Source organism: Brachycentrus maculatus, unplaced genomic scaffold (assembly GCF_059751285.1).
Source record: "Brachycentrus maculatus isolate JH-2025_06_01 unplaced genomic scaffold, ASM5975128v1 h1tg000303l, whole genome shotgun sequence".
Lineage (NCBI taxonomy): Eukaryota > Metazoa > Arthropoda > Insecta > Trichoptera > Brachycentridae > Brachycentrus > Brachycentrus maculatus.
Window position 1 is genome coordinate 978,345 of NW_028281053.1, and position 62,391 is coordinate 1,040,735.

General features: G+C 35.2%; 4 protein-coding genes and 1 long non-coding RNA gene across 8 annotated transcripts; 2 read left to right on the forward strand and 3 right to left on the reverse strand.

Moving 5' to 3' along the window:
* Nucleotides 1-3,134: 3,134 nt before the first annotated feature.
* On the reverse strand, nt 3,135-37,292 carry LOC148304817 (uncharacterized). The gene is made up of 13 exons (XM_088267694.1): nt 36,923-37,292; nt 36,272-36,435; nt 27,420-27,524; nt 25,883-26,105; nt 24,994-25,117; nt 24,355-24,419; nt 23,869-24,047; nt 22,917-23,077; nt 21,534-21,608; nt 16,545-16,675; nt 15,370-15,536; nt 15,075-15,158; nt 3,135-14,997 (listed from the first exon to the last, which is right to left on the reverse strand). Exons 1-13 carry the CDS (start codon nt 37,008-37,010, stop codon nt 3,163-3,165), a joined length of 13,401 nt encoding a protein of 4,466 aa, XP_088123820.1. The 5' UTR covers nt 37,011-37,292; the 3' UTR covers nt 3,135-3,162.
* A 1,665-nt stretch (nt 37,293-38,957) lies between these two features.
* On the reverse strand, nt 38,958-42,897 carry LOC148304818 (uncharacterized). The gene is made up of 3 exons (XR_015838297.1): nt 42,103-42,897; nt 41,531-41,697; nt 38,958-39,291 (listed from the first exon to the last, which is right to left on the reverse strand). It is a non-coding gene; the product is annotated as an uncharacterized LOC148304818 (long non-coding RNA).
* A 973-nt stretch (nt 42,898-43,870) lies between these two features.
* LOC148304820 (phosphatidate cytidylyltransferase, mitochondrial) lies at nt 43,871-45,667 on the forward strand. The gene has a single exon (XM_088267704.1). The coding sequence runs from the start codon at nt 44,134-44,136 to the stop codon at nt 45,136-45,138; it is 1,005 nt and encodes a 334-aa protein (XP_088123830.1). The 5' UTR covers nt 43,871-44,133; the 3' UTR covers nt 45,139-45,667.
* LOC148304819 (uncharacterized) lies at nt 43,871-53,739 on the forward strand. Of its 4 annotated transcripts, none has more exons than XM_088267700.1 (6): nt 43,871-44,072; nt 46,920-48,577; nt 49,163-49,463; nt 50,545-50,694; nt 51,383-51,458; nt 51,966-53,739. In XM_088267700.1, the coding sequence occupies exons 2-6, from the start codon at nt 46,927-46,929 to the stop codon at nt 52,119-52,121; spliced, it is 2,334 nt and encodes a 777-aa protein (XP_088123826.1). In that variant the 5' UTR covers nt 43,871-44,072; nt 46,920-46,926; the 3' UTR covers nt 52,122-53,739. The 4 variants fall into 4 exon arrangements, with proteins under 4 accessions (XP_088123826.1, XP_088123827.1, XP_088123829.1 ...); XM_088267701.1 differs by having other exon boundaries at nt 43,871-44,058; nt 51,966-53,597; XM_088267703.1 differs by lacking the exon at nt 51,383-51,458 and having other exon boundaries at nt 43,871-44,058; nt 51,966-53,597.
* Nucleotides 53,740-56,021: 2,282 nt separating this feature from the next.
* CycC (cyclin C) lies at nt 56,022-60,460 on the reverse strand. Its single transcript, XM_088267707.1, has 3 exons — nt 59,752-60,460; nt 57,564-57,653; nt 56,022-57,162 (listed from the first exon to the last, which is right to left on the reverse strand). The coding sequence occupies exons 1-3, from the start codon at nt 60,340-60,342 to the stop codon at nt 57,040-57,042; spliced, it is 804 nt and encodes a 267-aa protein (XP_088123833.1). The 5' UTR covers nt 60,343-60,460; the 3' UTR covers nt 56,022-57,039.
* Nucleotides 60,461-62,391: the final 1,931 nt, after the last annotated feature.

The following is a 62,391-nucleotide window of genomic DNA, read 5'->3' on the forward strand; positions in this document are numbered from 1 at the left end:
ACAGCTTCATTGGACATTTCAGTTATCTTATTTCACAATGAACAATCCACATGTTTATTCTATTATTCCAAAGATTTGTCTATGGTAAAATTTAACATGTGTATTCGATATTGTGGAATAAAAGATCTGAGTCTAGGTACCTATTTAGTAGTACATTGCTAAGGGAAGCCAGGTTACCAATTTTTCAAATATATCCACCTAAAACTTAAATAATAGTCAAAGATATTTAATAGAACTACATAGATCTAGTGAATTTTTGTTTGTTTTTATCTTATGTATTTCATCTAACAAATGAAGATGAAAAAAATGTCATAAATTCAGAACAGATTAAAAAATAAAATATTTAATTTAAAGAGAAATAAAAGATTTAAGGTGCTTTGTATACGAAACTAATAATACATGAATATAATAATCCCATATCTTCCTAATTACATTAGAACACATATAGAAATATCAAACCAAAAACAGACTAGTGACACTAATCAAAGTATGAGCCTTATACAGCTATTTTTAATTAGTGGGAAGATATTAATCCTGTGTTTTAAATTAAATCACTATAAAGTGAAATGTGAAATTATAGAGAAACAGTTCAAATTGAAAATAAAAATATTAAAAAATAATAATACGGTCCGTAAAAAAAGATCAAATAGAATAGTAGAAAATACATATTGACATATCAACGATATGTCGCAAATAAAGCTGTCTGCGATCTGTATGTATGTTCATATGTTCATATGTCTGGTTTATATAGATATCGGCTGTGTTATTGTGGAGATTCGCATATTAATAAATTGTAGGTTATATAAACTTACTTTGAAAACTAACGATTAAAACGAAAAATACTAAGATTGAAAAAAATATTATGTAGTTTTGCTTTAAAAGTTTTGAAATGCATTTTCATTTCTGTAATATAAGAACACACTTACAATTTTCTTCCGAAAAAGGCATAATCAAAAGATGAATTGAGTTTAAAAATAAACCCCTTTTGTCTATGAAAAATAATAATAATAATAATAACCACCTGTACAAAAATGATAGCAACCCCCCATTATGACTAAACTTTCCTATCTCTTACATACCTCCTAGTTGAAATAATGATGTGAAATATTTCGATCATAATATCTTAATGATTGTTCTGACATCAATGCAATGCAATACTGTGTGTTGCACTATTCCAATACTAAATGCTTTATTTTAAAGTAGAAAGATTACTGTAAAATATTATTAAAAAACAAAAACAAAAAAAACTAGGGTAATTTGGCACAATTATTAAAACAAATATAGAAAAGGGCAACAATAATAAAATGAATTCAAGTAATGGAACAACCATTTAAAATTAAAATAAAAACAAAAAACCGATACTTACCAGAGTCCTGTAAAAAATATAATTAAATAAAAATGTTTAAAATAATCAAAAATAAAAAGCAAACCTATTAAAAAAATGAACAACTGAAAATTAAAAAATTTAACACAACTTACCCCGGAAAATAAATATTAATACAAATTATTGTCTATAGACTAATATGCTTAGAAAGGCTTCAAATAAAAGAAGATTCCTTACGACTTCTTAAATAAGCGGGAATCTGAATTCTAACGTCAGATTTTCTTGGGTAGGGATGCAAAAAATAGAAAATAAGAGTATGATCAGTTTTTAACAACTATGCAGTGTTTTTTTCCATAAATGCAAGATAAATTTGTATCAAATCAAAAATTCTAAAGTTATGCATAATATTGCTAAATTTATTTATCTAAGATGTAGAATATTTGTCCTACTATAGTGACTTTTACAAAGTGTATATTTATTTAGATCACCCAACATTGTGTGTTAACAAAAGCACCTAGTAATCTGTGATTCACAAAAAACGACATTTAAAAAAATGTGAGTGTGTATTATGTTAAAAACAATATTACACATGAAATTAAAATAAATTTGTGTTATTTTTTTAATATTCGTACTAGTAAATTTATATTTGATACCCTATATAAATTTTTAAATACTTATCTACAGTGTGAATACAATTGCAAACTATTATTACCCCTCAAAATATTTTATCTATGAATAATAAGAATGATAATAAAAATTGAGAAATAAGTAAATGTTTCAGTGTATTTAAATAATGGGGCCAAGTAAGGATAGTATATGAATTATTACTGATCTTTTATTTAATGTGAATTACACATTAGCTTTGATTCTGATTGTTAATGATAGATAACTCAATTATTCATGGTTTTTTTTCCATGAAACGCGACAGAATGGCGTTCCGGCACCTTTTTTCACAGATAAATTGTTTTTTAATTTTCAAAATCGATCTGACGAAACAACGTTTTCGCTTAAGTAATTACAATCTGTATTTATATGATTCGTCAAATTATGAAATATGGTATTATTTTGAATACTTAAATGATATTTGAATATATTTTTGTTCCGGGACCTTTTTAGTTTAAAAAAAAAACCCTGCAAATATTCATTTTAACTTGAAATCACAAATTTATTATTATAATTAAATCAGAGACCATTTAAATTTTGTATGATTTCACAGAAGACTGGAAGAGGTTAGCAGTGGCGTGCATTTTCTCAGTTATTTGTCCGCGACAAAACACCCATTATTAGAGTTATGATAGACAAGTTTAAAAAAAATAATACGCTGTGTTTCCTACTGCCTACCCTGATTAAAATCTCTGTGCACGCAACTGGATGTTAGCGAAAATCAAAATAAAGAGAGAAAACAAGGCCCCATTCTGTTGATAGTAGTGTAGAAACTATATGCAACTTTGTTACAAATATTTTGCCCTTATATCAAGACTGAATTAAAAATATAAATACACACTTAAGAAAAGCTTACATAATACTTTTCATAATATTGGCTAATAAAATGGAGAAAATTTTATGTAAATTTATATATAAGTTTTAATGCTAAAAACGAGATCAGGTATTGGGTGTTGGTTATATATTGCTAATAATGTGTGCAAAGACACGCGACTTGGCACTCCCGTCTAGAGAATCGCGATGTAAGAAGCAAAATGGACTTCTCATTCGCCGTACGAGTCTGATCAGGACATAAAAGTGGTGAGATATAAAATGTTAGCGATGAACGGTGTCGAATAAATATTTTGTGCGCTGTTTACCCCTAATTATTCTATCTCGTGTTTGTCTTAAAAGTTTTATTGGTCTTCGTTCTGCGCCTCCTCCTCGTCCTCTGAAAACAGTGGCGGAGGTATTGTGGACACGTCGAAACTGTGCTCCGAGCCTTCGAAGCTCGGCTCCGATGTGTAGTTGGGTCTGAGGGAGAATCTGTTCAAGTCGGGGAGGGACTCGGGTTCCGCCGAGTGTCTAGAGTCGTCGTCGTACTCGTCTACCTCCGGGGGGAGCTCCATCGGCCCGCGCTCCCCTGCCCCTGCGTAGTAGGGGTTGGCGTCTCGGGGCAGTGCGTACTCGTCGTACTGCGGATAGACTTGTTGCATATTGAACATTCCGGAGGGCCCGTATTCGTAGCTCTCGGGAAAGCCGCTCCTGTTGCCGAACTGGTCGTAGGCCATTCTGTCGGAGGGGCTGTCGTACCCGGCGAAGGCCGAGATGGAATCCTCGCGAGTGAACATGCGTTTACCCCCTTTTGAAGAGTTCGGCGCTTTTTTAATCGTCGTTGCCGTGTACACGAAGGAATCCAAATGGTACGGAGCATCTTCATCCCTATCTTCGTCATCCTCGAAATCTTGGCTATGCGATTGTCTTCTGGCTATTTGGTTCGGGGAGCGGGGCTCCTGCGCGTAGTCCATAGAGGAGTCCATTCGGTAAGATGAGGGCTCCGGAGGCGGGCTGGTCATGTAGGCGTTTTTGCTGGACTTTTTCTTAACCGAAGACCGTTTGCTACCTCCGCTACGGTATCCCATTTCTTCGCATCTGTCATCGGGCGGAGCTGGGTACGCCGCAGGAGCGTTACGATCTTCACTGTCCAGATAGGGATGTCTCAACCTTCCCATTCTGTCGAACCTCGGGTAGCCCATTTCATCCTCATCCGCCGAAACCCCGAAACCTTCGAAACTCGGATTGAATGTTTCTGTTAAGTGTGGAAAATTATCATCGAGATCCCGGAATCTTCTATCTTGTTCTTCGAATTGTGGATAAGGTTCGTCAAATCCTATACTAGGTATTTTAGCGTACAAGTCGTCATATCCGTCTTGGTTGTCTTCGAACTCATTCGTTCTTTGGCATTCGTGGTAATCCGTTTTGGACAATTCGGAAGACCCGGATTCAAACTCGGGATTGTAGCCTTCCGAGCATTCGGAGCTTTCGGTGCATTTCCTACCCATTTGACAACGCTCAGAATGCGAAGTTCTATCGCCTTCGGAAGAGTTTTGACTTTTGGGAGTGTCCTCTTCCATCAAGTCATGCATGCAAGTATCCCTGTCTTTGATCTCGAATTTGTCTTTATCCAGCTTATTCTTTTTGGCCGATACTTGTCGTCGTCTGCGGTAATTGCGTATTCTCTCTTTAGGGTCGTGCATCAAGTCGAGAGAACTATCGGTATCGTTGCCACTAGGCGGGCTCTTCATGGATAAATTACGGACAAGCACCGATTTCTTTGCCGTAACTTTAGAAGTTTGAATAGGCGGGGACTCGGAACTCAAGCTGCTGGAGTAGTACGGAGAACATTTCGATAGCTTGATAGGAGTTTTGCTCGCCCTATCGACAGCTAGCAAGTTTTCAGGAAGATTAGTAACATTTTCCTTTGTCAAATGATGAGTGACTTCCAGAGGGATCCCGGCTGCTTCAGGAGAAAGAAGGAAATGTTCGTGGAAAGACCTGCTTTTGGTTTTGATTCTGTGATGTTGCGAAGATTTGTATTCCCGAATCTGATGCCGAGACAATGTTTTGTCATCATAACTGGAATGTTTGGTCAAAGGTTTGTATTCTGGAGGAATAAAAACCTTTTGACCGTTATCGTGGAAATTGGCAAAGTCTTGACTTTGGTACCTCAAGGACAATTTCTCTTCTTGGCTGTAGAGCTTTGATTCTGCTCGACCTGAAAACTCGCCCAAGGGAGAAGCTAAATTGTACTGATCAACAACGGCACTATCCTCACTTTGGCAGCGCTGACTAAAACCTTGAGATTCTTTATTGTTGGATCTCTCTTCGCAGCTGAGGCTTTTTGGGGTGATCTTTAAGGGGCGGTCGAATGACTTGCCCAAATGTTGGCCGTGGACAGATGCTTTGATATTACGAAGATTCAACGGCTTTTCGGGAACGGCAGGCGGAGTGGGTTTCTTGCCGCTCGAGTGAGCGCTAGAACTGGATTTATCAGATTTGCTGGACTTGTCACTTTCACTCTGAGAGTAGTATCTGATATCCATCGGTCGATTGGACATAGACGTTTTAACTCTCATGTGTTCATTTGCGGAGAGTTCACTCTTTTCGGCACGCGGTGTAGACTTTCCGCTCTTTTGGGAAGGGGTGTGAACCTTCCTCTGTTCCACGGGTTCGACTTCAGGATGTGGTTCGATGCTGGTAGCGACTAAAGTATTGCTGGTACTCACTGACCACTCGGATATTGATTGAGCCAAAGTTAAAGTGCTGTCACTCTTCGTACCAGAACTGGAATTATCATTAGCAGTTTGCTTTTTGGATACGGAATGTGTTTCCGAGTTGCACAATTTGTCATAGTTGTTCAAATCGTAAGACAAGTTATCAGAACTGCTTTTATTATTTGACGATTGAATAATAAATTTCCCATTGTCCGTAGATTTTACATTACAGCTGAGATTGGATGAGAAATCGCTGCTCTTGTTAGCTGATTTTTCACTCTTGGCTCCCGAAAGATTGGAAACACCGGATAAGCTCTCTGATGCAGATAAATTGGCATATTGTCTCACTGTGTTAGTGCCCGTTGACCACTCTGAAATGCTGAGACCGATGGAAGTGTCCTCAGAATGGGAGCTGTGCGTGCATTTCTTAGGTTGTACTCCCATTTTGACCGTTCCATCCAGGTCTGTTCCTAGAGAGCTAGTTTCTTCTTCAGAATGGCTGCTGTGACTGCAACGTTTGTGAGTCACACTCAGCCTAGAGCCCGGTAGTTCTTCGATAGTATTCTGAGAAAGAATATCGTCGATTGAAGTATCGGAATTATTAGAACCGTGAGAATATTTATGAGATGGATATGGATGAAGAGACTTTTCAGTTTCGGGAGAAGCTCCTGATTTAGTTATGCTAAATACTTCGTCGTTGAAATAAATATCATCTTCAGACACGGGACTGTGATTTTGGGGGGATCTTGTCGGTTGGGCGACAATCACTTTTTGTTCTTTTAATTCATTACTCTGCGGTTTTATATGGCTCTGAGAACAACAACTGGCTATATCGAAGCCTCTCAAACAACTTGCGGAAGTTACCGGATGTTCAACACATGATTGGTCAAAATTGATAGCGACCGGAGACTTGATACATTCATCTTCATTTAATTTCAGAGGATCCACGACATAGGTTGTTTCTTCGTACGAGATGGGTTTGGGTAGCCTGTGGTGTTTGGCATCTATGGCATTTTTGAGATCTACAGATTTGCTCAGAGTGTTTACCTTGGCATTTTCATCCGAGAATGGATCTGGAGAGCCTTCTTTACTGCCAAAAACATCGTCCTTGATGTTGTCATGGTCATCATCCTTGTAAATATCATCGTCATTGTTGAGAGTATTGTTTTCATCGTCAGACTCGTGATTTCCTTCAATTGTGTTTTGGTCCGTATTAGAATCGGTTAATAGAACCTTGTCGGCTTCCTCCCGTTTGTTATCTACAAAGTATGTCTGGACATTTTCAACAATGGGAGTTTCCAATAAGCTGGACGGTGGGGAAGGCCAACCTTCAGAATCTACAGACATCATGGGCTGAGCTTTCCAAAATGCCTTAGATCCTCGCGCATCGGTGGGCGATCCTTTCTTCTGAGGTTGAGGTGTTACATTGCCGGGCAACTTTTGAGGTAATTCCGGCAGAGGCCAGTCGTCGGACTCTTGACTGCTGGCGTGCGAATTGCTATCCAACAAGGGTTTAGGGGGATCTTTCTTAACTCCACACTTTTCCTTTGTTTCAATCAAAGTCTGAAAATATATACCTTCGCTTACCCTCTCGACCTTAAACCGATTTTTCATATCCCCATTTTGGCTCGTGTACATTTCATAAATTTTGTCGGCCAAACCCTGATCAATAGGTATGTCTGGCATTTCCGCAGACGTTCTGCGGTCGGTGTCCGATATATACGCTAAATTTGTATGGCTAGGCGGATCTGAACTCAGGCTGGCTTGGTGATCGCTGGAAACTACCGACTCGTCATTTAAACTCTCAGAGTGCGACGTGGCTTTGGTGGAGTCATCGTCTCCGCTGGATTTTTCAGAATTGGTGCTTCTTTCGGATATGCGAGAAAGAGTTCTGGATACACCAAAATTACCACCATAATTGACCACTAAATCCGGAGTGCTCCCGGTCATTGAACTACTGGATGAAGGAAAATTGAAATTTACAGGAAAATCGCTTAAATCATCGGTAAAATCAGCTTCAGTGGAATCTTTGGATGTACCAGCGGAAAGAGATGGATTTTTCATGGTGGAAAAAGTCTGAAAGTCGTCAATAGCTCTCTGGTTTGTGAAGTCGTAAGCTTCTCTATTATACGTGACACCATCGTAACCCTCTGCATCTGGAGGAATCCAACCTTCTTCCATGCTCGAGCTCCCTTCACTGCCCGACCCCACCAGAAAAGGTCTCCAGGTCGGTCGCAGTTCTTTCTCGGCATCGCCTCTCCTGTAAGCTGCACCCAAAGACCCGGAGCTCGACTCAGTTTCGAACGATCCTCTCGACTCGACACTCAAAGACCCTCTGGATTCCACACTAGATTTTGAAGAGCTCTTTTGTTCATCTCTCAGGCGGCCTTTCCTATTTCTCGGTTTGGAATCTTCGACACTTAAAGAACCTTTAGAAGTCGTATCGAGGCTAGACTTTGAAGAGCTTTTCTGTTCCGAACTTTCCTTCAGGGTTTTTTTCTTGAAAGATTCTTTAGCAACCGGCTTAGTATCGGTAATATTATCATCAATATTCACTTGTTGAGTCTGATCATCCTGCGATACGGTGATGGAAATTTTAGTGTTCTTGGATGGATGAACAGGTTTTGTGTTACTCGCAAACGGATCTTTTTTATAAGCACCCGATAAGCTGGATTCCGAATCCTCAACAACTTTGTCTACCTTATCGAGACAAGGCTTTCTTTCAGGCGGTTGACGCATCTGTTCCGTTATTTTGTGATGACTCTCCGAACTAGAGTCCGAATCGGAGGGGGCTTTCTGGGAATCGACTTGGCCTTGCTTTTCTAAAGTGGGGGTCGGAGACTTCCTAATTATTCTCGGACTAGGCTGACCGTCACCGGCCGCAAAATCTGTGATGGAAGGAGAAGGAGATGGGGTTTTGGATGTTTCGCTTGAAAATATTTTCTTAAGGTTTTCGTCACTATAATCGACGGAGAGTTTTAGTTCTACAGGTTTTACTCTTTCTTTCTTACTTGTCGACGCGACATCCTGAGAAATTCCTAGAGGTCGAGCTATAGAACAACTCACGCTGGATTCGTCTTCTACGGAGCTACCTTTCAGATCTTTATTGTAACTAGAAGGACTTAAATCTTTCTCGACACTAGTCCAAGATGGAGATTCCGAACTTCTGGATCTATCAGCGCTGAGTTTTAGAAGTTCAGTACGTTTTTGATTAGCCGCGAGATGTTTCGATTCTCCATTTTCATTCTGATCTAGATCTTCGGCTAATTTAGTTTGCTTGAGGCCGAAGGCCGCTATATTTTCTACAGTCGGGCTGTTCTCTTGCGGAGGAGTGACAATAATTTTATTTTTCCACTTCAACGATAAATCTATACTTCCAACATCCTTTTTAGAAGATTCTACACTAGACTCAGTTTGAACAGATGATTCATGTTTTAGAAACTCGGCAAGACTCGTATCCTCGAGAGTCCCTTGTTTCTCGACTGATTTAGCTTGAGGGAGAGGCTCGTTCGAGCTACCCGTATCCTGACTAGATTCCAGCTCTATATAATTAAGATATTTTAATTTTGCAGATTCCGATAAGTTTTTTGATACCCGAGGGGTGTCTTGGGTCTCGGAAGAGCTTTCCGTATCGACAAACTGTATCGGTACTACATACGGACTATCGTCGGAAACTTTTAAATCGCTCACTTCGGTGAGAGATTCCTCTTCGCTGATTATTCTAGCAATAGAGTCACGGGAAATGTTCTCGTTTATTGCTGAAGGTAGTTCTGCAACATCATTGGCTTTAGACGCATCCGCTTCTTCTAGCGCACCGTCTAAATCCGTTTTGGACTTATCAGACGACTCGGAGAGCTGCCTTTGCTTGTTGATCATATCGATTTGCCTGCGCTCCAAAATGATGTTTTGAGTGTCATCATAGTAAGGTTGGGGAGAAACGCACTCGTTGTAAGACCTCCCGTAATATTCATTGCCACCCTCGGTTCCTCTAGACGTTCCGGGCCTGTCGACTTTTTTATCATCGTCTACAGAAAGCCAGATATCGGAGCTAGTCCCCTGCAAACCCGTACGCTCATCTCTATCAGATTTCTCGCTGTCGGTTGACTTAATAGGAGATCGGCATTTTGGTGATCGGACGCCATATTTTTTATTGTTAATTAAAAAATCCTGAACGTCTTGAGATGCATCGGTATAATTTGGATCGTCTTGGTTGTAATCCGAAGAAGAATCCTGATAAGTGTCGTCGGGCATTTCAAAATTCCGATCTAGGCTTTTAGACTTGGCTTCCATCGCCATGTGTGAATCCACATTCCTCTCTAAGCTCTTGGATTTGATATTTTTGTGAACAACTCTGCCCTCGATCTGCTGTTTGAGTTCTTGCTTGCGAGAAAGTGTTTTCGGAGACTTTTGTAACGCTTCGATTTCATCCTTTTTGTACTCTTCAAATGATTTGATAGTTTTGTCTTCAAAACTCTTGTAACCCTTGGTGGGTTTAGTAGTGTTCTTTTGTTCCTCGAGACTTTTGCTTATTATTCCACCGAGAATGTTGTCTAGCTTTTTGGGCGACTTGGCTATAAATACGTGATCTTCTACCTTACTCTTGATTTCTGTCTCTATGATGATCTTATCTCCTTCAGTTTTGACAACGATCTTATCTTCCGGCGGAGGGAACGGCGGGAGAGAATCTTTAACGGGACTCGCTAACGTTTTAGTCTGTTTCAAAGCGGTCTCGAACAGCATTTGTTGTTTTTCTTTTCTTTTGGCTATTTCCGTGTCACTTTCATCTTGGGATTTCGTACGCTCTTTACTATTTGTCCTCTTTAATTCCATCTTTTCTATGGATTTTGATTTTTCTTTAGAACTTGACTTTTTCACTTGTTCGAGTTCTTGACTTTTTGTCCGTTTAATATCTAAAGAGGGGACAGTCAAAAAGTCGGGTCTATCTTTCAAGGTGGAAGGTAGAGACTTTTGCGTGGTCAGTACTTGCGATTTGTGTTTCCTAGTTTCCGACTTGTCTAAAGATTTGCCCTTGGGAGGCAGACCCTTGTGCTGGAATTCGGGAGAATCGTTTTTGAATGTTTTTGGAGGTGAAATACTTTGAAAGTCATCGCTATCGACTCTCGAATCGACAACTTTTTCTTTGGCAGATTTCTTTTTCTCTTTCTTTTTTATTCTTTCCATATCTGGGACGATTTGATCGTTTTCGCTCAAGTCTGAAAATTTTCGTATACTATCTCGAGGAGAGTTTAAGGAGGAGCAAGGCGAACGCGATGGAGATTTAGAGGCTGGCGATCTGTTTGGCGACTTGCCTGGGGATTTGACTTTGGGTTTGTAAACTTCTTGTTTCCGTTTAAACGACCTAGGTCTTCTGTACTCCGTCAGACATTCTAAAAGTGCCATTTCCTCACTATCGATCGCGACATTTTCTAGTTCTTTTGGCTTTTTGACAACACTTTCTTCTTCTATTTCTTCGATTCTATCGATGCTGTTGGATTGAAAATCTTCCATGGTAGACTTATCCTCTACGAGGGTTTTTTCTTCCGGCATTTCGTCTTCCTCCTCGACATCTCCCACAGTGTCATCCTTGGAAGAAAAAGCATTGACTGCCGGAAGTTTGTGCACGGATATAACGGGAGTATCCAGGCTCTTTGCTCGTCGGGAGGCAGTGGGAGAATCTTGGGTGGCTTTCTGCCTTTGAAGGGACAAGACGGATCCTTCCGAAAGGTTCAACCTCGCGTGAGCGAAGAGTATCGGAGTACCTCCTTTAGTACGCAGCATGGGGGATATTAATTCATCTCTCAACTTGTTTCTGGCTATCTTCAATTCGTTGGTAGACTTGGAGTCGTCGGCGTCATTGCTGTCCTTGGAATCGCCTATAGTCTTGAGATGATATTGGACATCCCCGGATGTGACCCTTTCGACTTCCTTGTCGTTATCTTCTTCTCCGTCCGATTTGAGAAACTCGCAACTCTCGAGAATAGGGGAAGGGATATTCTCAGTGAGGTGGTATTCCCAAGTAGTGTTTTCTTTTTCCTTTGCTTCCGGCTTCGGAGGTTCGCACTTCTTGACCACAATGTCATCCTCGGAACTAGGAATGGAAATAGACCGTTCCGATATTCTGCGCAACTCTGTCGCATTCCCAAAGTTGGGATCCAATATTTGGGGAGAATATTTAGCCTCCAGTTCCACGAGCCTTCTACACTGCGGGGGGGAACCTTCGATCTCGGTCGAACTCATAGTTTGACCCCTGTGCCAGGCTCCAGAAGTTATCTTATCGTATTCCAATTGCAAAATAGGCTCCATATCTTTTCTGGATTGAGGTGGAGAAAACTCTAATTTGGTCGGAGTGGCTTCCGCAGAACCGAACACATCATCCGAGTCCAAACTTTCATCGTCTGATGAAAATGAAGTGATCCTCGTTTTAGGTTTGTTCTTTGGCTTTAGAGAGCTGCCCTTTTTGGGTGTCATTCTAGGTTTGATGACTCTCTTTGGCGGGACCGGCTTTTCTTGTCTGGATTTTGCATCAGCTTTCAGTTTCTCCACAGCGGTCATATTCGCCGGATCTTTGGGTGCGGCGATATTGTTTGGATTTATTTTTGGGTCTAAATGAGTTTTAAATTTCATTTTATCCTGCGGAATACTCTCCGTTTTGGAACTCGTTGCGGAGTCGCTTTCAATTTGACTAAGTTTGGAATTGAGAGTTTCCAAGAGAGCCGGGTCCATTGATTTCGTGATATCGCGTTTGGGACTCGACATGTGATGAATCGACGGAGCATTTTTATCTATTTCTAAGGTAACGGGATCAATTTTAGACAAATCTATATTTTGCGTAAAAAGAAATCCCGGTGGTTCGACATCGAGAAATGCTGAATGAACATTGGCGGCAAGGAGTTCGGATGGAATATTCTTCGGCGATTTTGGAGACTTGGGAGATTTCGGGGACTTTGGGGATTTCGGGGACTTGGGAGATTTAGGAGATTTTGGTGATCTAGGTGATTTTGGATGATGATGGCAACGTGATCCGTTGTTTGCATATTTCCCATTGGAATTCTTAATAAATCCTGTGTCCAAATGTATAGTTGGCCTAGCGGCAGTCGGAGTAGGTGCCGTCCCATTCATGACATGGATCTTATGTAATACATAAGGAATATCGTAATCTTTTTCAGATTCGACTGGAGATTTTTTGTAATCCTTATTGAAACCGGCTTTTAAATCGTCAAACTCCTTGAAGTAATTTTTAGGTAGATCGAAGCCGGTTTTTAAGATTTCTCCGGAAGGTCTGCCACCTTCAGGCGGCATTTCGAAATGGCTGAACTTGTAGGACAAGGGCGGAGCGCTCGGGATCTGCCTGAAAATGTACTCTTCGTCGCTGGAATCTGCCGGGGTTAGGTCGATGGATTTCTGGTGCATCAAGACGTGGCGGCGAGAAGTGGAGCACAGTCTCTGGCGGTTAGCCAAGCTGTTGGGGTCGCTCTTGGTCCTTTCGACAGTGGCGTGGGTGTAGGTCATCTGCGCATCGCATATGCGACTGCTCGAACTCGTATCCAGAATGACTTTGGGATTATACTCGTCAAAATGCGTCTTTGCGATGAGTTCTTCCTTCCTCGTATCCTTTTTGGAGCCGAGTTTGCCAAATAGCAAATCGCCATTGTTAGTTTTATCGAATTCCGATTGCAGCATGGAGGGATGAGATCTGGATTTGGCATACTCTATGCTGTCCATTGCGGGTAGTTTGCTGGGAAAGGGTACGTCGGAGTCTTTGGAAGAGTCCGTCATCACCATGAGACCGTTATCTCTATGGGAGCCTGTTAAGGATTCTATTTTCTCTTTATCGAAACTGAATATATTTTCAGAATCGGAGGACCTCTGTCTCTGATACGCCATAACTTTAGCGGCTCTATTGTCTATCTCGGTGTTTATTCCCGCTATTTGCTCCGGCCAAATATGCGTCATCGTTTGATATTTGGTATCGGATTGTTTGGGTGACGCGACCACCTCAGATGGGGAAAGCTTTTCTTGGGCTATCTTGGCATAGGTGCGTAGATTTAGTTCGGTTTCCACATTCTGTAGACTAATGGAATGAACGTGGGAAGGTTCCTTGTGCCTTACGTTGCTGGGAAAGGTGGAGTAAGGGTTTTGAACATCGTAGAAATTGGATTTGGCACATTTGGTATTCAATTCCACCATGAGATCTTCGTGAGACTTGGCAGCTCGAGATTTGACATCGTCGGGAGATTTGGCTTCGACAACGTGGAAAGCGGGTTGTGTGTCATAATACTCACTCTTTGATTCCTGACTAGACGTACGGGAAACGGGTACGGGAGGTAAACTTTTAATATTCATGTCGTAAATATTCGGGGTACTTTTGCGTTTCTCGGTTTCAATCGTGATATAATCGCTTTTCTTAAATTCGTGATAGTCGGATTTGGATTCTTGACTAGAAGTACGCGAACCTGACCTGCTTTTGCTCTTCAAGGTTTCCCTCGACTTTTTACTATCCGTATGATAAACGCTATCTTTAGACTTTTTACTGGAATCGCTACTCTTGGATATTTTGGAATCGTAAATATCGCTTTTGGACTCCTGGCTGGAGCCGCGAGAGCCCATCGTCCTTTTGATTTCTTTATAGAAACTACCGTCGGATCTGACGCACATTTTTTCGCGGGGTAAATCTCTAGGATCGTCCATAAGGAACGGATCGAATTGAATATCATTAACGCTCTTATACTTAACATAACTGATAACTCTAGACTTGGGAACGTGGTGGTGATGCTGGGTCTCGTAATCGGAACCCAAATGCGAGCCGGAATTATCGTCGTCGGAAGGGATATAATTACCGGAATCTAGAGAACAAGATCGAGTATTAATGTGGGAATCCTTATACCTATCGTAGATACCTCCCTCAAAGCACTCGTCGTCGGAGCGCTCGATGAGCTCGTAGCTGTCGTGCGAGATGTCGTCCTGCGAGGCGCCGAGCTCCAGCGGCGGGAAGGGGTCGCGGCGCCGGCAGCGCAGCGTGCCCGGGTAGCTGGAGGAGAACACCTTCCGCAGCGCCAGCAGCGCCTCGCGCTCCAGGTCCACGGAGGCGTGGCGCGACGCGGACGCGCTGGCCAGGATGCGGCGCGAGTCGTCGTAGCGCGTGACGGGCGAGTCGATGCGGAAGGGCAGGAAGCCCTCCTCGGGCAGGCGCGACGAGTGCAGCGAGGAGGCGGCGCGCGGCCGCCGGCGCCGCTTGGCCTGCCCCGTCTCGTCGAAGCTGAAGTCGTGCAGGTCGCGGCAGGAGGCGCTGCGGCCCCTACAGTGGCGGCCAGCGCCCGGAGTGGGAGGGGTGGGGGGGGCAGCAGGGGGGCGGGACGTGGGGGCAGGACCTGAGGGGGCCGGCGGCGGGGGGTCGGCATCCTCCTGAGGCGGAGCAGCTTCTGGAACGTTGGTGCTGTGCAGAGATGTCGATTGGCTCCACGTACTCTCCGGAGAAGCCTGCAACCGAAACGGTGTCAGATATGCTCCGTACTGTATGGTGATATCTGATTTGCGTTATGCGCAGGTGTACTCACCAGCGGTGTCGTCATCCGATGCTGAGGAGACGCATCCTCCATAGGGTGATGGTTGACCTCCGCGTGGGTCACTAATCCGGTAACCTGCGGAAAGAATACGTCATAAGCGCTATGCAGTTGAAAGGCAGCAGATTTGTATGGGAACTGTCTTAGTCTTTATAGGAATAATCTTGTCTGTATAGGAACCGACCGGGTCTCTGAAGAAAATCTGAAGAACTGACTTGATATTTATATGAACTGTCTTGAATTTTGATTGGTCATTATAAGTCTCAACCCGGCCCTTATGGGAACTGACCTGGTCTTTCATGACAGCAGAGCTCGTAGGAGTAGCGGGCAGGCGACGAGGCGCCCCCTCCGACCTCCTCCTCCCGAGCACCTCCTTGGCTGCCTCCCCCGTGTAGCCCTTCATCATCAGAGAAGCCTCCAGATACTGAGGTTGCTGGTCCCATTCCAGGGAGATTGCTAGCAAATCCAAACACAACTTATTAAAGATCGCATACGCGACACTCTTAAAAACACATAATAATTCATCCGGATCTAAAAATAAGTATGCAAAATATCTAAAAGGCAATAAGAAATTATTACTCAAAATAGTACTACAAAAAAAATATAATCAAAAGAAAAAATATCCATTTTGTAAATATAACTTTTGGCATTCAGCAACAAAAAATAAACTTTAATAAAACAATATAATTATAAAAAAATTGAATATAGAGAAAAGAGGGAAAATAAATATACACAATAATAAAAATAAACAACAATATTTAATCATATTATTTTTAAAATATTTGTTGATTTTTAAATGAAAATAATAATCTAAATTTAACCTTTTTTAATTTTATCATTTTAATGAAAAAAAAAAAGATTGTGCAAAATACAATGTAGGAAGTGACCATTACTTTTAAATGATCATGAATAGTCTCTCTTTAGACGGGTTTTGAACACCAATAGGAGAACGTCAACATTTAAACATGTGGGATGTATAAAAACAAAGAAGGAATGTTGAGAAAATAATTTTTAGTTCAGCATGTATCTAAGACCATATTAATATATAAATGCTGAGAATTTTTACAATCAAGATTTCATTACAGATAACCACAATAAGTGATTGAGTAGAATGTAATATATTTTGACTAATAATTGTGTATTTTTTAGGTTAAAAAATTATATTGCATCAAAAAATAAATAGGTCAATAAAATACATTTCAAAAGTTTTTTTTCCATAGAGATAATAATGGTATTATTTACTGATATTCATTGGTACAATTATATAGTAAAGTTTTGCGGCGGTTGCTAACAGAAGCAAACAAACCGCTCTCCATTTTTATATCTGGTTTTAACACAAAACAAAGAGAAAACAAAAATAAAGAAAAGAATAGAGAAGTGAAGAAAGGGAAGGGCAAGAAGGAGGCGAGTGGGATAGAGAAGAGAGATTGAGAGAGAGAGAGAGAGAGAGAGAGAGAGACAAACCGTTGGATCCGGGAGGCAGTGGCAGCAAGGGGTGTGCGGATACGCTGGGGTTGGAGACCAGATTGGCAGAGCCAGAGCTGACGTTGGCCCGGCTGGAGCGGAGGGAGCGGCTCACGCGGAAGGACTGCGACCTGCGGACAAGCGACAACGGGACGGCTCTCACTCTCTGCACTTGCACACCAACCTGACCTGGCATCCCTCGCTCCGCATAACTAATCCCACGCCAAAGATAACCTCCGTTCACGGGAACGACACCTATTTATTTCTAGCTCCCTTTACACATAAATGGCTTACTGCACGATTTGCTGCATTGCGCAGGAAAAGTTTGTACTTATCAAGGGACGTGGAAAATAATAATATACAGTTTTGCTTTAAAAGTTTCGAAAAGCATTTTTAGTTTTGAAATATAAGAACACACTAAAAATTTTCATCCGAGAAAAACATAATGTGTCGGATTGTGGTCTCGCGGTTAGTGGTCGCAAACTCTAGAGTCAGAGGTTTTCAGTTCGGATGAGATCTACCACAATTTGATACCTATTTCTAATAATGAGCCGCTTAGGCTCACAGAAATAGTATGAAATTGAAGTATTTTTGTAAATAATAAAAAACACAAATATTTCTAGTATTTCAAAATTTTTATTTAAAAAAAAAGTGTGCATGCTATCGCACAGGAAAAACTGTGAGAGACAGAAAAAAAGGATCCCATACACACTTTACACGCTAATCATTTTTTTGCGCAATATTACTAATCGTGGGGTAAAGTACCATACATATGTGTAAAGGTAGCCAATTTGATATTGCCGATAGTAAAATAAATAATTTGATGGTGCGTGATACCACAGCTTGCGACTAGTACTTTAGTTTAAATTGGAGATCACAAAGAGTCACGATGACAGCCCAAATTACAAAATTCTCGCTTAAGAATAGGAACCGGCTAGGTTTATAACAATTTGTCAATTCTCTGTCATAAATGAGTTAAAAGTAAATTTGAAAACTAACAAAATTTTAATTTTTTTTTAAAAAATGTTTTAATTTTGACTGATACTAACCATTGTTAATCAAAGTTTATTAATTTTACTTATCAATATTTGAAATCATAAGCGGAATATTTTTGGGATGATCCAATACTTCATTGAGTCGAGCACTCTCTCATTATAACTAATGAGGAATTTTGACACATTAAAAAAATATTGGATTCTCAAAAACAATCAACAGAAAACAGAATTTACTAGCCGCAAAATGTAGGTAAGTGAGTTTATTTCCGATTATATGAAACCCTTTTACATAAAAAGAATTTCGGTTTCACCGTAAGCCCTTCTGTGGAACGAAGGATGCCTGAATTATATATATATTTTATTATAAAAAAAAACAAATCATTTTCTCGGTTAACTTAGCTTATCTCATGTGTAGAAACATACAAAAATCTACAACATCGATCGGGACTTGTTTATTTTTTACGACGTGTTTAGTCAGCCTACAAAATAAAAAGGAAATAAGACGTGTTTCACCAAAGTAAGACGTGTTAAGAATGCAAATCGAATGACACACATGCATTAGAGGTATGGACAGAATGTGAAGTGTTGTGAAGATGACGGGGGAGATGAACAAGGTTCGTGGACAACCCTGACAACATTAGGATAAATCAAAAGACAATGTGATCCAACAATTTAAAAATGGAAGAATGATGGATTGAAAATTACGAGACAAAAAATAAAAATAAAACATTTTGACGATGGTAAACTAAGAAAATTGTAACTTAAAAATAAATACTATTCGATTTATTTATTGATTTGGCGTTTAATTTGTAGAACTTCAAAATTTATATTTTAAATATTAAAATCAAATACGGATTTTTAGATTCTACTAAGTTGTACATTTTATTTTTAAAAAAACATAGAAATAATACAAACATTTGTGAATATAGTTTCGACTTGTTAGGGCATTATCAAGGCGAAACAATTGTCAATTTTTTAAAAATGTTTTATGAAAATAAAATATACAACTTAGTAGACCCTAAAAATCAGTATTTGATTTAAATATTTCATTAGTATTCGATTTAACAGTTTTTTTATAACACAATGCAATATTTCAAATAGATCTGATTTATTTAACAGTAGACAAATTCCCTTTTTAAATCATTTAAGCGTATTGGTAGCAAATGCATAGACATGTCCACTTAATCAAAATGGATTGTCTTTGATCCTTATCCACACCCAGATGGTACATTAGTCACTACATCAGGTCAGAGCTGTTAGTTTGATCATTAATTAATGAGGGTGACCAGTCATGCACTCCAGATTCTGGGATCTAGGAGTGAAATATATATTTAAAAACTATCAATATTGTGTGAAGAATTTCTAATTATATTTCTCAAAGAAGCATTTCTGCATATCAAACTTTATCCATTGAATCCATCCACATAGCTATCTCCAAATAAAACATTTTCAAACAATTCTGCTTGGAAATCTAATATGTCCCTAACCTCAAAAATTATGAAAAATCAGTCTAGTTAAATCCATAGAAGTTATTATAATAATGTAAAAGAATCCAAATATCTATTTTAATAAAACATCTATGGATTTCACCATAGACTAGTTTTCATATTATTTGACAAGCAAGGTCACATAGGGATGTAATGCTTGGAAATTTAAATTTTGTTACCAATATTCTCACTTTGCAAATACGTAATATAATTTGCTTACTTTTTGTTTTATCCTTCATTTACTCACGCAAGTGTACATCATAGTTAACGGACCGGCAGTAGTTGATCTACAGGTATTAATTAATAAAACACACTGTGCAGCGTTTAACCGAAAACCGCTAAAAAGGTGACGTGGCAATATGAATTTAAACAAAGTGCACCATTTTCAATACCATATTAAAATTTACACACAAGATAAAAATTTATTGAAAAAAAAAACATTCAAATCATTTTCGGTGGACCGTTACAGTAAAAGTTAATTTATTTGAACAAAGTATAATAATTTTGGCAAAAAAAAAATTATCGGGTCTTCCAACAGTTTTTTATAGTCAATTTATTTGATTTTTTTAAGATTGTTTATTTTTAATATATTTTCATAATGATTGACTTAATTTTCAATTTTTTGTTAACAAAAATAAAAATTAATTTAGAAAGATTGCCATTTTTTCATATAGAAACCAGTTTAAAGAATTTCATTTATCAAATTTGTTTGTTTGAAATATTTTTTAATTTTGGTTCCTTCAATTTCACATTATCAAGCTTTTCACTGCATAAATTAAAACTAAAACTCTTATTTATACATCTTATTTGATTACTACAACTGGTAATTCTTAAATAAGCTTTGTTGGGAAATTGAAATATAAGACTGTAATTAAAATATAAGCAGTTTGGTAAATAAGTTTTTGAATTTTCATAATATAAAAAAAAAAAAAACATAAAGATTCTTGATGATTTCAATGGATTGTAGTATATATATATATATTTGACACATACAGACCAGAAAACTAGAAACATAAGATATTTGAAACATGAATTTCAAAGTTACCTAATTATAGTGATTATCCTACGATGTTATATGAAATAAATTGTAAAACTCCAATTTGAAATATTGCAATGGAACACATTAACCGTAAATGATAATAGAAAAGTGGCTACAGTTATTTAAGTTCAGCGTCAATGTGTTTTTCAATTACAGATTGATACCAGCCCTCAGATTCAGTGCTCTACATTCAACCTTCAGAGGTCGGTTGAACAAAATTGCCTTCCAATATGAAAACCATCCTGAGTCGCTTGTCCCTAGGCACAACCGAAGCGAAATGATGTAAATAAATTCGTCGAAAACATAAACAATGAATGAATGATGAACAAAACAAAAACTAAACTTTCAATCAGCGTGTGAAGATGCACTTTAAAATGGATATTCAACGAGCTAAACATAATCAACCTTTACTACAAAATTGAAAATCATGTATTGTGATAAAAAATACAATAATTAAAAATACAAGGTTTTTTACATCCAGCAAAACTATAATCATATGTATTTAAAAAGCTTTTAAATTATCACATGGCTGTATACGGGATCACGCAATAGGTACTAAAAGTCACAACTACTCATTTTTATTAACATGCCAAAATTTTCTATCTGTTTTACGTAAAAACACATAAATAACTCATATATATATCCATATTTACAATTCCCGTTAGCGCATTGATTGGTGAGTACTAGCCGCTTATTGCACACTTGACAGATATCGCTAGTACTTTTTTCAAATGAGATTTATGACTATAATATTATCAATACCCACACATATATCATGACTTTAGCATGACTACCGAGCGCAGTATGTATTGTATTGAATGTGATTTACAGTAGTAATAATAGTTGGTTTTCTAATAATGGCCCCAGTGTGAATGTGGCTTTATTATGATCAACCTCGTAATTTGCATGTTTTTTATCCCACTATCTAGCAACGCACAAAGACAGCACATGGTTTTTTAAATGCTCACCGACGTGTATAGTATACGAAAAGAAATTGGAAGTATTAACCGTTAGAGTGTTGAGAATCGATGCATCAACTCTGGTATATTTTACCAAAAGCGCAGCCCGTTGATATACCAATGACAGTGTATTTTGGCGGTCGAGCTGGGAGGTTATGTCGCAGTGTACACGTTTCAGATATTCGCATTACAGAAAATGAGAGAAATTTAAATTCAACTGTTGAATAGCTTTGTAAAAGAATTCTATAAGTAATATTTCCTTTAATTAATTTTCCTGTTAACTAAGTATGTATAACTGATAGTATGTAATTTAACCGTTTTATTCAAGTTTGGTGTAGCCCTTTTCGGCTTAAATTCAATACTAAAATTACTATGAAATCATACAAAGAAGCGGGACTTGCATAATACCAAATAATACAAAACAAACTTATAAAATTAATAAACCGATTAATCACAAGCTAAAACTAATTAGATGAACGTAAGACTAGATAAAGACGGCTACAACTCACCTCTGGAAGGTCTGTCTCTTTACATAGTTTTCCCGCACAAATTCCACAATCTGCTTCTGTGTTCTTCCACTATACCTGTTTGACAAAAAAAACTTTATTGTTAGAAAGTGAAACAGTGATTTTTTGTTTTAATGTTATTTATAATAAAAAATCGTTAAATACTTTAAAGGAAACTACAAACTTAGAATTTAAAAAAAAAAGTAATATTTTTTTAAAATGATGTTTTAAAAAAAAGCATAAATCTAAATAGTTGAGGTTTTAAAAAAAAGCATAAATCTAAATAATTGAGGTTTTAAAAAAAAACATAAATCTAAATAATTGAGGTTTTAAAAAAAAAAGCATAAATCTAAATAATTGAGGTTTTAAAAAAAAGCATAAATCTAAATAATTGAGGTTTTAAAAAAAAGCATAAATCTAAATAATTGAGGTTTTAAAAAAAAACATAAATCTAAATAATTGAGGTTTTAAAAAAAAGCATAAATCTAAATAATTGAGGTTTTAAAAAAAAGCATAAATCTAAATAATTGAGGTTTTAAAAAAAAGCATAAATCTAAATAATTGAGGTTTTAAAAAAAAGCATAAATCTAAATAATTGAGGTTTTAAAAAAAAAGCATAAATCTAAATAATTGAGGTTTTAAATGTATATTTATAAATCAGTGTATATATGTTTTTATAAAAACTGTTATTGAATAAACATAAAAATTAACCAGAATATTGATATAATGGTAATTAAAAACACAATTTTTTTCTGAAAAAACTGAAACAAATAGCGAAAAACACATTATGTAGTGAAACATGCGAGGAAAATGCCACCCTGTAACATTGGTACACGATAATACATTGATAATTTTGTAAGAAATATTTAAGGAAGAGTTCATAATTCTAATTTCTCATATGACTGAGCTTTTCTACATCGGGCCATTTTTTAATATCTAAATTTTGAAATAAAATCTTTGTTTTCTTTGATATATATGATTTAAAAAAAAAATGTATTCACATATATAATAGTGTGTACATGATTATTTAAATGTAGTATGATTGTAAACTTTCTCGTTAAATCATTTAGCATATTCTGAGAACATAAAGCTGGTTTACTTATATTTGATATCTAATTACAGTCACTCTGCATAACATATCCCGGGACAGAATAAAAGTAAACTATTGGAGGATATATAGTAAACAATTGGAGGCCTGAAATAAACTTATGCTAATATGTATTGGCAGAACCAATATAATAATATATAATAATAATCTCAATTTCAGCAAAAAATACAACAGGCAATCGGCCCAACATATCCACATACACAAGTGTTAATAAGGACCGCGAATGTGAGACAATCAAGTATGGCTAGACCTAATAAGAGAGCAGTATTTCAGCTTACCGGAATGAAGATCCTCGGGAGAGCACTCTGGTCCGATGTCGCGGCATTCGTTTGACGGTTGTGCACCGGAAGAAGCTGTGATTCTCTACGCACTTCTTCCAGAAGTTCTTGCACTCGTTTCGTCCTTCAAAGAAAAACTCTACCAAGTCCTTGTAATAGCCCTGGAAATCATTTCATTATTAATTTTTGATAAATAATAAAGTACAAAACTTAGCTTAGCAAGTCATTTCCACTGCACATTGAAAGCTCTCCCAACCGCATACACAGATCTGATAAAGAAGCATCTAGGCTTCCTGACAGACCTCTCTTGCGCAGCAATTTTATTTTATGAACTAAGTTAAAAAATTATTAGAAAATGTAAAACAAAATTATTTTCCGAGTTTTTATATAAGTTACTGTCCATGAATTATAAGTTATTATTATAGTAAATTATGCAAAGAAATTGTTTTTGGTTAATAAAGCGTGTTTTCTGTTCGGGTTTGGTTTTAACACCATTTTTTTAAATGTAATAACCCGCAAAGTGTCTATTTTAGATGCTTGTCTACAGGTAGGATGGTCAGGATAGGGAATGTAAATGTGAAAAATACATTAAAAATACCCAGACCAATTAATAATAAACCTTCAATTGAGAACTCATTTTGCAAGTGGCGAGAATCGAACCCGCGACGCCAGTTTCGCAGTCGAGCGTCTACCCAACTACGCCACGGCGCCCGTCTCTGACAATCCTACTCTGACAATTATAAAAGTTAACGTCGTGTTTTTTCTGGCAGCACATACATTCTACATATGTATTTGGCAAATCTTTAGAACATTCTTGGAATATATTTTGAAAAATTAAGATAATTCAATTAGGTTTTATTTTCATAAAAATAAAATACGGCCCACCGAGGTCAGCCATACTGATACCATCCGGCCTTAAAGGGTTAAAAAGAAAGGTTGCGCAAGAACTTACGTATCCCTCAGGATGCAGCTTGATAAGGAAGCGCTTCCTCTTGAAGGAGATTTTGCGGATCTTGGCCCAGCTGAAGGTGTTGATCCTGGTGAGCTGCTGGAACACCACGATGCCCATGTGCGCCACCGCAATGTTCAGGGGGACTCCTTCGTGGTCCTTGGCCGGGTGCATCTTCATACCTGCGGCAGAGGACCAATCAGTGACCAAAAGATAACCAATCAGTAATCATAAGCAATCTAATGTCCGCCTCCACAGTCTTATGGTCAGCAAGTTCGGCTACCGTACTGGAGGTCCCGGGTTTGATTCCCAGGAGGGTCAAATAAATAAAATTGATTTTTTTCACTATAATATTTACTTAATATCACCCTGGACTGCCTACACCGGGGTACTTCTAGAAAATTTGGTAGTGGATTTATAAACTTGTATTTATTTAGATTGGCAGTCCACAAGTTTGAGACCACAGAAGAAGAAGAGGCTTAGACTTACCATACAATTCACATCTTCTTGCAGTTTCCAAAAGATTTAGATCTGCTTCGGCTGGGCTTTGTCCTCTAGAAAAAAAAACAAAAACTTTTATATAAAATAATATGATAAATTTAAATACTAAAAATAAAGGAAACACAATATATAAATATGCAGATAGAACCTGTTCAGTGTGTTGTTAGCAGAAGATGTGTTATTATGATTCAAGAATTGTTAGGTGTAGGTTTATGCTCATTAGATTTGTATTTTTTTCTAAATGGGGATTGCATTTATTATTTACCTTGCTTGTCATGTACCAGGTTTATAAATCATTAAGTGGATTTTTGTTTCTTCTTAACTTCTAACTAAAAAAAATGTTTTATTTTAATCTGTCTTGGGAAAAGGAAGGATAAACTAGTGTAGGCCAATCAAGAACTACAAAGCATTTGCTTATTGTTGGCAGAAAACCACGTTGCACTCCTCAGGAGAAGCCGGACTGTTGACTGTCGTCAGCAGATCTTCCGTTAGAAGAACCAGCAGATATTCCACTAGAAGAGGGTTCGGCATTTTGTGTCCTAGCTTGGTTTATGGTACCAATGTCCTTCACTGTTTTTATCATGTATGATATCAGATTAAGTGGTCATTAAGTGTTGCACGACTTACATGTGCTTTTTGTGATTCTCCATGATTCTTCTCTCCAGATCAGCATCTTGTAGCGGGAAGAACTTGTAGCTGCTCAGGTAGGTGTGGTCAGGGTAGTCTTCCGGTACGAAATCACCGCATTCGGCTGTTCAATGCACGACAAGGTATTATTAGAAACAAAAACTCCAAATATGTGTAAATTAATATTTTTTTTTTTTTTGAGAAATTTTAATATACATCTTATATCTAATCTTCTATAGTAGTTAACTAAGCTTTCTATCTTTATTTGACCCCTATTCGCACCTAATGGTGCATAGGGCACCTCAGTGCATGTGTACATAAGTGCATGAGTCAAATCAACACGATGTTAACTAGATCATTATTCATATAAAGGCAAAGCGATTCTTAAATCGGATCGGACATTCATATTACATTAATTCTTGAAACCTGCATATATGCAATGGTCTTACATCCTTCCGCATACCACTAAGGTTTTCGATACATTCGTAAAGTATGGCCAATTGGTACAACATCAGTTGAGTGATTGGTGAAGTATTAAGCTTATTCCTTTTGAACATGAGATGTGCATCTCCCTGCAAAGGTCTGTATGAACTGACTTAGTGATAGTGTACGCGCGTCAACTAGCCGCATGACTATTGTTTGTCATGCATACATTGAAATCTTTCTGATACTTTTTCTGATCCGATGCAGAAGCTCTAAACACAGTAAGGGACATTTTTTTGGCAGCATGTTTTTATTTGCATTTTTAGTTTGCTAAGTAGATTCTGCTTAATTCAAAAATGCAAAAAAACATACTACCTACAAAAATGTCCCTTACTGTGTTTTAAGTTTGGACAGCCGTCTAGGCCTCCTATCAGAGGGTAACATAAAGGCATGTCTCACGACCCACCTTGCACGATGTAGCTGGCCATGAGCGCGGAGGTGTTCTCGTTGCACTGGATGCAGCCGTGCGCGAGGTCCCGCTTGATCTGCAGGCAGAACAGGTAGCGGGTGAATTCCTCCTCCAGCTGCGCCGGGTCGGGCGTGTAGAACTTCACGCAGAAGCGCAGCAGCGGGTCCACCAGCGACAGGCCCACCTGCCTGCACACGGGCTTCTCCAGATCCAGCCAGTACTGAAACAAACACAATTTTCGTATCTAGAGCTGATGGTTACGTGAAGTTCTTGAAATATTACAAAATTAATAGATTTTTAACACTTTTGAAACTAATAAAATGAATTTATATTTGTAGTAATAACTTTGTGATTTTCCATTTTATAATTAAAATATAACTTAAAGAATAACTTAAACTTATTATTTTTTAACCACATTCCCGATAACCCGGCATTATCACAAACTCGGCCACCCTTTGGTCCATATTAGGCCAAGTTTTCGGGACACTACCGCATATAAATTATTTATTAAAACTATGTATATTACCTAATTTATTGCCAAATTTGCGTTTCATAATCAATAGATTTGAATATAATTTATATTTGAAGCACTAAGTTTGTGATTTTCCATTTTATAATTAAAATGTAACTTTGTTTTAAAATCACTATAAATATTTTATTACAACTCAATTACAATGTCTACCGGTTTCGAAGCTAACCTCTTCTTTTTCAAGACTGATTAATACTAAAACACTATCTACTTAAAAATTCTAAATATTTTGGTCGTTAAACAAAAGAACTTGGGTAGATCTCAAGTGTCTTTATTTTTGTGTTGATTAGCAGTTATGGTCAAAAGGGATCAGGTGTGTTGAATGAATGGAAACATATTTAGTAACGGACTTTTAGAAAAATCGTTTACTTGTGTTTTTTTAGTCGAAAGTTATTATTAATTGCTTGTTTAGTTTCTAATATTTCCAAGTAATCTAATTTAAATCCTGTGTTGCATGTTTGTAATAGATTATAAGTCCTTGATTTTTATCAAATGTGTGATAATTTTCTATGAAGTGATTGGCAAATTCAGAATAATGCAAATTCTGAATTTGCCAATCACTTAATAGAAAATAATCACTCATTTGATAAAAATAAAGGTCTAAATATATTACACACATGCAAAAGAGGACTTAAATTAGATTAATCAGAAATATTATAAATTAAAAAGGCAATTAATAATAATTTACAGCTAATAAATACACAAGTAAATGATTTTGCTAAAAGTCCATTATTAAATATGTTTCCAATCGCTCATCATCCCTGATCCCTTTTGACTGTAACTGCCAATCAACACAAAAAAATAAAGCCACATGAGATCTACCTAAGCTTCTTTCCCTAACCGTCAAAATATTTTGAATATTGTTTAGTAGATAGTGTTTTAGTATTAATCAGTCTTGATAAAGAAGCGGTTAGCTTGGAAACCGGTAGACATTATAATAAAGTTATAATAAAATATTTATAGTGATTTTAAAACAAAGTTACATTTAAATTATATTATAGTTACCTTGGCTCCACCAAGTTCCTGGTACTCCAGCCCAAAGTAATCAGACTCCAATAAGTGCAGCTGCCGACAGACTTGATCAAACAGGACTCTTCCCAATGCCTTTGCCTGAAACAAGTAAAAAAATAAATACTGAAACCCTTTTTTGCTACAGTGGTCGGGATTTATTTGTCAATATGTAAATGGTATTTTATTAATATTTTGAAATGTATGGAAGGTAAACTCATGATTTACCGGAAGTTCACGATACAAACTATTTTGCAGACAGAATTTAAGATTGTAATCAATTTACATGAATTAGTCGACTTTAAACAAATATTAGCGATTTTTCAGTCTAATATTGATTTAATATGACCCTGGTCTAGTACCTGAAGAGGAAGGGTAATCACTTTTCCTTCGTGTATTTAAGGATCAAGATAACACTGCTTCTATACGACGAAGTGCCCTATGCACCATTGGGTGCGAATAAGGGTTAGAAGAAGAAGAAGAAGAGTAGACTTTATGATTATTTATTATAAAAATAATGTTTATACTATATCAGACTGGTACAAGAAGCGCAGGGATCACTTTGCCTTCATGCAATTAACTATCAAGATAACATTGCGTCGTTACGATGCTGCAGTGCCCTATGCACCATTGGGTATGGATAAGGGTTTTAAAAAAAAAAATTCAATATATATATATATATATATATATATATATATATATATATATATATATATATATATATATATATATATATATATATATATATATGTGTATATACACATTAAATTATATAATTGAATTAAAAAGAAGATATATAATCATTTAATTCACAAAATTAAAAAATCTTGTAAAATTATTTAAGATAGATACAAAATCTGTGATTAATTCATCTCATATCCCTAATCTAATATAAGAGTAATACAAACTAACCATCGCAATTAATTAACAGCACACATAAACAAAAATATTCAAATCAAAAATACATTAGCCGAGCATCAATTAAATTTGATAGAACAACAGTTGCTCGGCAAATTAGCATAAAGTACTTTGCCAACCGTCCGTCAGAGAGCCCATAATGAATTTAGCAATTGACAGACGTCCATTATTAGTATGCTGGCAGTGGCGGCGAGATGGAGCGCACAATAACGCCCTGCCCATTGTTCTTCTGGCTCAATTGGGTGGGTGTCCAATTAGCCCAAAGGGGCCGAAGTCAACACTTTGCTCTCCGACACTCTCAATTATTGTGTAATTCAATATTTTTATTTTTATGTTTTAATATTTATAGAATAAAATAACAACTTTATAATTTTTTCAGCCATCATCAGACTCAACATCATCCAGATTCAACTACATATATAGTGTTTTGAATACAACATTTTGAGTGTGTCCAAATACTTGTTCACAAAATCTGGATTATCTCCAATTACAGGAGTTATTTTCATATTATTTTTTAACATCTCATCAAAGATGAAGAAGAATATAGATATCTGGGCATTTACGGGGCTGACGACCGTCATAGGCTGGTTTAAGTGATCACTTTACACACGTGTAACATTCACCAATTCTACCCATTATTGACAACCACACTACTCAAATTCTTGGAAGTTCTATATATATGAACCAATTTAGAAACCTTGTTCTTGAATCACTAGAACTTCACTAGAGACATCTATTGGTGAGATATAAAGAAGCTTTTTACTAAACAGAAACTCTTATATTAGTATGTGAGGTCTGAATCCTAATTATAAGCTCAATAATAAAAATGAAAATGGTATTTTCTGGCGTTTCTCATGTGTGTGATTATAATCCAGGATTCGGACCTCACATACTAATATAAGAGTTTCTGCTTAGTAAAAAGCTTCTTTACATCTCACCAATAGATGTCTCTAGTGAAGTTCTATTGATTCAAGAACAAGGTTTCTAAATTGGTTCATATACATAGAACTTCTAAGAATTTGAGTAGTGTGGTTGTCAATAATGGGTAGAATTGGTGAATGTTACATGTGTGTAAAGTGATCACTTAAACCAGCCTATGACGGTCGTCAGCCCCGTAAATGCCCAGACTTCCATATTCTTCTTCATCTTTGATGAGATGTTAAAAAAATAATGTGTTTTTAATATTGAAAGCATTAACTTTGTGGATCATATTGATATATTATTTTGAGAAATAAAAAGACTTTGTTTTTTGATTCACTCACATTTTTATTACAACCAACTAGTTTCGGCAACAACCTGTTGCCCCTCTTCAGGGTTTAATTTATGACTAAATTTATGTCATAAATTAAACCCTGAAGAGGGCAACAGGTTGTTGCCGAAACTAGTTGGTTGTTAATCAAAATGTGAGTGGATCAAAAAACAAAGTCTTTTTATTTCTCAAAATAATATACATATATAGTATTTAAATTCACATACAAAATCCATTTCTAACATAAAATTATATCTAAGCATGCCTAAAACCATTATTCGCATTATGTGAATACACTAAGACCTCACTTTGCGTCGTAGATACGTTCCAAAATATCGCGGCGCGAAATTGAAACAACGCAAAGTGAATTGCTATTTTCCATTGAAAAATCATATAAACATCAAAGATAGGTTACCGTATTCTTCATTCAGTCTTTAAATGTTAAAAAAAATATTTGCATAACAAAACAAAAGTAAAACTTTGAAACAACGCAAAGTGAAATGACGCAAAGCGAGGTCTGAGTGTAGTAGAGTGAAAAAATACATATTTATTTTAACCCCTTTGGGATTCGAACCCAGCACCTCCAGTCACATCAATACATATTTTCAATTCCATTGTTGTTTCATAGATTTTTAATATTTTTATCGCTTATCTAACAAAAAAGGTTTTTATTTTCATTCTTTTCCATTTAACCAGACTGATAAAACTCCAAGAAACACCCGGAACTATGCTTGCATTCTAATATATTTTCCGACCCAATTTTCAAAAATTCGGTTGTGATAACATTACTAGATTACTAAATAAGTTTTCGTTGTTTTATAATTTAAATTTGCAAATAAAACAAAAAATCAAATATTGAGATACTATCTAAATGTTATAACTTATTCACATTTACTGGTCTTTGTAAGTGGATTAATTTTCATTCTAACCCTTATCCGCACCCAATGGTGCAAGGGACACTGCATCATACTGAAACAGTGTTGTTTTGATCGTTACTTAGATGAAGGCAAGGTGATCACTTGTGCGCTTCAGGGACTAGTCCAGGGTAATAATTAAATAAATATTAAGAGTGTAAAATCACTAATATTTATTTTCACCCCCCCCTGGGAATCGAGTCCGGGACCTCCGGCATGGTAGCTAAACACGCTAACCATTACTCCACGGAGGCGGATAAGTAGATTAGGTTCCATAAAAATGAAAAATTTTATTGGTTAATTAATTTTTTTCATTTTTTCATTAATTGATTCGGCAGTCACTTTGTGGTAAAATCTATCCATTTTTAATTAATGTTTTACTAAGTAAATACCAGTATTTCTTAAAATCTACTGTGACACGTGTTTTGATGCATCTCGCAGTTTAAAAATGATGCGGAATGCATCGAAACACGTGTCACAGTAGATTTTAAGAAATACTGGTATTTACTAAGTAAAACATTAATTAATTTTTTTTTGTCAGTATTCAGAAACATTAGGTCGGGTTTAATCAGGTTAAGTCTAGTCTATCTGTTTCTTTAAGTGTCCAAGTGAAACGTCCTTGTGACTATATAAACAGAGTATGTGAGTGGCCATCTTTGCAGGGGGTATTGGAACGCTTTGTAAAATACTTTATATTGAATAATGAATGCGTGCTATGCTAATAGATTGTAGTAGTGTCCAATCAAAACAATACAGTTAGATTGAGGCATAAACAACAGCCGATATTTTGTGTTGTAACATACTGACATACTGAAAGAGATTCTCTTCTAAACTTTAGAAGATATATCGCTCACTCCTTTCAAGAACGTCATAAATCAAAAATTGACAATTTTCAGTTGTACATGTTTTCGGAATGCCCAGAAAATGTACTATATCCCAGCAAAAGCGGCATATTTTTAACTTAAATTTTACCCGCTACAGGGCAGAAAGTGTTGTTTTTACATTTTGAAGAAAAGGTATTGTTTAATTATTTTTTTAAATAAACTTAATATTTTTCAAATGGAGAAAAATCCTCCAGGTTTTACCTAAAAAGATCTGTTGCACAGTAAAAAGTTCAATAAGTGGCTTGATATTTATTTTTTAATACATTGTATTATATTTGTAAACTTTAAAAACGTTCTCCTGAAAAATCAAGTTTTTTGATTTATGACGTTCTTGAAAGGAGTGAGCGATATGTAGGTAATGTACATAAATTTCTTCTACTTCTTCTAACACTTATCCGCACCCAATGGTGCATAGGGCACTGCATCATATAAACCCAGTGTTATCTTGATCGTTAACTATGAAGGAAAGGTGATCAGCCCTCCGCTGAAATAAATAAATAAGACTGATAATAATAATAATAGAGGGGACGATAAGAGAATAAACGCCAGAGGACGCCCACGCCGCGAATATCTAAGCGACTTATACGAGGACATGGGCTGCTCGACAAATGAAGAGCTGAAGAGGGTTTCGGAAAATAGACTAGAATGGCAAAGGAGATGTTATCTGTTGCTGCAGACCAATCAATGCAGGATTGAGACCAGAGAGAGAGATAGACTGATCACTTTGCTTTAAGGTAACAAAACACTCCGTAAATTGAGTTGGGCGTAAATAAAGTGATGACGTAAAAGAACAATGTTTTGTACAATTTCATGTTAAAATTTATGTCACACGTTTTGTGTTATGTATTCCTCAAATAGACATTTCCTGCATTTTTGTTCTTTATAACATGATTGTTCTTAATTTAAAACATGCTATCACGAAATCCTCCCAACCATTTGTTCTATATTGTTTTATTCATACTTTACTCATATTGTTTTATTGTGATTCATTGTTTTATATTATATGTTGATATTGAGTAAGTACAGACAACATATTGTTCATGTATGTAAGGTGGAAAATACCTCTAAACAAATGTACTGTATTGTTCCATTACGGAATCATGATGTGTTTTAGGTATCACATAAAACAACCTCTTTTGTGCAAATTATTTTTTATCGTCAACATTTTGAGTGTGTCCAAATACTTGTTCACAAATCTGGATTATCTCCACTTAAGGAGTTATTTATTATATTATTGACATCTCAACACAAATGAAGAATATGGAAGTCTGGGTATTTACAGGGATTATGACCTGTCATAGGCTGGTTAAGTAAACGTTGCATGTGTGTTAAGTGATCAATACTACAAAGTGGCTATCAAATCAATCAATGAAATTATTGAAGCCAGTATGTTTAAAAAATGCAAAATAAAAGTTAATTGGAAATAGTGGTTTCTTGAATTTTTTTCGCAGATACTTTGTGGTACATTTTATAAAGGAAATAGTGGTATTTACCAAGCAAAACTTAAATTTAAAATGGTTTGATATTACCACAATGTGACTGCCGAATCAATTAATGAAATTCAACATAAACCTATTTATACAGAAAAAAAACATAGTTGGTACTTTTTTTAAAATTTCTAGATTTTTTGTATCATTAATAATTAAGGCAAGACGAGAACCAAAAAATAAAAGAAAAACAAAATAATGAGTTAGCAATCAGAAATTGTAAAAAAAGAAGTTGTTATAAAAAGATGCATAACAGTTATTATATCGCTCACTCCTTTCAAGAACGTCATAAATCAAAAAACTTGATTTTTCAGGAGAGCGTTTTTAAAGTTTAAAAATATAATACAATGTATTAAAAATAAATATCAAGCCACTTATTGAACTTTTTAGTGTGCAACATATCTTTTTAGGTAAAACCTGAAGGTTTTTTCTTCATTTGAAAAATATTTAGTAAATTAAAAAAAAATGATCAAACAATACCTTTTCTTCAAAATGCAAAAACAACACTTTCTGCCCTGTAGCGGGTAGATATTATGTTAAAAATGTGTCGCTTTTGGTGGGATATAGTACATTTTCTAGACATTCGGAAAACATGCACAACTGAAAATGGACGATTTTTTATTTATGACATTCTTGAAAGGAGTGAGCGATATGCTTGTATTGGCATTATCATTATGAAACATTTCTGATAATAATACAATATTTTTATAAATAATTAAATATCATAATTTCACATTAATTTACAGTATGCATTACAGGACAAAATAATGATAAATAATTTCATTAATTGATTCGGCAGTCACTTTGTGGTAAAATCTATCCATTTTTGATTAATGTTTTACGTAGTAAATACCACTATTTCTTAAAATCTACTGTGACACGTGTTTCGATGCATTCCGCATCATTTTCAAATACCCGAAAATGATGCGGAATGCATCAAAACACGTGTCACAGTAGATTTTAAGAAATAGTGGTATTTACTAAGTCAAACATTAATTAAAAATCAATAATGAGAAATTATTAGAATAAATCATAATAATAAGTCAGCCCGTGTAAAATACGAAAATATCAATTGAAATCGGATAATGTTGGCATACGTCTGCAGAGATAGTAAAAACAGTGTTTAGCAGAGTGTGGCATTGCGGCGGGTAGCAGAGCGTGACACGGCCGACCTTCAACGCCACCGTCACTAGGAGTGACCCCGATATTATGCCACTGTACTGTCAAGTTCAAGCACTTGCGTTTGTTGGGAATGTTATTCAATTTTGTCAGTTTATTAACAAACAAAAATGGGATTTTATTTTTACTTGTTTATTTTTACTTTTTACAATACATGTTTTCTTTTTGATGAACGTCTGTCTCACTAGGCAGAACCCGTGACGAGATGTCAATTTACATTAGAAAAAATATTTTTAATTAAGTTTTACTTAGTAAATAGTCCGCCTGCGTGGTGTAATGGTCAGCGTGTCTAGCTGCCGTGCTGGAGGTCCCGGGTTCCATTCCCAGGGGGGGTGAAAATAAATATTAGTGATTTCTACATTGTATTATTTATTTAATATTACCATGGACTGGTTCCTGATGCGCAAGAGTGATCACCTTGCCTTCATGTAAGTAATGATCAAGATAACACTGCGTCAATTCGATGCAGTGCCCTATGCACCATTGGGTGTGGATAAGGGTTATAAGTAAGTAAGTAAGTAAATACCACTATTTTTTATAAAATCTACTGTGACACGTCAGCTGTCCAAAATCAAAACACAGTAAGGGCCTTTATTTTTGTAGTATGTTTTTTTTGCATTTTTGCACTGAGTAAATTCTACTTTGTCCAGAAATGCAAAAAAACCTACTACGAAAAAAATGTCGCTTACTGTGTTTTAAGTTTGCACAGACGATGTATTTCAATGCATTCCGCATCATTTTCAAACACCGTATGTGAAGCACAGTAGATTTTAAGAATTTTTGGTATTTACTGAGTTTAACTAAATAAAAAAATGGAAACAATTTACCATAAAGTGACTGCCGAATCAATTGATAAAATAAAAATATATTATTTTGAAATTACAAATATTACCACATAAAATATAAAATAAATACAACATAAATTATAAAATAATGTATACTTGTGTTACATTATATAGCTGTAATAGTATTAAATTATTTTCTTATACATGTTGTGCATGTAAAAGCCTTTCAGGCGTATGTAAAGATAAATAAATAAATAAAAAAAGATTTTTGAAAGAGACATTAAATTTTCGTTGACATTCTATAAATCTTAAATCAGATGACAAAGTGGAGTTTAAAGTCGAATGAGGTTAAGACAAGTTTTGCCGGTTAGCAGAGTTGCACCCGGGAGTAATGTTTCTGAATAGCCAATTTGTTCACTCGCTCTAAGCAATCTGCTACATTCCAGTTATATAATTGTCTGTGAATAATTAAGCCTGCAGTGACCTCCATTCATTCATTCCACGTTTCGATAGTAAAATTTAATTAAACTTGATTGTAAGTGGAAAAGAAAAGCATATTGCGATTATTATTAATAGCTAGCTGTACTTGGCATCATGTTGCAGTGGCTCAGTCTGGTTAAATGGAAAAGAAATAGAAGAGAAAGTACACATTGCTAATACATTTCATTTTACAATGCTCGTGAACCAATGAAAATGTCAAAAATCTATTAAACAAAAATGTAATCTAAAACGACAGTGGCTGTCAAGAAGCACACTGTCTGCCATGAACCATGTTTAGTATTGCGTATCTTGCTGTTAATTTCAACAGATGGCCCTGCCATTGCGGTCGTAAAAGGTGTTAAACAAAACTTATTGTAGGTGTATAGAAAAAAACAGTTGTTACAGTGTGGGATTGTAGTCCCGTGGTTAGTGTCGCGTAGTCTTAAGTCAGGGTTTCTCGGTTCAAACCCACTCTACCACAATTTCATACCTATTTCTAATAATGAGCCGCTTAGGCTCACAGAAATAGTATGAAATTGAAATATGTGTGTAAATAATAAAAACACAAATATTTCTCTTTTTAATTTTAATTTAATTTAATAAATTCAGCACATATTCTAATGAAATGTTGTGTCAAAATTTCAAAGCATTAGGTGAATTAATTTAGCAGATTAAAGAATCAAGATAACAAACATTTAAATTTTTATTTACGTGGAAATTTGAATTCAAACTTATATTAGACATTAGTTTGAAAATGCCATAACAAGGCGAAACAACTGTCACAAATGTTATTTTTATGTGTTTTTAATAATAAAATACAATATAGTAGACTCTAAAAATCCGTGTATGATTTTAATAGTTAGTATATAAATTAGAATGAAGTCCTACATATTAAACGCCAAATTTAAATTTTCATATAATATCTGTATGTAAAAAGGACAAGTCTTTCTTACCTGGACCTGGAACATGGTGATGGAGTCATCTAGCATCTGCACCCTGACGGCGAGCATCTTGCCGCCTTTCTTGGGGGTGGCGGGCGGCGTGCGGAACAGGCCTCCGGAGCTGCCTCCCCCGCAGTCCACGCCGGCGGGAGTGCTCAATGAATGGTGCATGCGCCCTGTGCCAAACAGATTATTTATTTTGGCAGTGACAGTGATTTTGAAAGCTTTTAAATGTAACTTCATAGTAAAACATGAATACAATTATTTTTTTCACATTTTATATAAATTTCGCGACTTAATTCATAAAACTAAAAAAAATCTTGCTTTGCTAGAGAAGGTCTGTCAGGAAGTCTAGATGCTTCTGTATCAGATCTGGAAATGCAGTGGGTCAGCTTTCAATGTGCAAAACAGACCCATTACTTTAGCACAATGAGTACATATATGTCTATTTTATGGAAGGACAGCCCTTCCGGGCTCCCTGCAACTATTAAGACTGAGTTTAGGATAGCTCTGTTTGAGTATTAGACCATTCTGTATCGATTCAGTCTGAGCCTAAATTTCATTTGTTGCTGCAGACCACTCCACAGGATTGAAACAAAAGAAGGGAAATGAAAAAAAGACTCAGGAATCAGTATGGTGTATGGGGAAGGGGTTTATAGTCACCTGTGCCAGAGCTAGCGAAGGCCACGCCCGTGGAAGACAGGTGCCCCGTGGAGCTGGACCCCCCCGGCGGCAGCTGGCTGTCCATCATGCCGGCCCTGCGCGCCGCATCGGGTCACCAAACCACCTTCCTGTCCTCTAGCATCCCCATCCTGCCATTGTACTCCGCGCTGATCATCAACCCCGCCGCTCTGACCTGCCCGAGCGCTGTGCGTCACTATATCTTCACCACTTTGTGCACACGCGAATCACTTGTTTAACACTTGTATTTTCAATTCAGCGCAATTATTTACTGGTTAAAATAACTGGAGGATTATTAATAATTAATAAACAATTAACTGGTGATTAGACTTTTTATGTGTCGATTTCAGACCTAATGAAAAAACAATCCATAGTTATTAACACATTTTGAACGGGTATTTTCTACGCCTGCAAACCGCTGGCCACATGATTCGATAATTGTGTACATATAGGTACAGAGAGATTGGTTGGATTTAAGACCAAGGAATTCATGGATGATGCAGAAAGATAACATGATTCGAAGGCATGGCCTAGGTGACGTTGTCCAGGACAGAAGGACCTATAACCTGAGGACGAGAAGAGCTGACCCCAGTCTACAAGGACAATAAGCTGAGATGTAGCCAAGAAGAAGAGTTACAGAGAGATTGGTATATAATATTTATATAAAAACATTGGATAATTCCTTCTTTTCTGCCTTTGAATTGAGGCTGGCGCAGAAAGTAAAAATACCCTTTCCAAGTAGAAATACCTTTCCCGCTTGAAGTGTGTTAAGGACCGTACCTAAGCAGTCAAATTTATACATTAACCCTTAGCGCTCTTTAACGACTCGTTTTTTTATTTGATTTTATTTTTATTTTATTTTATTGGAAGGAAAAACAACAGTTAAAAAATATGATAAATAGGAATACAAAAAAAAAAATCATGAGTACCAATTACAGTTCTTCACACCTATGCATAAGAAAAGTCTATATATAAGAAGAGACATGAGACAAGGATGGGATAAGGAGAAAATGAGATGACAGTGATAGGAAAAGAAGAAAAGGAAAGGACTGGGAATAGAATTACCCTCTAGGTTTATAAGATTTCGAACAATTTAGCTTTAAAGTTTGAAAGATATATAGTTGAGGTGGAGTAGTGTTCTAATGACGGATTACTGACTCAACGTTCACAATCGTACCCCGGAACCACAACTTGAAAACAATTATAATTTTGTAAAAAAAAAATATATTATGTCAGTATCGTTACGGCTGTCCAAACTGAAAACACAGTAAGGGACTTTTTTTGCAGTACGTTTTTTTTGCATTTTTGGACTAAGTAGATTCTGCTTAGTCCAAAAATGCAAAAAAAACATACTACAAAAAAATGTCCCTTACTGTTTTTAAGTTTGGACAGCCGAGTAGTATAGGTAGTTTTATTTTCTACTTATTTTTTTTTTAAACTGATTGATATGATGATAAGTATGATAATTATTACAAATTCACTTGAAATGTTTTTGATAAAAATGTTAGTTTGCGACCCCAGTTCGACATACGTTTTTAGAAATCACGAAAAACACCTGTGTAAATCTATCTACACATGTTTCAGAAATGATAGTACCGATACAAAGAATGTGGTGTAATAGTTTTTCATGATTGAATATCAAAACAATCCAATCGACACTCGAAAGGCAATATCGTAGTCATACAGGAGAAAGTGACCAAGTGCATTTTTTATAAAAACGTGATTATTGACTATTTGATATCTTACTAACTTAATATTGGCCCAAAAATAATCCCAAAGCAATTTTAAACTTGGAAGTATAATATGATTAAAGTAAACACTTGTTTTTTACCACTTGAGTTTTATTATAGACTACATGTTTCAGAAGTTAAACTTCCATCATTCAGGTCTGTATAATAGTTATTATACAGACCTGAATGATGGAAGTTTAACTTCTGAAACATGTAGTCTATAATAAAACTAAAGTGGTAAAAAACAAGTGTTTACTTTAATCATTGTAACATGTTAATGCCGAAACAATAAATGAAGTAGAATATATTGACTTGTTATAATGACTAAATACTGTTTATTTCGATTTTATTTCGTTCCCAAGCAAAAGTGACTTAAATGGCCCTCCTGAGCATTTAAGTTGGTCACTTTCTCATGTAAGACTACAATATGTTTATATTGATTTTATGTTGTATTTATGCATTTGAGTGTTGTAAAATATTAAGTTCGGTGTACAGATAATTATTAAGATATGTTGAAAAAGAAAATGTATAAATCCCTCATATTTTATAAAAATAGCGCAGTAAAAATTTGCAAATTTTTTTTTTAAGACTGGTTAGTTATTTAAATCTGTCGAACAGCATCTGAAACAAAGAAAAAATATACATAGTCAATACAATAGTTTCAACAATTGGACATACAAGCAATTCATAATTAATTGACAGTATAATATACAAAATAACTTTGTTAAAAGAACACTATATAACTTAATTATAATGTTCACAGGTACCAACTATATTGTCCACCTCTGTATTGCAATGGTCAGCACTCTCGGCTACCGTTCTGGAGATCCCAGGTTCAATTCCCAGGGGGAGGGGTCAAACAAATATAAGTGATATTTTCACTCTATTAAGTATTTATTTAATATTATCCTGGGCTGGCTACCTGAAGCGGAGGACTGATCACCTTTCCTATGTGTTGACAATCAAGATAACACTGCTTTTATATATATATATATATATATATATATATATATATATATATATATATATATATATATATATATATATATATATATATATATATATATACACATATATATATATATATATATATACATATATATATATATATATATATATATATATATATATATATATATATATATATATATATATATATATATATATAAACATTGTGAATCATATCGTAATATTATACCATTATCAAAGACGGCTAAAAACTCTCTGATTGATCCATGATTACATCAAATCAACAAAGATAAAATTGATTTTGATATCTTATTGAGATCTCAGTAATACTTGTGGTCATAATTATGATTATCTTATAAAATAAACTCCAGAAGCACCGATATGTTGTCCATTTTTCCCAAGTTGAGGGGAATCTTTAAAGTACATTTAGGAGTTAGTGGTTAGTTTAGTTTAATACTAAGATTTTTCCAAACTTTTTATTGGTTATCATATTTTCATAAAATAAGATTCCATTTATATTAAGTGTTTAAGCAAGGTCACAATTTCTCAAAAATGGATTCATCCACATTCAAGGTTTACTAAGAAATATGGGCCACAGAATATGTAATAAACAAACAATTAATCGTGAACCCAACAGTTTGAGAACCGGATTACGATCTGCCTCGAAGGGCACGGGTACAGCATAACAGAGAAAGAACGGAGCAGGGTTGCTGCAACCTCTTGCTCTGGAGATGGGGGAAAAAGAACAACCCTGACTGTGAGTGTGGAGCTGAGCAGACCATAAGACACATAGTGCATGACTGCCGGCTCAAAGGGTTTGGTGGTGACCTTCGAAATATCCATGAGGCGACCCCAGAGGCGGTGGACTGGCTGACAAGATTGGAGCCAAGATTCTAATCCCATAAGGCGCAACACGGATTGGGGAAGAAGCCGGAGCCACACAAATTAAAGTAAAAGTAAAGTAAAGTAAGTAAGGTTTACTCCTGATATCCCCGAGAGTTGAAATGTTTTACAGTGTTTGAAACTGATAATTCTAACAAGCAGATATGTGGGTACTATCTTACCTGTATATTTTATTAAGCCTCCACTCGTATACGAGTGATTTTTACCTGTACTAGTCTGAAAATCTTGATATTGGGATTATTATATCTCTTGCAATGTTATTATGATTAAGCGGAGATATCACATAAGTAATGCTGTAGCATGTCTAGAACTAATTATAAACAAATCATTCAAGGAAAAAGAGACAACATCAAAGAATACATAATAGTTCACAATTTATAAAACACTATGGTCAACTAGTTATTTTTTTTACTGTTTCAGGCTAAAGTAGTTTTTTTATTTATATAAAGATAGGTAGGTAGGACTGTATTTGAATAAATCTCATACCCTAGACGATGTTGAAACTCAACGTAAACAGAAAAGAAAGATAAAAATGTAGAACTTGAAATGCAATCAGGAACATTTAAAATGTAAACAGAGATAGGGCAGCTTATCGACCAATCAAGTGACTTTGTCAACACATCTAACAAACACACCGCGGGTAAGTACTTATTTATATTTCACCCAACACTTTTACTCGCAGATAACACTGGCAGGGATATTTGAAAATACAATCGGGTAATATGGAATTTTATGAAATTGGAGGGAAAGGGGGTAGAATGTCAACAAATAGGCACTGTGGCATAGTTGGGTAGATGCTCGACTGCGAAACAGGCATCGTGAATCGTGAGTAATGAGTCATTTGTAAATTTATAGTGTAGCCTAAAACCACAAGAAAAACAAGGATGCTTTTGATAGAAACGCAATAGGCTTTACGCAGCTAAGAATTTGTCTCATTGAATGCAGTATACCCTGGTATCATACATGATAAAAATAATGAAAGACATACCATAAACCAAGCTAGGACACAAAATGCCGAACCCTCTTCTAGTGGAACGGAAGGCCTGTTGATGACAGTCAACAGTCCGGCTTCTCCTGAGGAGTTTTACATGGTTTTCTCGCAGCAATGAGCAAATGCTGAGAAGTTCCTGACTGGCCCACACTAGTTTATCCTTCCTATTCCCAACACAGATTAAAATTAAACATGTTCTTAGCTAGAAGAAACATTAATCCACTGATTGATCTAACTCCCATTTAATTTTTTTTAAGTAATTTAAGTAAATAATAAACGCAACTCCCATTTTAAAAAATGCAGCAAACCCAGGAAATATTGTTTAAAGGTAAAATTTAATTATCTTCTTATAAACTCCTCTTCTACTACTCCCTATGCCTTCTATACTCTATAACCAATTTATAGTTTTGCAATTATTTAATCATTCCTGTTTTTGGTAAGATATTTTATCATAACGATAAGCCCACTTATGTATTTTATTGAATAGTGAAGTTCAATTTTTATACTTTATATTAAATAAAAGATGCAAGAATTTTATCTCAGACATAAGAAGTAAAAGATGAACATACCTTTTGAGATGTGCAATAATCCGTGTTTATAAAATAAACTCAAAAATGGATCGTCTTCGTCACAGTAGCCCTCTTGAAATATATTTTGAACTTCACAAAATTAACACTCACATCATACTATAGTCCAAATAATAACCTGAGAAATGTTTAAGACTTACTGAGACGCGAGATAATTACTTTATCGCTTCCTGTGCACTTAAATTAACTTTATTTAGCTTACAGATTTTTTTTACCAAGAAACGTAAATACACAAATAGTAAGGGCGGGTGTACTAAGAACGCAAAACGAAGCCACAATTTCAGGAAGAGGTTTATTCTTTACTCTGACAGAAAACCGAAAAGGGTAAATATTATTTTCACTGTTACATTTGTATTTTCTTTCGTAAATGAACTATATCCACTATCAAATAGGAAATTCTTTAGTGAGAAGAGAAAATTATGTCAATGCAAAGTAAACCCACACGGAGCGATTGAACTGAGACGGTAGTGCACGCCTCTAGTTGCAGATATGCAAGTGGGAGCGAGACGGATATAGAAAACATGCTCCTATTTAAAAAGGGTCGTAACATACAAACCCACCCACAGATGGGGAGTCATTGATCTCAAATAAAACATTCACGGAAATTATTTTTCTGTGATAAAATTGTAAACCTAATTTAAAAATACCACTCACAACTGCGAATTCAATTTATATATTACTAGTTTCACTTAAAAACAGTAGCCGGAATACTATTTATTTTTATTTTCTTTACACTGACGTTCAGCCCAACTGACAACACACCCAGGTAATTACGGCAAACTTCATGCGCAACTTCTTTTTCCCAACGATTTTGTATGTCAACGCCATGTTGCATAACCAGCCAATCATAAACGAAATATAAAATTCTATTAATTTTGATTGGCTTAAATCCGGACATTGTCTTTAATGCAACATTTCGGGTTTAAAAAAGTATGCGTGAGAATAATTTATAAAATTCAGTCTACACTTCACTTTTATGTTTTTCGTGCCTACTTTTACGCCAACGTAAAAAATGGAAATGTAAAATCGTCAACCCACGATCAACCTACTTTTTCATTATAAATATTAAGTGATTGATCGACAAAAAACGCCGTTAACCTAGGCACATACAATATAAGAAAGAAATTTAACGTAAGCGTTTTACGATACAGTTTTAGAAAAAAATGTTTTATCAAATTTCAGAAACTTTCAAAAATATTCTCTCCTCATAATATTTGCAAATATTTGTTTGAAACTTGAAAATAAAGCAGCACACAGTGATATGTAATGGTATGCGTAGCAAATTTTCAGAATAAAATAAAATTGATTAGGATTAGAATAAGACAATACAGCGCTCTAGATTCTTGGATATAAATAAGAGCGGAATAATTTGATGAGATACAAAATTGTCCTTATGTCATCACAGTGTAATTTATATAATTTCAAAATATAAATTTTAAGCCCTTTCGCAATGTTCTAACATGTTTCAACTAGTTTATACATTGTCAGGACCAGGGATATTATAAAAAATAAAAGATTTTCACAATATCAATCTAGCGCAATCCTTATGCGCCATATCAGATATAAATTAGATTAAAATAAAAGGAAGGTGAAAAAAGTATTTTGACGATTTTTCTGAACAAAGGTAGGTCCAATTTTTAAAAATTAAAAAAAAAAACTCAAATAGGTACCCGCAGTTTTCTTGACTGGTTTATGTGGTTAATGATCGTCTATGCCCGTTCATGCTAGTCTATGCCTAGAGCTGTTGGTTATTGTTTGTGGTTGAACGCTGAAAGCGGCTGAAAGGTTATGTTTGCGTATCAGTCAACCATCGTATTTAAAATATATTTGTTATTTTTCACAAGAGTGAACTAAATATAAAGTTATAAAAGTATCCTCAGAAACTCTAACAACAAACGATGAAACCTCTGGACTCCTTCGAAATTTGACGACGCTAAGGTTAGGTCAAGCAGGTCATCAACTTATTCCTTATTTTACTATTATTTAAGTTTAAACACGGCAACGGCTTCTGCCATGTCGGGTGCTAGAATGATACCGCCGGTGTACTGCAGAATTTTATCGAAATTCCCGAAGTCGTGCAGTTTTTCTTTCGCGTATGGCTCGGCAGTGAAACAGCAAATTGGATCAAAGAAGAGCGAGCAGATGATCGACCTCATTATCACAGCGGACGAGCCTCGCCAGTGGCACACGGAGAATCTGAAGAACAACGGGGAGCATTACTCTTTTCTCAAGTATTTAGGTGAGGGACTCGTATCCAAGTACCAGGAGAGCATAGGCGCTCGAGTGTACTTCAACACTCTAGTTCCGGTGAAGGAGGAGGGGGTTCTCATCAAGTACGGGGTCGTCAGCAAGAGGGATCTCATCGCGGACCTGCTGGACTGGGAGTTTCTGTACCTGGCGGGGCGGTTGCACAAGCCCGTTGAAGTGATTGTTCCGGAAACAGATACCAGACTCCGCACCGCCCTGCAAGCGAATTTGACGTCGGCCGTGCACTGCGCGCTACTTCTCCTTCCCGAGCGCTTCACAGAGTACCAGTTGTACCACACAATCAGCAATCTGAGCTATTCCGGAGACTTCCGAATGATCTTCGGCGAGAACAAGAACAAAGTCAAGAATATAGTCGAGCCGCAGTTACCTGGCTTCAGGCATCTGTACCAGAAATCTATCGGCAATATGAAGAGCTTAGTTAATTTCCCTGATGACCAATGTCCCGATGGTGAGTGTGAGCAGGATATATCTCCTGCTTCGAAGCATTATCATCTGTCTCAACTTCCTGCTAATCCGCTGAGACTCATCGAGATGTTCCATTATAAGAAGCGTGCATCCGGGGAGGCAATGGAAACGGTGGACCTTCTGGGGCACCTCTCCCACCACCCGGAATGTTCCGTGATCCTGAAGAAGGCTCTCGACTCCATCGTGTGGCAGTCCAGCGTCAGCCAGTCTCTGAAAGGAATTCTTACCGCCGGAATATTTAAATCTATTAATTACAGCGCTAGAAAAATTAGTAAAATGTTTTAATAATTTTATATACCTGCAGGCTATGTTGAGAATATAAATATAATATTAATAGATAAGTTATGTCATATAGATCAGGCATGTCAAACTCGGGCCGCATGCAGCCCGCGAGTATTTTTATTTTGCGGCATGCGGATACCCGCGGTTATATTTTTCATTTATTTTAATTCTTCATTGAAATCTTTTTTTTGTACTGGAACATATGAATTTTTTTTACATAATCATCAAGTTGGATCTACTGTACCTCATGCGACTGTCTTTGATAATAAATTATTCACTTAAAGTTAGATAAAAAAATATTATATTTTTGATTTTTTTTATGTGGTACGCCGGCGTACCCAAAATACTTCTGAGTTTGACACCTGATATAGATACTGTGGTATTCTCAGTAATGAATGCGGTAAGTGGCCATATTAATTAAGTTTGAAATATTTAGTTTTATGAAGCAGTGAATATTTAAGGTCTGTGATCAACTCCTCTATTGTACTATTTTTTCATAGTGTTTATTGGAAAATATATTTATACAATATCATTAGATCTTTTATTAATATCCCCATTTCAAATTGAATAAAATACACAGCTTTCTCATTTTATGAATCAGTTATGTTATTATAAATGGTTAATTATGTATTAAATCGCATAAATATATACTGTTTGTGTATATGATACAAATATACATTTTTACATACGTAAAAACATTGTTATGTTAAATACCAAGCATAAATTTATTTATTTATTATGATTACAATACACTAAATATGAAAAATAATGTTGAAACGCACTACAATACTTAGTACCGAATTTGACTAGAGTTTATACTGAAAAATCCTAAAACTGTGATGTGATAGTAAATGTTTAGAAACGAAAAACTATACAGCTTTTTCATTAATCTGTAGAGAGATAAATTACATACTATGTTCTTCGTTCCTTTATCTTACATAGATCCAGAATTGAGTATGTAGAATTCATTACTGTTGCTGACAAAAACTCAAAAAGGAAACAAATATTACAGCTTCTCATATGAATTAGCTCTGAAAAAATTTTACACCTGCATAAAGTAACGCATAAAGTATTTGAGAAAAATTTCAACCAAGTTTTCTTCATTCTAACATACTGATCTGCCTTGTAATATTACTTTTGGTGCATTTATTAAAACAAAGCCAGCCAAATAAACAATATAATTATCTTAGTCTGGTTACGTGAGACAAAATCATATTCACCAGTTTTCATGTTATGTTTTGTGGAATTCTAGGCTTCCGCTACACATTTTTGATGTTTTTCCCACAAAGTTTACTAAAACACGCGACGAGTAGAGTTGTTTTATTGTCATCACTATTTGAAAGATTGTATTCAAATATTAAATTAATTATGGTCCTGTGGTCGGTTTCACAGATTCTGCAGTCCAAGTTTAGGTTTGACCCTCACTCTACAACAAGTTGATTCCTATTTGCAGAGACAAGTCGCTTAATCTCACCTGAAAATAGTATCAAATTGAAATGTTTGTGTGTATTAAAACACAAATAATTATTTAATACAGTTAAAGGTTTTTTTTTTATATTTTTTTTTTACCATTCAATACCAAGAATTCAACTTTTTAATAATAAGGCTTCACTGGCACATTTTGATACATATTATTAGTATTTTCTTCGTCTTCTTCTTCTGCTTGGTGTAGGCCTTGCGGCCTGTTTTTAGAGGGATTAGCTTCCTGCGATGTTGATTCCCAGCTGTCAATCCATCTCTTTTATTATTTATTTTAATATAATTTTTTTGTTTCTTTTTTACAGTTTTAATATGTTGTCTGATGACTCTACATCAGATTCAGATTCCGGAATCAGGTTCAAAACTGATTCTACCCGAAGAGAAAATGAGAATGCCGACTTGGCTCTGCTAGATAATGTTAGAGGGCAAGGTAAAGGCCGGAGGTTCGAGGGTGACAACAGGAACCGAGATCGGCAAGACAGGAGGTCCCCTCCCAAGGGAAGAGACAGGTCTCCCCAATGGAACAGGGGCCGGGGCAATACGGCCCGCTTCCCCAGGGACGAACGTTCGCGAGTCCACGAACCGCCGAGACACAGAGACAGGTCTAGAGAAAACCAATCTCGAGACGAAAGGTATGAGAGAAACGGGGCCAGAAAAGAATCTCAGAGCAGAAAGGAAGATCCCCGCAGAAAGGAAGAACAGAGCAAGAGAGAAGAACCGAGACGTCCTCACTCGAGAGGAAATAGCGAAGATACGAGTAGACGCGATCGACCTCGAGATAAAATATCATATGCAGACAAGACTGCCCCTAAAGAAAGTGATCACAGGAGAGATGACAGCAAGAGAACGCACGAACACAGAGATGTCAAGGAGAGGCTCAAACCGGAGAGGCATTCCAGGGAAAAGTCGTCTAGAAAATCACCCCCGCAGAGTCGGGCGATAGCTCACAATGCTACGCAAAGTATTAAAAAAATTACCAAAGGCGAAAGTAGGGATCGCGATTCGGTTAGTGCTAGTAGGTCGAGAGCTATCAGCCCAATCAGGTTCGCGAAGAGTCTACCCGACTCTGACAGGCGTTCTCCTGTAAAATCAGTCAGTAAAGAAAATGATAAAAAGCGGAGAGTGGAGAAAAGCCCTGTCCGGCCCAACAGGTCGCCCGAGCGTAAAAATGCTAGACTCAGCGAGAGCCCCACTGCCGCTCTGGACCTTTCAGATTCCGAACCCAAGCCGGTATCGTATTACAATATGACTAGTAATATTCCGCACATATCTGAATTTGCGAATGTCAAGCCAATTATAGAAGAAACTATCGCCGTATCGGACTCCTCGGAAGATGAAGTCGAATTGCGTAGGAGATTACTTTTACTCGAGGATGAACTAAAGAAAACTAAGAAAAAGACAAAGCATAAAGAGAAAAAGGCGAAGAAACATCACAAGAAAACTAAAGCTAACAAAAGTGGCAGCGATCAAATGAGTAACAGCGAAAAGTCGGATCAGGCCGACTTGTCCTTAGAAGATTCCAGAAACATGAAAGTGACTATAACATCCGCCGTCGATCTCGTAGGACGCAGGGTCGTGACAAAAAACGTGGCAGATGCGGCGAACGAAACAGTCGCCCCTACTAAAAAGATGAAATCCGAAGAGTCGAATGAGGAAGGTGAGATTGTGAGCGATTCCGACGACCAAAGGAACGCCATTGATTCTCTGGACCTGCGTCACAAGCTCGGAAGGCAGATAGGTCCCATGCTACCGAGTATTGCGCGGAACAAATCTAAAGTACCCGATCTTAGAGAGAAACTCGCCGTGAGAGAGGGCAAGGATGTTGCGTCGTCTAGTCCTGCGCTTCCTCCGCAAATGAGACCCAAGGAAGAATTTGACGATGGCAACTCTCCGGTCGTGGAGGGGCCGGCTCTGCCACCTCATTTGAAGAAAGGCCACGTGGAGAAAAATAACAAACATCTGGGTGAGACGATCATTCATTTCCATTAATTTTTCCGCCATTAACTCTCGATGATTATAATTTTATGAAGAGGGATGGCGGTCATCTCTTTTTAGAGTTCAGGCCATTTCTCAAAGTGCCGTATCTGATTTGATATAAGAATCTGATAATTTAATTTTTTAAGGGAAATCAAATCACATCCTAGTATATTTTATATTGTTTCGGCATTCACTTTGTGGTAAGACATGGTAACAAATGAACGAACTCTTCCATCTTTAGGTCTAATTTCAGTTTATATTTAGACCTGAAAATGGAAGCAAAGCTTCTGAAACTAGTCGTATTAAAATAAACTCAATTGGTAAAAAACAAGTGTTTTTCTTTTAAAAGTTCCTAGGCCATGCCGCAAATACCTAAGTTACTTATACAAAGACATGGGCTGCTCGACGTATGAGGAGCTGAAGAGGACTTCCGAAAATAGGCGAGAATGGCGAAAGACATGTCATCTGTTGCTACAGACCAATCCGCAGGATTGAGACCAAAGAGAGAGAGTATTTTGTTAAGATTTCATTTTGACTTAAGTAACTTGAAATGAAATACTATATTATTCAGGCCCTTCACTATCGGCCGAGATGCGCGCTAGTCTGGCCGCCAAGGTGGAGCAGGCCGAGTCGGGGTCGGACGAGGACGTGGTGGGTCCGCTGCCGGCGGACTCGGGGCGCCCGGTGAGCGGGGCACGCGCGCGTCTGGAGGAGCGCGCGCTGCAGCTGCGGCTGGGCGCGCTGGCGGGCAGCGCCCCGCCCGTGGAGGCGCGCGAAGAGTGGATGCTGGAGCTGCCGGACGCCAAGGCCAAGATCCTGGGCTTTGGGCCGAGGCAGTTCCGCGCCCGGGAGGCGCCCGACATGAGCGACAGGTAAGATTATTCTTTAAATTTATATATTAAATACTGTTTTTAGTCTACTGAATTATATGTTTTGAATATTGAAAGCATTAACTTTGTGGATCATATTGATATATTATTTTGAGAAATAAAAAGACTTTGTTTTTTGATCCGCTCACATTTTTACTAACAACCAACTAGTTTCGACAACAGGTTGTTGCTGAAACTAGTTGGTTGATAATAAAAATGTGAGTGGATCAAAAAACATTTTAGTCTTTTTATTTCTCAAAATAATATGCTGAATTATATTTTATTTAAAAAAAAAATGCACAAATAATATTATGACAATTGTTTCACCTTGTTATGGGGTTTTCAAAAAGTTAATTGAAAATTCATTTTAACAATAATCCGCAACATGGAGAAAGTTTTTATATATTTGTTTACACTTTACACTACATACAGGGTCATCGAAAAATAATGCCATCATTTAAAGTAACTGTTTAAAAAATATATATTAGAGGTAATTCAATGGTTTCGATCTTAAAATGTGTAGGAAAAGATTTGAAAAAATTTGTATTTAGTATTTTAAATTAATCTTTTACTTAGTAAATACCTGTTTACTACGTAAAACTTTAGTTAAAAATGGATAGATTTTACCACAAAGTGACTGCCAATCAATTAATGTATTTAGTATGTTTCGATGTGTGCACCGTTCATTGTTCTGCAGATGTCTAGTCTGTAGTGGATTTCTTGCTACATACGTGCAATCATTTCAGGAGTAACTGTCAAGATAGCGGCAGAAACTTGCTCCCGCAGATGATCCAAATCCCCAATCTTTCCTGCGTACAGTGTTTTTAATGTTCCCCCAGAAAAATAAATCCAAAGGGGTAAGGCCAGGCAACGGGGGCTTCATCCGGCCGTTGGGAAAGGTCACACTACCTCCAAAACAAAACTTATATTCACCAGCTAGCGTTCCAAAATAACCCATTTAACATAAAGGTGCTATATTTTTTTTAATGTTGGCATTATTTTTTAATAACCAGTATTATCCAGCTTATGTACCGAGTGTACAAAAATTTAATAAGTACATAAATGGTACCCTCTTTGTTGACAGATCTATGTGGACGGACACACCGCAGCAGAAGGCGCTCAAGGCGGCGGGGATAGAAGAGGATGACGAGGAGAAGGCCAAAGAGCTACTCCTTAGAGAGTCCGAATTGCGTTTCATAGCCGAGAGAGACAAGCAACAGGAAGAGGCCGCCAAGTAAGCCTCGCAATGTCTTACTAGACCGACTCACTGAGATCATTGAAAGTCCCCTCCGCAAATCCAGATCTAATTTAAACCTTAATCATTCTCAGATCCTTTTATGCAATAAAAAAGGGTCAATGAACTGTTTTTACTAGCTGTTGCAATTTTTTTTTAAATTCAAACATTTGTAAGACTACAAATATTACTTATAAATATTAATATATAGGTGTGGACCAACCTGTATCCGAAGAATGAGTTTTTTTTATTACATTTAAATTTTATACTTTTTCATATATTTATCCAACATTGGGAATAAAAATGAAGTGTTATCAATTTATGTGATCAAACTGTTTGCAGATTTTAGTAATTTTTAAGACATCAGCAAATAAATTGATTGAATAAAATTTTTGAAAAAATTGTGTTACAAAAATTGTGATATTACAAAAATTGTGATATTACAGATAAGTATACAAAAAAACTTCAAGAAATTATACTCACAAGGGTCCATATTTATCACTTCAAGTTCTTTTTTTTTCCAAATTAGTTAAACAGCTTTGAATTATGAACTTTAACGTATTAATATAATCATTTTTCATCCATATTCTTTGACAATTTTTATTTATGTAAGTCTTCAACTTTGTCTGTAAATGTGTTAAGGAATTAAAAATAGGGTAGCTAACTTGTTTGCTATTTTGCATTGCAGAAAACACAAGAAAAAACACAAAAGGGATAAAAGTTTATTAGAGCTTCACGAAAAGAAATTGGAGAAGAAGAAAAAGGTATAGAAACTATTGTCTCAAGATATTCATTTGTTCCTACCTTTGAATATAAAAAAATTAAAAATCACGTCAGTGCTTCCAGTATCGATTATATATCGCTCACTCTTTCAAGAATGTCATAAATAAAAAATCGTCAATTTTCATTTGTGCATGATTTCGGAATGCCCAGAAAATGTACTATATCCCAGAAAAAGAGGCATATTTTTAACTTAATATTTACCCGCTACAGGGCAGAAAATGTTGTTTTTGCATTTTGAAGAAAAGGTATTGTTTAATTATTTTTTTAAATATGATTCTTAGGTAAAATTTGAAAAAACATTCAAATTTTACCTAAGAGATATGTTGCACAGTAAAAAGTTCAATAAGTGGCTTGATATTTATTTTTAATACATTGTATTATATTTTTAAACTTTAAAAATGTTCTCCTGAAAAATCAAGTTTTTTGATTTATGACGTTCTTGAAAGGAGTGAGTGATATGTAATTACTATTCTTTGGTTATTTTCCAGAAAGCTAAGGAGAGCGGCGAGTCAACCAGAAGACCCTTTGATCGCGACATCGACTTGAAGGCAAATCGGTTCGACGAAGCGCAGAAAAAGTCCATGATGAAGAAAGCTCAACTTTTGGACAGTAGATTCTCCAAAGGGGAAAATAAATTCTTATAAATTGCTATTTGGCTACACTTGTCTGTAAATATTAGTATAATTTTATTGAAATCACCCTACGTTAAGTGACATGAGAAATCATTAAAAAAATTATTTCGGTAGGTGATTTTTTATGGATTTTAATTATGTTTATGTTAGTTCTATTCTCACTTGTTTTTATATGTTCTTAAGGCAATCCTGTGTTGCTGTACAAATTTTATATGTGAGCAATAATTTATCTTTGAGAATGGCAAACAACAAATAAAATGCTATGCATGTTGTAAAGATTTGAATCAATGATAATAAACTATGGATATATACATATAGATATACCTATTAGATTATTCAAAAGCGTTAATAACAAACAGCAATGTTCAATCTTTTCTAGCATCCAATTCCTCAACAATATGATGACTAGTCCAAGAAAAATTCATAGACATTGCATAATATAGATAAACTACATAAGTATTTTACCAGGGCTTTTTTCATGTAACGCGGTGGGAACAGCGTTCCGGCACCCTTTATCATGGTTAGTATTTTTTTTAAAATTTTAAATTTCAAATTAGACGAAACAATGTTTGTGCTTACGTAATTGTAATCTATATTTACATAATTTGTCAAAATTATAGGAAAAGTTGCTTTAAATTTTATTTTAATTAGATTTTAATATAATTTGTTTTAGTAAAAAGCTACACATAAAGTTTGTCTCGGGACCTTTTTTAATTTAAAAAAAGCCCTGAGTACTACTAACCCTCTTTTACTTTATGAAAATTTCTATAGATTTCACTCTAGACAATTTACATATATTTTAAAGGAATGTTAGGGACGTTTGGACATGTTTGTTATTAATTGCTTAGTTTTAGTTCTGATTACAATGGACGCGTCACAATGGGAGCTGCATTATGCTTGGTGTAAACTATATTTGCAAAATATAAAAAAAAAAACACTGATTAATTAATATTTTTCATGGATTTTAAGTTTATTTTACATTTTTAGGGCAATCTTAAATCAGTCGTGGCATTTTCTATGCATGCCACAAAATTAACTTTTTATTTTATTTACATTTTGAACACATATTTTGGTGAGACCTGATTTAGTAAAAAAGTGAAAAATAATTTAACTACTCTGTTTTTAGACATTAAGGTTTCATCCTCGTTGGCTTAAATTCTCACAGATATATTTGAGTGCCACATTGAATGGGTTAAGCGAATCTCCATTGAAAATATTGTCTTCGTTCCGACAAACTGAGTACCTTTGTCTGGGCATAGCACAGCGCACACCGCCATTTTTGCTTGAAATATTAATAAAATTAACTGAAATCTGCTACTGTGCATCTCCCACTATGACATGTTCCTGATATGCAGTTTAATTTGAATAAAAAAAATGAAATCCAAAACTTGCATCACATGTAAATACTTAATTTTTCAATATTTTATTACTTATGTTGGTATTTATTTTGAAAAACTTATTTCCTTTTCCAGCACAATAAAAAAAAAACTACAAATATTTGACTCAATTATTTTGCCCATATATTTAAATTCTTCTTCACTAATGGCTCTTTTCATCCCTTGGAACTGTTATAAAATATTAATATGTACTTTTATTAAGACTGTGAAATCATTTTTGTCACAAATAAAAATATAAACATATGTAATAAAAAAATAATGTTTTACCTAATTTATGAACTGTGTAATTCAATTATACTATGTATGTATATATAAAAAAACAAGTATTGTTATAATAAATTCAGTTTATTTGACACATATAAGGACACAGGCCATTTTTATGTGCGTTGATGCGCTCTTGCGTTTGTTTGTGAAGTGTTTTTATATTTTTTTAAAATTATTTATGAAATTGATAAAATTATGTGGATTAAAAGTATATATGTACATATATGACATGATTCCCATACTTAACTCATTCAAAAACAGTACATATTTCTGAACTGATTCCTTTCAGCATAATGCCAGCTAAGACTAGATTTAAATGATTTAATGAATTTTGATTATTTAATAACCTTAAAATCCAACTATGGTCTATTATGATAAAGATAATTATTACCATTAGGTAATAATTAACTTTATCATGATGTTATGTATTTTTGAGTTATTCAATATATTAACACACTAAGGGCGCTTGTCCACTACCCGGAATTACACAGAATTTTACCGTCCGGCCCGTCAGTTAGCATTTTAAAACGATGATTGGCTTGTGCTTTTGTCCATATTTCTTCGGATCGGTGCTCTTGATCGGTGCATGAACACGCTGCGCGTAAATTCGTAGTTGTTTTCATTTTTCAAAACAAGACTGCTGGACGGTGAAATCCTGTGTAGTGGACAGTCGCTCTCAGGACGGGAAAGATATTTTTACCCGTTCGGTCGATAGATGCTTAAGGACGGGAAGGGTATTTTTACCTTCTGCGCCGGCTTCTTTTCCAAGTCAGAAATAAAGGAATTACATATTTAATGTTTTTATATGAATATTATGTACCACTCTCTTTTTTAGGGTCTTAACTATATGTTCATATCAATCCCCGTCGCCAGCGGTCCGCAGGCGTAAAAAACAACCGTCCTAAGTGTGTTAATAGTTTTTGTAATAATTTTATCGTTACATAAATTAAACTTCATAACTTAAGAAAAATCTCTTATTCAAGAACATTCAAGACATCAATATTTAATTTATGAAATTAAACAATATGTACTTATTGTTACAAAAATGTTTTATTTTTTAATATCAAATGTTTAAACATAATAAATTGATTACAATCATGAATTTAATAAAAAAAGAAGTATAGTTTGTGTATATTTGACTTTCACCTTTTTTTTATTTCTTTTATTAGAGAATTTCAAAATGACATATTGATTTGGTATATATTTTTTTAATAAACACTTCAAAACTAATGTTTTATTTTTTCTGTATAAAATAAACAACATAGATCAAAGTGCGGACTCGCAGTACCAAAATTTCTATACATATATATATATATAATAGGTGTCTCAACAGAGATGAAGTATCTATTATTTATTATTTATATTCAAAGCATTTACTTTGTGGTCAAACATTTTAATTGGTATTAGTAATGTTAGTAAATAACCACTCACCGACTACTTCTGTCTACCTATTATTTCTTATGCGCAGAGATAGAAATCTGAGCATCCCAGGGCTTACCTTGCCTTGGCCATTCTGCCCATTACTGAACATCCATATTCATACTGGGCAGAATGGCAAATATTGCGCAAGTGTATAAAGTGATCGCTCAAGCCAGTCAGTGCCAAGTTGCAAGCTCTGTGATGCTCAGACTTTCAACCTCCCTCAGTATACAAAATAATAGATGCTTCATCTCTGTTGAAACTCCTAAATATATGTTTATATATTTTTTTCATTAACATAGCTAATTTTCTCATTTTCTGAAGATCAAATTTATTTCTCAAACATATCGATTGACTTTACACATTTTTGTAGTGAAGACATTGAAATGTGTGCCAATAACAAAAATAAATAAAGCTGTTGATTTTTGTTTTCGACAGCCTTGTACACATACCTTCGACACATTGTTTGATTGTTGAGTTGGAAACGATTACAATCATAATTCAACAATAAAGAAAATCACATCAAACAAGTTACAATAATTAAATACCTAACAATCGAAAAGCAGTCTGCGATAAAATCTACAGAAATCATTATCATATAGAAAAGGACTGTATGAAAATATTTGGTACATTGGATCAAAAGTACCGTTGCGATTTCTTCAGATTTGTTCAGACTAGTTGTTCATATTGTCGACAGTCTAGCCACTACGAGCTTTCTACACATATACAAATCAAACTGACAGGCCATCCGGTTTGTTTATTATTTTATTTCATTTTCTAAGAAAAATCGGATGGCCTGCCGTTTTGTTACGTGTACTTCTGGAAGGTCCACTAATCTCTGAGAAGTCACTTGAAAATGTGACAAATGGTCGGTTGTTCGTCACCAAGATATAAAATGTTTAGAATATTTGTCACTTTTTGTTGGACGAATTTGCAATGATACTGTAATGCAGTAAAACCTCAATATAACCGACTAATTGGGGGGATGGGGTGTCCGTTATGTAAAAATAGGTTTGAAAGATTAAAAAAAGGTTTGAAAATTAAAAAAAAAAAAAAATATATGTTAAAAATATTAACACTGTATTTAGATATAAATTAACTTATTACTTATAACCCTTATCCACACCCAATGGTGCATAGTGCACTGCATCGAATTGACACAGTGTTATCTTGATCATTACTTACGCGAAGGCAAGGTGATCACTCTTATGGTTCAGGAACCAGTCCAGGGCAATATTAAATAAATATTACGGTGTGAAATCACTAATATTTATTTACACCCCCCCTGGGAATCGAACCCGGGACCTCCAGCACAGTAGCTAAACATGCTGACCACTACACCACGGAGGCGGACTAATATAAATAAACAATACAAAATATAAACAAAATTTTATTTATCGTCTTTGGACATTCGTTGTGAAGTGACATTGCCGTTTGATATTGATGCGTTTGTTTTCGATAATTCTACAATCAAGTTTTGCTGGCTCTTGAAATTTGCTGTTTTTTTTTATTATAATTATCTCTCATATAGACATGACATGATTATCATAACCACTAAAAATTGTTAACATGCGGCGACACTTGAATTAAAGCATGTATAATTTTAACAGGACTTTTTTACATTTGACAGGATTTTTGTCCATTATATCCGAAGTTCGTTAAATAGAGGTCCGCTATATCGAGGTTTTAATGTATCGTCATATATATTCTACTAGGCACTGATTTGGAAGTAGCATTAGGTAAGTAAAAATACAGCGCATTGCTCCTTAATACTTCTATGTCCTTGTAAATATTGCTCTTATGGGCCCGGAGGCAGTTTGATGGGCTTATAAATAAGATCAGTTCGGTTACTATCTCTGAGGGGGGGGTTTTGGTTTGGGCATCTTGGCGAGTAGGGCCTGGATTTCCTTCTTCTCATCGTAACTTCGCCACATCTCGTACAGGTTGGTTATGGAGCGGACTATTTCTTGGACCTGGAACAACAAGTTATTTTACAATATTAAAATTATCTTCTTTCTTAATAATAATAATAATAATCTTGGAGGATTTATATAGCGCCATTTTCGTAAAAAACTACCTCAAGGGCGCTTATACAGGTATGGATTATGATATGAAAATGATAATGAGAGAAAATTAAAAAAATATATAAGTGAAAAACGACGTCAATCGGCTGAGTCTTAAGGCAGGAAAGTGGAGCCGCCGTATAGTTGGGCTTTCTTCTCGGTCTTCTTGGGCTGGACCATGGCCAAAATGTTGGACAGAACGCCTCACTTTGTAATGGTAATGCCGGAGAGCAGCTTGTTAAGGTTCTTACCTCTATCTGCACACAATGGTGCTTAAGCATTACATCGGTAAATAGATTAATACAACCAACCTTTTCCATATCTACATTGAGTTCTGCAAACCAACTTTTGTTGTCCCTTTGCAGAATAACACAAGCGATATGAAGGCACCCAATGGCAATCTGAAATGGTAATTTACAAACATATTTTTTACAATTAATATTATTAATTTGTTTTATGTATTAATTTTAAATCCAACACAGATTTTTTGAGTCTACTAAGTTGTATTTTATTAACAAAAACACATAAAAATATAATATTGTGACAATTGTTTCGCCTTAGGGCATAATCAAACGAATGTTTGATAATGCCCTAACAAGGCGAAATAATTGTCACAATATAACATTTTTATGTGTTTTTGTTAGTAAAATACAACTCAGCAGACTCAAAAAATCTGTGTTTCATTTAAAATTAATACATAAATTAAAATGGAGTTCTACAAATTAAACGCCAAATCAATGAATATTTTATTTTTATTAATTTGTTATTGTAGCTTAATTATAATATTGACTGTAGTTCCGAACCAAACAGCTTCTTCCTCAAGAAATAGTCACAACATTTTGAGTGTGTCCAAGTCCTCATTCGCAAATCTGGGTTTTTTATATTTATATTCTGGGTTATTTATATTAACATTTCAACATGTACATACTTATATGTAATTTCATAAAGGAATGCTTCATAAGGGTCTCTGCTAAATAAACATCTAAATCAAATCTACCTTAGATGCTGAACTCATGTATGAAAGAAAGTGTTATGAAATTAAGCCAACAATTGAGAAGTACATAACTCGTTACTCTTACTTACCCTGTTTTTAATGTAGATTAATGTAAGTTACAAAGAATTTATTAGTATGGATGTCAATCATGGGTAGGATGGTAAATGTTACATGTGTATAAAATGATCACATAAATCAGCCTATGACTCCTGTCATAGGCTGGTTTAATTGCAACATTTTGAGTGTGTCCATATACTTGTTCACAAATCTGGATTATCTTTAATTACAGAAGTTATTTTTCATATTATTTTTTGACATCTCATCAAAGATGAAGAAGAATATGGCATGTCTGGGCATTTACGAGGCTGACAATCGTCATAGGCTGGTTTAAGTGATCATTTTACACACGTGTACCATTCGCCATTCTACCCATTATTATTCTTTTTCATCTTTGATGAGATGTCAAAAAATAATATGGTTTAATTGCCTTCGTTTAAGTGGTTTAAGTGGCCTTCAATGAAGAAGATGAAGATGAAGAAGAATATGGATGTGTGGGTATTTACAGGGCTTACATCCTTGTAATATAATGTGTGTTGAGATGTCAATACTATATAATAAGTCTTTAGGAAGAAGATATTTGCTTCAAAACTGTTTGAGTTTCAATAAAGTTACATATAATAAGATTGATTTTGTAACTTGGTTATTTTTCTCACAAGAAATTACAATACCATAAAGAATAAAAATGGCAGTAAATAAAAAAAGACAGGAGGATCATCACAGAAGTAATTACACTATAGAGACAATACTCAATAAAAAAAATGCTCATTTTTCATACTGTACAATAATACAATGGGATTCCATAAAAATTATCAACTTTATAAAATAAAACTACTTTGTTTTTGACCTATTTTTATTGGTACTTTTTCTCCAATCAAGAATAAAAATAGCAGTAAATAAAAAAAGACAGGAGGATCATCACAGGAGTAATTACACTATAGAGACAATACTCAATAAAAAAAATTGCTCATTCTTCATACTGTACAATAGTACAATGGGATTCCATAAAAATTATCAACTTTATAAAATAAAACTACTTTGTTTTCAACCAATTTTTATTGGTACTTTTTCTCCAATCGGTTTCGACAAGAACCTTGTCATCATCAGGATTAAACATGTACACATTAACCCTGATGATAACAAGGTTCTTGTCGAAAAAAAGGAGAAAAGTACCAATAAAACTTGGTTAAAAACAAAGTAGCTTTATTTTATAAAGTTTATAAAATGTGCCACAAAGTATCTGCGAAAAACATTCGAGAAAAAAATATATAAGTATATAAGTTAATGATAAATAGTCAATTTAAATTAAGTATTGAAACTTAACTAATATACTGTATATGGATATTGAAAAGTAATGTTTTAATTTCCATGTATGAATTCACTGGTGAAAGATGTTTGAAATGGAAAAAGGTCATTATGATATTCCTGGAATATCAACAGTCGCTTACTTGGTATGGAGGGTACAGCAAACTGACATCTGTCCGCAGAGAGTCGTTGACTATCCTCCAGGCCACCGTGAGTAACTGGTCTTCCTGTCCGATATCTTGGACGAACAACAATAGAGGTCTGTATGGCTGATACACAATGAGACAGCAATCTAGATTCTCTAACAAGTAAAATTCACATTCCAAAATATGGTTAGTCCTGTACGGGAATTCCTGCTGACCGTACGCGTATCCGAACTTGTTTTTCACAACCGTCTGACAAGTAGTGATAAGCCGCGAGTTAGAAATAACTCCAAATTCTTCTACTTTCGACGCCAAGAAGATGCATGTAGGAGCCAACAAAAGAGGGTCGATGCATTTTAATGAATTCCTCGCATAAAACCGTTTGAAATAAACTGTCGCTGTCGCAATCACTTGCTGACGAAGTTTCAATTGCTCGCCGAGAATTTGAATTAAGCTGGCAAAGAAATTAAATATCTTTTGGTACTCTTCTTCCGTCAGTAGAGCCAAGTCGTGTTGGCGATCTCTTATCAAGTCTTGTTTGTCAAGTATCCATTGCTGATGATGTGAGCTTTGCCAAAAGTTACCAGCCATCTTAAGAACTTACTGCTAATGTATTTTTTAAAAACTTTTATCTTACAATTAATATTACGATATTATCGAAATATTTACCGAAATCATTTGACATGTAAACAATTAATAATTTGACAGAGGCCGCCAGAATTGTCTATGGTGTTTTGTGATACCAGTTTTAAAAAAAAACATAGGAGGGAAAATATGTTTTTAGAGAAGTACCTACACTACCTACAAACATTTTTCTTTATATACAACAAAAAAAAACATTTTAGCTACCGTGATTCGAAAATCAAAATTTTATTTTAATGATTGTAAACGACTTTATTATATGCAACCTGTGAGTTGATCTTGAAGGCGAAATATTTTAAATAAAATATACATTAATTGAACATTACTTATTATTAATAAATCAATTGACAATGGGGGGGGGTGTGTGAAAATAAATATTATTGATTTTGTACTTGGATAGTGGTTAGGAAAAGAAAAAAAAAGATATTTAAATTTAATTGACACTCTACATAATATACATACATATAATATTCCCGATGAGTAATTTCTATTTCTCGTTATACAAATATCTTTATAGATATAGCGTTCAGGGTCTACCCACTGGGTTAGTTGTTTAAAAATTGTCGTAAAATGTATAGTAACGAGATATGGGAAACAGTAATGTGAATTTTAACAAATTGGTTAAAAGTAAAAAAAAAAATCATACATAAAAACAAAAGGAGCACGGTTCATAAAAATATTTATTCAAAAATAATTTATAACTTATGATAGCAGAGTACATAATAATACATGAATTTTGATTATTCTTGATAAGTCAATAGAAATCATAAAGAAAAAAAGAGATTTATAAAAAAAATCAGCTACTAAATTATACAAATATTTTTCTATTAAACTTAGACTAAAAAAATAGTAATAAAAAGTCTATGAGATACTTTGTACAAATATTGTATGTGGTTATAAGTGGTATAAAAAAACCTTAACAATATCATATATAATGTACTACAATAATAATCTTTATATCACACTAGCTAGAATACATTTTTGTCCTAATGTAAACAGTAGGCATAAATATTTATAAATAAAAGTTCTTTTATAAGATTGAAAAAAGACTGAATAATTAAATTATATTTTTGCTGTGTGTAGTTAAGAAGCTTAAATTCCACCTTGATAAATTTAATGAAAAAAAAGAATTTATTAATATTTTATATTTTATGACAAACACCATTGAGTAATGCAGAAATCTTGATATTGGTTTAAGAAACTTAATCTTTGCGAAAAAAATGTCATAATTGTATATTTTTACTTAACTGTGTCAGAAAATCATAAAATATATTTGATGTATACATATTAATGTACACATAAAATGTTGTAAAACATATATGGCTGACTAAGTATTGCGCCCACCACTTAGTCAAGCTGAAATAAAGAGTTAAAAAAAAATAAAAAAAATATTATAAAATATTTATTGCAATCAAAAAGTGAATAAAGTAATATATTATGCCACTGCACTTTATAAAAAAACAATGCTGCGTTCCAATGATATGGCAACACAGCATATGACTCATTACTAAGGCAATTCATCAAAATATGTAAATTAAAAAAATATATATACAAAAAATGTAATGGTTAAAACAGAAATAAGTATTGCTGATGAAAGTAGTGCTAACATAGTTTTGCCAAATTGTTTTTTTTTTATGTCTGAGAAGTCTCTATATTATAATTGGCACTATCCTGAATACAAATTACATAAAAAAATCTTAAAATGTTTTTTTTGATGATAAGAAAATTCAAACTAAAATAAAACCTAAATTGTCTTATAATATATAAATATAAATACATATTTAAAATCATAATTTGTTTTTTATCAATTTTTTCATTAGTCTAGCAAGTTTATTCCTAATGGATTAGGAACATTAACATGTATTACATTTGTTTGACAAAAAAAGAGAAATATTTGTGTATTGATTATTTACACATATATTTCAATTTCATACTATTTCTGTGAGCCTAAGCGGCTCATTATTAGAAATAGGTATCAAATTGTGGTAGAGTGGGTTC

Excerpts from the sequence above, each read along its gene's own strand:
- LOC148304817 (XM_088267694.1), bottom strand. The coding sequence starts at position 37,010 with ATGATGGACAGCCAGCTGCCGCCGGGGGGGTCCAGCTCCACGGGGCAC. Across the intron at positions 23,078-23,868 it reads AGCTGCATCCTGAGGGATAC|GGCTATTACAAGGACTTGGT; the intron begins GTAAGTTCTTGC and ends AATGATTTCCAG. Across the intron at positions 15,159-15,369 it reads CTGCTGTCATGAAAGACCAG|GTTACCGGATTAGTGACCCA; the intron begins GTCAGTTCCCAT and ends TTCTTTCCGCAG.
- LOC148304820 (XM_088267704.1), top strand. The coding sequence starts at position 44,134 with ATGTCGGGTGCTAGAATGATACCGCCGGTGTACTGCAGAATTTTATCG.
- LOC148304819 (XM_088267700.1), top strand. The coding sequence starts at position 46,927 with ATGTTGTCTGATGACTCTACATCAGATTCAGATTCCGGAATCAGGTTC. Across the intron at positions 49,464-50,544 it reads GCGCCCGACATGAGCGACAG|ATCTATGTGGACGGACACAC; the intron begins GTAAGATTATTC and ends CTTTGTTGACAG. Across the intron at positions 50,695-51,382 it reads CAACAGGAAGAGGCCGCCAA|AAAACACAAGAAAAAACACA; the intron begins GTAAGCCTCGCA and ends TTTGCATTGCAG.
- CycC (XM_088267707.1), bottom strand. The coding sequence starts at position 60,342 with ATGGCTGGTAACTTTTGGCAAAGCTCACATCATCAGCAATGGATACTT. Across the intron at positions 57,654-59,751 it reads TGCTGTACCCTCCATACCAA|ATTGCCATTGGGTGCCTTCA; the intron begins GTAAGCGACTGT and ends TTACCATTTCAG. Across the intron at positions 57,163-57,563 it reads TCAATGTAGATATGGAAAAG|GTCCAAGAAATAGTCCGCTC; the intron begins GTTGGTTGTATT and ends TTGTTGTTCCAG.